General features: G+C 36.1%; 2 protein-coding genes and 1 pseudogene across 2 annotated transcripts; 1 reads left to right on the top strand and 2 right to left on the bottom strand.

Annotated features, from left to right (window-relative positions):
- Positions 1-7,543: 7,543 nt before the first annotated feature.
- LOC143637447 (auxin-responsive protein SAUR71-like) lies at positions 7,544-8,032 on the bottom strand. Its single transcript, XM_077104840.1, has one exon. It carries the CDS (start codon positions 8,030-8,032, stop codon positions 7,544-7,546), a length of 489 nt encoding a protein of 162 aa, XP_076960955.1.
- Positions 8,033-23,816: 15,784 nt separating this feature from the next.
- Positions 23,817-26,962, bottom strand: LOC143637412 (bidirectional sugar transporter NEC1-like). The gene is made up of 7 exons (XM_077104808.1): positions 26,749-26,962; positions 26,392-26,428; positions 26,074-26,284; positions 25,493-25,496; positions 24,652-24,809; positions 24,399-24,518; positions 23,817-24,305 (listed from the first exon to the last, which is right to left on the bottom strand). The coding sequence occupies exons 1-7, from the start codon at positions 26,792-26,794 to the stop codon at positions 23,982-23,984; spliced, it is 900 nt and encodes a 299-aa protein (XP_076960923.1). The 5' UTR covers positions 26,795-26,962; the 3' UTR covers positions 23,817-23,981.
- A 15,067-nt stretch (positions 26,963-42,029) lies between these two features.
- Positions 42,030-43,341, top strand: LOC143637411 (bidirectional sugar transporter SWEET9-like; annotated as a pseudogene).
- The last annotated feature ends 24,396 nt before the right edge of the window (positions 43,342-67,737 follow it).

The raw sequence follows: 67,737 nt of genomic DNA, 5'->3' as shown, positions 1-67,737 counted from the left end.
ATGACTTTTCAAATCTTCAATTTAAAATATACGAGTAAATGAGTATTGGAGGTTGACAATTCATGTATCACCATGACTTTTCAAATCTTCAATTTTAGAACATAAAGTTATGGGGATTGAAAATCAACTATTCATGTATCACCATGACTTTTCGGATTTTCAATGTTAAGTCCCAACAACAAACGAATATGTAAGTAAAGAAACGAATTGAAATTTAACAATAAAAATCGAAAGATCGCGGATAAAACATGAAATCATGTGCTGCGTATGCGCAAGCGTATTTTATAAATATCGAATAATTGACAATTAGCGCGCAATCATGAGATTTTTCTCATGCGCGAGAAGGGACTCTTAGGTATTCTAGGTCGTTACGTCTAACCACCTAATCCTAAAGTCACGGAGCTCTGATACCAATCTGTAACACCCCGACCGATGGCGGATTATACATCGGGGCGCTACGAATTGTTTCATTACTCGTGACACTATTTGGGTGTCAATATTTGATAAATACATTTTATTGCGCATGCGCATAACACACCATAAAGTAACATAAATCACATATCATAACTCATAATATTCAAATACATAAATTTGTTTTGTTATATTTTAAACTAGGTCCAAAGTAAAAGAAAACATCCTACGTGTCCTCGAGTTTCCAAAGGCAGCTACAGCAAACCTGAACATGTGTTAAAATAAAACGTCAACACTTGCGTGTCGGTGAGAAATCAAGTTTAATAGATATAAATAGATAATAACAAAGCACTGCGCGCAACATGTGTATAACTGGTGTTCAACATAGTGTGTAAACAGATTGTGATCAAGCCTAAATAGATCATAGCTCATAGTTCATAGCGTGCTCCAAATCGAGCAAAAACAAATAATCATTCGTGTATGTGCAAACAAACCAAGAAAAATCGTAACAATAGGTCTCCCGTGTTTATCTAACGGATCCATGAAAACTTCGGAATAGGCCGATCAAAGCGGTTAATGATCAACACATACAAATATACAACACTAGTAAACGTCCATAACACATGGGTTTTGCGCACATAATTTCATAAACAAGTTTAAAACTCAAGTTGTACGAACACATGAACATCCCAAAACGTTAAAAATAAAAGGGGATTAGGTACGAGATTACTCACTTGTAAAAGGTGTGTTGAAAGATAACGCAAGAACCAACTTTTAAACAAGCGAAAGTTAACCTATAAATAAGAGGTTATTGGTTTAACGATTGGTTTTTATGTCTTGAATATATGCAAGTCACTTAAACAAATTATTTAAAAAAAAAAATATATTATATATTTACCGAGATTTCTGGGCAGAAAAGAAGAGAAGACGGATTGCAAAGAGGGGAGTGGAGGCGTCGCTGAGGATCTTCGGCTGAGAGTAAGGGAGAAAGATTTTGGGGAGGGTTTAAGTGTTTAATTATCCAAGAAATTAGTTTTATTTATAGGAAAACCCTAGGGAACACATCCCTTGAATTGGGGAAAAAGATCTTATCAAATCAAAGCAAAAGATATCAAAAGCAAGAGATATGGTGGCAGTTGCAGGGGATGGGGAAGGCTGACAGGTTACTGTTCATAGCATGGGAGGGGTCAGTCAAAGTACTGTTCAAGACATGGAAAAGAAGATTTTAAAAGATTATGCCAGTTACTTTTTCTAACAACCAAGAGGGTTGGTAAGCAAGTTGTGCCGAAAGTGACTTTTCGAACAGATGTCAGATCTGGCCTACTGTGCCCATACCTTGGCAGGTATAGCACAGAAGATAAGATATTTCAAAAGCATACAGGCTGGCTTAAACTGGAGAAAAGACTTAAGTGTCTAGCGCGAGAAGGCTTGAGTGCGCGAGGGCGAAGGCAGACAGAACAATCCTTAGCGCGCCGCGGGAAGAACTACAATCCTTAGCACGCCGCGGGAAGAACTACAATTCCTTTGCGCGCCGCGGGAAGAACTACAATTCCTTTGCGCGCCGCGGGAAGAACTACAATCCTTTGCGCGCCGCGGGAACAGTTCGCCTCGCGTATCGCAGGAACAGCTGGTCTTCACGCAGGCTTCCTTGTAAGGAGTCTGGCGCGTGGAGCTGCGCAGACATCCTTAGGCTGGAAGAACCAAAGGACAAGCAAAGAGTTAAGAGAAAAATGGGCGGGACGGCGACAAGAGAGAAAAAGGGGCGGGACGGCGGAAAGGAATTATTATTATTATCATTATTATTATTAGTAATATATATATATATATATTTGATAAATTTATAAAGATTATAAATCAAATTTTAAATCTTAAAATCGGATCCGAAAACGGGTATCTGGGTTGGGTCGTATTTGGGCAGTTGTCACATGCGGACCTCGTACGTGCTATGTATTTGTATTGTGGTAGCATAGGGGAGGACTGCGGACCTCGTACGTGCTATGTATTTGTATTGTGGTAGCATAGGGGAGGACTGTGGACCTCGTACGTGCTATGAATTAGGTTGCAACATAGGGAAGGACTGTGGACCTTGTACGTGTTGTGGATGTAGGATGGTATAGGGAAGGACTGCGGACCTTGCACGTACCATGAATGGTGAACATAGGTAAGGACTGCGGACCTTTTATGTGTTCACGACCTTGAGTACAGGTATAGACGGCGGACTATGAACGTACTCTTCGTAGACTGAGGTTAGTGATTGTAGATATGAATGTATGTATGGTAGTAAGTATGTATGTAGAACAGAAGGGTAACTAGTTAAGTATGGACATGTATCTTCGGATATGTATGTATGTATATGTATTGTATGGCGTCCGATTAACTAGAACTCACTCAGCGTAGCTGACTTTTAGTATGCACGCAGGTGAGTAGAATGAGACAGCTAGCTTGAGCGGGCACATGGTGGGCGAATAGGAGACTGGCATCTGAAGACTCAAGATGTTTTAATGTAATTGACGTTTATTTTTGAAAGACAATAATGTTTAATTAAGGCAAGTTTTGGATTGCTGTAAGGTTTTATGAAAGTTTTTTATATTCCGCGAAAGTTTTAATGAACTCTGATTTGTAAGAACTATGTTTATGAGTAAATCCGACGCTAAAGTAAGGCTACCGGGTTCGGGGCCTTACACCATGCTTCCTACCACTACATCACATTAGAAATGACAAATAATAACGACGACAAAAAGATACAAAGGTACGGTATCCGCACCACTTGGACATGGTATGATAAAGTTTTGTTCACTAAGTTAGGGTTAGATTATAATTTTAGAGCTTGGTTAGAGACTTTAGATATACGATCAATAGAGTATCATTGTAGCGAGTTTTTAAGTCAGTTTTCTCTTACAATAATAATATGTTTGATCGATCATGTGTCTTGAAGCTGTATTGAGGAAATGGTAGAATGAATGAAGTGTGTTTTTAATTTATTATTTATTTTTTTAAAATGCGGGAGGGTTTGATGGATAACTTGTGACTCGTGAATGCTCTAATATGTATAATTGTATAAATTTTTTAATACATAATAAATTTTCCTATTTTGGAAATCTATAGATATAGTTTTTTATATTCTAAGTTAATATTTTTAATTTTGTTTTATTCCAATGTTACTTATGAACTTATGGAAAGACAAGGGGTTTAAAAAGTTGTGTGTAACATCCTACTTTTGATAAGAATTAATAAAATAAATTTCGTTTATTTTATAATGTGTCGTGTGTCGGTTTAAATAATTAAACTAATAGAAGGTGAGCTTGGACTTTAGAAGATGAAATAATAAATGGAATGAGCCTTAGGTCCATGGGCTTAAGGGAGTATAAATATTCCTTAAACCCTAAACCCTTCCATTTCTATACATCTCTACACCATAGCCTACACCTTGGAAAATACACACAAACCTGAATCAAGAACCGAAGGCGAAAACCCGAGCTTGTTGGCGCTGGAACGTCGTGACGAACCAAAACAACACCAAGGCTTAACCGTGCTCTTAGTTCGGCTCGTTTAAGGTACGTTTATTTCGAGAACTTGTTCATATAGGTTCGGAATCGTTTAGAAATCATAGGCCTGTGTTAGTATGGTAAAAACGAATCCAACGAAGCTAAACTTACTGAAATTGATTACAGTTTGATTGGTTAATTGTTAGTGTGAAGAACCCGTAACATATATGCCTAAATCGCACCCCTTAAACGTGAATAATTGGACGAACAAAGGGTTAAGGTTTGTAGGCGCTTGCATTCCGAATCCATTGATACCAAAATCGTGTTATTTGGTTAAGGAATGAAGGTTTAATTGCAGATTTGGTAACTGTTGACCATTTCGTGTTCTTGGCAATTTTGACTTTGACCCTGAGTCAAGGTATGGATAAGATGGATGCAGTTCGTTATGATTAGATGCAGTTCGTTATGATAAGACAACGAATTAGCCAATCCATTCGTTTTGTCCAGATAGCGAACTTCAACCATTCGTTAAGACAAAATAACGAATTAGATCACCCAGTTCGTTATGCTAAGATGGCGAATCAAGTGATTCGTTACCCACTAGTTCGCCATGGAAAGATAACGAACGAATCAAGTGATTCGTTACTTGCCCAATTCGTTATGATAAGTTAACGAATCAGAGGACGAACCAGATGATGATTAGATGACGAATCAGTTAACGAACTAGATTATGAAAGTAACGAATTAGCTAACGAATTAGGCTTAATTCGTTATGGCGAAGGAGATAGCGAATTAAATAATAATTAAAATCCTAATGGAAAATGTGTTAAGACAGTTAATGAAAATAAAATTTTTCCAAGCTGACCTGGCAGCTCGACCCCAGCCAGGGGCTCTGCCCCTTGGACCCTGCTAGGGGCTGCCGCCCCTAGAACCCCGATGCCAGGGGCGCTGCCCCCGGACCCCTGTTCGTTGAGGGTAATAATTAAACTAGAAAGACGATATGGTAGTGATGGTAATTGATACGTGTGATTGTTATATAGTTAGTCATGCACAGCTAAGGAAATGGATTACCATTAACGGTGAACGTAACCGCATTCAGGTGAGTTTCTAGCCCCATTCCTTGTTATGTTTTTGGGGCTGTGTGCATACTCGATATGTTTGTTAATACACTTATCCTAAGTGATAAGTGTATGCCTTATGTGATGATGTGAAATGTATGAATGATTGCTTGTTGGTTCGTGAACGATCTTCGGATATTGCACGTACCGTCAGGTTTTAAAGTTATGTATAATGTAAGTACGATATGTATGCTTATATGTATGAATGTGGTAAGGTTAATAAAAGAAGGAAAGGTATGAAAGGTATGGTTAGAAAGGGAACGGACCCTAGTAATATCCGCGAATGAAGGGAACGGACCCTAATAATATACGCGAATGTAGGGTACGGACTCTAATAATATCCGCGAATGTAGGGAACAGACCCTAATAATATCCGCGAATGTAGGGAACAGACCCTAATAATATCTGCGAATGTTCTAGAACGAGGTATATGTATATGTATATGTATATGAATGTGTAAGGACATATTGTATGTTACCTGATTAACTAGAACTCACTCAGCGTTGCTGACTTTTAGTATGCACGCAGACTAATCGACTGAGACAGCTGGCTTGAGGGAGACACATGGCAATGCTGAAGAGGCTGACATATGAAGATTTGTCGTGATGTTTTGATACTATGTTTTATGTTATGTTTTTAAAAGACAAGTTATGGATGTTTGTAATGGATAGTTGACAATTTATATTATTCCGCGAAAGTTTTAATTAACTCTGATATTTAGAACTGTGTCTATGAGTAAATCCAACGTTCAAATGTGAGGCACCGGTAACGGGGCCTTACATTGTGGTTGTTCAATAATTTAATCGTTTTTTTGAATTTTACTTGTTTGTTTAAGAGTAACATACTCACCAATAATTAACGGGGACTATAGTAGGTTGGTATGTGTTATAACAGAACCCTTGCAAACTTTAGAATCCTCACTCGGTCATTGTGTTCGACCTAGGACTCTAGGAGAATAGAACGACCATACACTACGTAAGGGAGATGGGTTCCAAGTCACTATGTTTTCGAACTTCTCAATCATAAATGATTCGTATTGTTTTTGATCGATTACGTTAGGTCAAATTAGTCAAAGACTTTCTGCAATAGATAAATTAATCGGTTATTTCTTGATGAAGCTAGTTAGGTAGGGCTCTTCGATTTTAAGAACCATATGACCCCGTCTTGGATTACAACCCAAGAGTCTTTTTCGTATATTAAAACCTCTAACTCGTGATTTTTTAATTCTTGAATAAGCATTGGGCACAAGGTTTAATGAGTTGACTAGGTTTATTAGTTGAATCTCCCATTTATGATATTAACAAAAGTAAAAACAAAATTGTTTTCCTCTCAGTAACAAGATAAAACCACACATCACATATCCATATAAAATATTACACACGTCTTATGAATTTCGTATATACCTGTTAAGGATTTCGTTAATTTGATAGAAGAACGTTAAATACAGCCATGTATTAGGGCAATTCCGTCTTTTAAAGTTTTCATTAATTGATACATGTAAGTTACTTATACTATTTCTATTGGAATCTCTATCTCTAAAAAAATCATCTTTATTTAAACTTATCTTCAAATATTGTTTAATATTCACATCTCATTTTCTATCCTTATCTCTACCTTTTTATTATTTCTCTCTCTTTCTTTTATAATTGAACTACATACCGGAATGCTTGAATGCTATCTTGTAGCAAACAATTACTCCTTGTGGTTGGCGATCACCCCATAAAAATAAACTGTAAAAACCTTCAAATCTAACACTTATCATTCATTTTTATTCTTTATGCTTCACCAAAAAAATGGACCCAAACATCAAGATTCACAAAACTCGGCTTCAAGTTGCTTGAAACGGACTTTCTCTAAAGCGGCTTTAATGTGGGTGTTGTTATAATTATGAGATGGTTTGGTTTGACGGACAAGTGAGAGATAGAGGAAAGATAAGGACATAGAACAAAAGATGGCGTGGCATTCATATGGAGAGTGGGGACCATGATTTTTTAATTATTGTTTGAGTAAATCAGATAAACAGTCAACGTATAGGATAAAAAGACAGAAACGCCCTCATATGCTTTGCACATAACTACCTTTAACGACCGTTTCTAACATCCATCCACTAAAAGAAGAAAATATTCAATGGAGTGAGTGGTAAGTGTAATAGTTAAAATTAAAAATGGAAGATGTAAATTTCAATGAGTAGACAAATGACGAAATGTTTAATTTTATCCAATCAAACTTCGTTACAACTATTTTAAAAACCACAAAGAATTAAACCATATCGGTCATATCAAAACTGAAAACATGTTTAGTTAGGTTTCGGATTCGATTTTATTTTTAACTTTTAACCTATAGAAATCCCTCGGATTAAAACAAAACAAAAAAAGTATATTATTGTGACATGCAATTCAAAAATCAAAACGTATTTGATTGCATGCACACTTTTACACAATTAAATTACATAATACATAAACACAAGACGTTACTTATACAAGTTTTATCTTTAAACAAACAAGATCAACTCATGATCTTAATCAAGCTTCATATTTTAATTAAAGCTTCATAGGATCCATACCCTTTCCCCATCTGATCCACACCGTTGATTCGCAACCGACGGCTAGGATTAAACGGGCTGCATGACCCGTTCGCAAAGCTCCATCCAACCGGTTGCACATCTTTTGCCTTCATCTCGGTCAACACCTTGTAGAACAACTCAACGTCGCATGGAAGCAATATCGGACCGTCACAGTGGTAACCATATTCGGTTTCCGCATCTTCTAGGAGCATCGAAAACAAGGGATGGTTCGCGTACTTTGTCTTGATTGCGAACCGGAGTTTCTCTGGTCCCACACACACCGGAAAGAACCCTTCCGGTGTGATTTTCTTCTTCTTTAACTCTTTCCCGTTCCAAGACTTACTCTTTGACAAACCGCCCACGTTCCCGTTGTGTCCGTGTGGAAAAGATCTACACCTCTTCCATGTCTTCGCAATGAAGTTTTTCTTTCCAGTACTGGACTTGACAGATTCCATCAGTACTGTTTTTTTAACGACAGCTATATTATAAAAAATATAAAAAAACTATCTAGTAAGCAACTAGACAGGACGATACACCAATACAAAATGACCTGCTAAAACAGAAAATCATAAAAAACGACACGAAACTAAGGTTTGATTTATTTATCCTCTATCGTACGCCAAATCGAACATCGATCTTGTTCCGGGTTGTGATTTGATGGACATGATGAACATCTTTGAAGCAATTGAGATTAAAGATATGAACATGGAAATTATGGTTGTATTGTTGTGTGAATATTTGAATGGTTTTATAGAGGAAATAAATGATGAAAACGGGTTGTGAGCTGAACCGGGTAATGCCCGGTGAAAGCGAGAGCGATGAAGTCATATTGTTAAAAATATTATATTTTGAGTTTTGTCAACGGGCCAAGTCATTCCTCGTTTGTTAATTATTTTTTCATGTCTTGATTAACCTTATTTTACTAAATTATTGTCAACTAGGATTACATTTATTTTTATTTAAATAGTTAATAGTTTAATAAAATAATATTGTTAGATGGGCAGATAAAAAACTTTTACGTAACTTAAATGTAAAGTTTGTCAATTGTAAAAGATTAGAAATGTGGAATTAATGGACATTTTAGTTCATGCATCGGCTCAACAGGAAGGGACATGTGAGAAAATCACATTCTTTATTAGTTTGTACAAAATTGAATTTTCTCAAACTGACGTCATTTAGCCACATTTTAGTATTTTCATGAAAACGAAATATAGAAAACAACTACCTTACATACTAGCTAATATACCACTAATTAAATTTTGGATTAATTTTTCATCTTTATCTTTATTACAGAATTTTAAACATGATTTAATTCATTATTAAAATCTGATCTAATTATATTAAAACCCGGTTTTAAAAACAATGTTGGTACCCTTTATATTAACAAAAATGATGAGTGTGGGACTGGGAAATGGAAATGTTGAAAAGTAAAACATGGCCTCTTCATAAGAGGAGACAAGCTTCTTAGACGAAGGAGATGAGCGATTAGCCGCCGGTGGGGGAAGAGGAGATAAGCAATTAACCGCTGGTGGTGGCTTTTTACCCTGTTTATGTTTTTTAATGCTATGTGTAATGAGACATTTTAGAGGCGAATAAAATCCATACGTCATCCCTGGGCATTATGGGCCGTTATAAGAGGGGGCATAGACGTTTCTACAATAAAGTCAGATGTGTCTTGATGTGTTAAACTTCTAATCATTGAGGGGCATTAAAATTCATTACCCATTACACATGTTTTTAACTTGAAACCTAAAAAAGTGATAATGATTTGTCAAAGAATACCCTTTAAAAAAGGTTAACCATTACGCATAGCCTAGTTTGTTAAAAAAAGCAATATGTGAATATTAGCAGTACCACATGTCACCTTCTACGTTCATCTACACGTATATTTAAGAAGTTTATTATACTTAATGATAATTTAAAAAAGTTGTTATCTTTATCTTGAGTTTGTCTATTATATAAGCCATTTTATATATATGAATTTATTTTGAGTGATGCTATGCACGCTCGAATTGTATATCGTTTTCAAGTTTTCTTTAAATCAAATAAGCCAAAACTCCAAGTCAAACGCATCACAGTTTAAGACTTTAAGCAAGTAAATCAATACGTCATCGTCTGTTGGCATGTTTGGTGGCTATTCTAAATGTCGTTTAGTGTAGTTTTGATTTCATTTGTTTTAAATGCCATTTAGTATAGTTCTGTAATTTTTATATACGTGAGTTGTGTTTCATAAAACTAGTATAAAGGCACTAATGTTTTCGTAAATTTGAGAGGACAACTGCTTGATGTATTTTACCTTTTTAACGCCATATAACATCTAGCGACTACGTAAACATTGGTCTAATATGGCTGGTCTATGTGTTTTGAGTTTTTAAATATTTTTTGAAGTTTCATTTTTACACTTATATTTTAAATAATAATTGACATTAACCTATTTAATTTTCACAATTTATGTTCGTTAGCTTTAAAAAGACTTATCACGTGGTTACGACAAGCTCATAATAATGCGACCCCATTAAGGAAAAAGTTATTTGACGTTGACACGATAAATAATGAAGAATGAGTAAAACAAACCATAACATATAGCCTATCATCCTACATTTTGTTAAAAATCAATAAACATTCATTTCAAGACAAAATTGTGACATAAGGTGAACAATATAAATGATATATGTAAGTAATGGTGTTATTTTTCAGATATAAAGGCATACCACATAGGTCTAAGTTTTTCTCAAATTGATCTAATAAATAAATAAATTCAATTTAAATTGAAAGTCAATCAGCAAGTTCACACAGGTTCAACAAACTCATATTACTATGGCCTTTGTTGAGCTCAGCTCAATCTATCAGTTTTTATTCTTTACTAATTATACTTAGGGCCTTGATGGGCTAACCCAGTAATACATTCCCCGATATAATAAATGAAGATATTTTGGGACACTTGTTCCCCTCTTAGAAGTTGTGTACACTTGTTAAGCATAAAAGTTACGTACGTGCTGACTTGGCAACCAAAAGAAGCTGTATACGCCTTCCCTGTCTCTTTTCTCTTTCGTCCTCAATCTTCCCATGTAAGTTACGTGTTTATCTACGCTCTTCACCTTCTTCATCATATTCAAAGTTCAAACTTTAGACAGTAACATAAAAAAACCCTAATCTTCTACCCCTTCTCCTCAAGAATAATCAATAGGATTTGATTATCTTCCTCTAAAATCTTCCTCATCCGACATCAATACTTCAAATATGCTATATATTTAAGGCATGCCGTCATCAACAATTTTTATTTGATTGTTTTGACCGGCTACCATCACTTCTCTAACATCACAGGCAAAGAAATGGCGAAATCGAGTGCTGACGATCTGGAGAGCGGTAGGAGTAAACCTAACCCTAATTTTGCACCCAACTATTTCATATTGATACATCTATATCTTTAATGCAAATTTTCATGTGCACCTAATTCATTTTCATTTTACCAAATTTTTTATTGTTTTAAAGGCAAACTGACCTACTTATACACGGGTTGATATCATCATAGTATAGATGCTAATGCACTGATTTAAGTCTGGTAAGATATTTCTTCTTTGGTCTCATCAAACCCATATAACTTTTAAACCGGGTTATAACATCTCATTTATTTGTGAACAATTTATCATCAAACCATAAGTATATTAATAACTTTCATACAATAAAAAGATCAAAATTAAAAAAATTAGTAAATATTAGAAACAAATAATATAAAACAACCCCCGTAATAACATCTCATTAAATAAAAAATTATTCTCACCAAATTATTGATGTAAAAATCCAATAAAATAGGATATAATAAAAATTAATATCTTATTTATTTTAAGAAATATATATATATTATTTAAATTAAAAAACCAATTTGATAGTAAAAAAACGGTTCTTGGGTCTCATCAAACTATAAGTATATTAATAACTTTCATAAATATTATTTATAATTAAAAAAAACCAATTTTATAGTAAAAATAATAAACGGGTCTTGGGTGTCATCAAAACCATATAACTTTTAAACCGGGTTATAGCATCTTATTTATTTGTGAAACAATTTATCATCAAACCATAAGTATATTATTAACTTTCATACAATATAAAAAATATAAATTCAAAAGTAAAGTAAATATTAGAACAAATAATATAAAACAACCCCCGTAATACGGGTGATAAAAACTAGTATATATATATATATATATATATCTTCAATGGCCACAAACTATTTTCTTTTATTATTTTTATTTAATTATGGTTCTTAACAAACTTAATCCATAACAACCAAATGTATATTAGCGCACCGCCAAAACGAAATATGTACACAATCAGATTCTAGATGTATCGGCGAAACATGGTGAGTAAAACACTAGTTTTATACATGTAGCATGTAAATTATTTAGTTAATAGTTTTCATAAATTTACATCCAGTCTAATAATAAGAAGTCTTATATAATTAAAAGTTATTACGTATATAAGGTCAAATTATTCTACAAAGAGATAAAAAACAAAAAAGATTTGTGACAAGAAAAACATTAAAAAATAATAAAAACTAATACATAAATCATAACTCAAAATTAAAAATAAAAACAAAAAAAATAATTTTTTTTTAATAAAATGCCCCCCTTCCTTCTTGTTCTAAAAAAAGGCATGGTGTTAAGAATAAAGATAATACTTTCTTGTTATTTATTATTGTGTTTTTTTATGTAATTTCATCATTAATTGTGTTTTTTTAACAATGTGTTTTTTTTTGTTATTGTGTTATATTACTTAATATTGTATTATGTGTTGCTTGACATTTGTTATATTTTATGATTTATTGTGTCTTTATTTTTTTTATCATTGTGTTTTTGTTTATTTTCGTTATTGTGTCTTTTTCATTTTTTTTAGTGAGAATAACGTGGGAAATATTTTAGTGTTTTATTTATATTTTGAGTTATAATTTTTTTTATTGTTTTTCTTGAATTTTTTAAAGATATTTTTAGGCTACAAATTATTCCCATATTTTTTTTTGCTTGCCTTAATTTATAATTTAACTTTTTCTTATGAATATAATATCTCGATTTGTACTTTTAACAGATAAAAAAATCAACTTAACAAAGAGAGCCACACACGCCAACCATATCGTCACATGTAAGTCACTACCATTGGGAAAATTTTCTTATGGTTTCGTAATTTTTCGATGATGCTTGAACTTTGTTTTCTGGTGTTAATGTTTTCGGGCCCGAATGAGTCGAGTTGATCTTTCAGTTTGACAAATAAAACGCAATATCACTATCATAATAAAAATATATCGTTAACATTCAATAAAATATAAAGTCATTAAATAAAAAAAATATTGATATTATAATTGCTCCTTACGTGTTTTCATGTTTTAAAAAAAATCTTTAATCGTGACTTTGAAAAAGAACTCATTTCCAATATAACAAATACAAACATCATTCATATAATCGTCACCCAAATGATTATGCAAATCCGAGTTCACATGCTTCATTGAAGAAAAACATTTCTCAAACGATAGACCAACAAGTATTGGTTGTTGGCGATGGTTAAAACCTTGAGGCGAATGGCGAAGGTGATGAGGCAATGGTTATCTGGTCGATAGAAAGAAGCTGATCGGTTGCTAAGGCGATGACCTATTTCTGGTTTGCTTATTTAGGTATTATGTTTAAGACTGTTATTTGGGTTGGGCTTATTGACTCATTCTATGAGTAGTTTGGGCTTTTTATTAAGCTATATATAGGGTAACAGGGTATTATTGGCCCATTTATAATGATAATATTTATAGTTTCTTTAAAAAAAACTTTTATATTTTATAAAATGAATATTCGTTACTAAATCTTTTTTTAACTAAACCTTTTATAACCAATGGGTTCGAATTTATTTTTTAGAATGATGTTGGGTTTGCTCGCCGAAAAAGAATGAGTTCACTTGTTAATTCAACCAGTGGCGAAACCATGAAGTTTTTCCTACGAGTTTAGGATTTTTCGATGCTAGATTTTTTTCAGTGTCGAAGTTTTTGAGCCCGAATAAGTCAGGCCGGTCGATCATACGGTTAGATAAATAAAATGCAATATCATTGCCATGACAAAAATATATTGTTAAAATTCAATAAAATACAAAGTCATATTAAATAAAAAGATATTACACATTATTATTGTTCTCTACGCGCTTCATGTTTTGAAGACGATATTTTCAATAGCGACTTTGAAAAAGAACTCATTTTAAATATAACATATACAAGCATCATTTATATAATCGTCACCCAAATGATACGCAAATCAGTCTTCACATGCTTCATTAAAGAAAAACATTTCTCAAACGATAGATTAACAAATTGGTTGTTGACACTGGTTGAAACCTTGAAGTAAACCGCCGAAGGCGATGAGGCAATGATCGTCTGGTCGATAGAAAGAAGCTGATCGATTGCTGAGGCAATGGCCAGGGCTTTAGTTTGTTTTATTTTTTATTTATGTATTATGTTTATGCATGTTAAATGTGTTGGGCTTATTGACCCATTGCATTAATAATTTCGGATTGTTAATCTATACATGGGTTATTATTGACCCATATATGATGTTTGTTACTAATTTTTTTAGTTTTTTAAAAAGCTTTTTATATTTTATAAAAAGAATATTCATTATTAAAATATATAACTAATTTTTTCATAATTAGGGGGTTTGAATATATTTTTTTAAACGATACCGGTTTTGCTTATTGAAAAAGAACGAGTTCGCTCGTTAATTCAACACTATAGGTTATATATAAGACCGAAAGAAGACCGGGTTCGACCAAACCCGGTGTTGATAATGTGGCTCCGCCACTGAATTCAACACTATAAGTTATATATAAAACCGAAACAAATCTGGGTTCGACCCAACCCGATGATCATCATGTGGCTCCGCCACTGGTCATCAGGTTAGTTTTTAAGTTTTATGCATAGCCTTTTTTAAAAGCCGTTTGAATATATAAGTGATGTATGAGAGTCACCTCGGCAATTTTTATAACAAAAATCAAATTTAAGAATGATAAATTTAGTACCGAAATATTTTCTTGTCATCTCATTATATCTTTGTGTAACATCAAAAGCAAAAAAGTCTAAATCAACGAAGAAAAGTAGAAAAACCACATGAAATGGATCTCTTTTAAACCCAAGTTTCTTTTGTTCAATACGGACCCTTAAAACAATTTTTTTTATATCTTCACTGTCTACTATTTTTGTAACATTAGATAGGAAAGTTAGAATTTGGATATTGCAAAATGTTTTCCCATCTAACATGTTTAACATGTTTCGGGGTCTAAAATGTCGAAACTTGATACCTACCAACAATAACGAACACGCGAAACCGATGCCCATTGAAGGTCTTGGGCAACGGGTGTCGGCAGTTGAATACAGAGACATCCTTAAATACCGGCTTATGATTCCTCTTTTCCCTCTAGATGAATCATGCCCCATTTGTAAAAAAGCTTGTTTGAATAGATTTAGTGAGCATGCCCTCCAATGTAAGGAATTGTCGGGATTCAAGTATCGTCATGTCTGGGTTAGAGATGTCTTATGGGATGTGCTTAGACGTGCCGGGATCTCAGCCAAGAAAGAGGCACCTGCTAACTTTTTGACTGATCCACAAGAGGGAAGATCTACCCTGCGTCATGCGGATGTTCTTGTATTTGGCTGAGCAGGGGGTAAGCATGCGTGTGTTGACCTCACCGGGGTGTCCCTGTTGGTGGGGCTGAGAGACAGTGGCTTCGTACCGGGACTGGCGGTATTGAGAGCGGAATCTAGAAAGGTTGCTAAGCATGAGACAACGTGTTTGGAGAATCAGCACGTGTTCATTCCATTTGCCTTCGACACTTTTGGATCCCTAGCTCCCGAGGCGGTTCGCTTCTTAGAGCGGGTGCAGAAGGTAGTGGTAGTAGTAGTAGTAGACTTTGCGATTCAAAGTCTATGAATCGCAAAATGGTTATGAATTCGTTCTTCCGTTCTTGTCAAATGTTTTGAATGAAATAAATGACAAAATGGTTATCAAATTTTATGGTTCTTGCTATGTTATAGGCTTATTAAAAACTGATTACCTCTTTTTTATTTGCAAAAATTCACAATTTAATTGACTTACTGAACAAAACTACAAAAGAGAAAAAAAAAATGATATGACCTTTTACCCTTTTATACCTCATCACAATCAAACAAATATGCACAATGCATTCTAATTTTGAAATTACGTTTGATTCACTTTCATTTATTTTATTATTTTTATTTATTTATTTATGCATTGTTATACTTCATCAATAATTTGAAGTGGAGGGATATAAGGCCCCGTTCCCGGTAGCCCTACTTTAACGTCAGATTTACTCATAAACAAAGTTCTACAAATCAGAGTTTATTAAAAATTTTACGGAATATAAAACATCAATCATTCGTTACAAAACATTAAATCCTTTCTTTAAAACCAACTTAAAACACCATATTTTAAACACCATCGTTTCTTCCATCTTCAGATGCCAGCCGTTCAATCCATGCCATGTGTCATCCTCATATAACTCTACATTCAGCTCACCTGCGTGCATACTAAAAGTCAGCTACGCTGAGTGAGTTCTAGTTAATCAGGTAATGCACATTACATACACATCATACATACTTGCGTATCCGAAGATACATACTCATACTTAACTAGTTACTCTTCTGTTCTACATACATACTTACTACTATCACTTACCTCAGTACACCGAGAGTATGTTCATAGTCCACCGTCTATACCTATACTCAAGGTCGTGAACACGAAAAATGTCCGCAGTCCTTACCTATGCTCACCTTTTATGGTACGTGCAAGGTCCGTAGTCCTTCCCTATACCATCCTACATTAACAACACGTACAAGGTCCACAGTCCCTCCCTATGTTGCAACCTAATTCATAGCACGTACAAGGTCCACAGTCCTCCCCTATGCTACCACAATACAATTTCAGCACGTATAAGGTCCACAGTCCTTTCCTATGCTGACTCCTATCTAAATTACGTATAAGGTCCACAGTCCTTAACTACGAATCATCTATCATCTATAACACGTATATGGCCTACAGTCCTTAACTACGCCATCACATGCCAAGTCTAAGCCCAACGGAAGTTAGAGGGATTTGCCATCCTAACTTATTGCGTCAGACGTAGAATTCACATACCATTCCTGTACCTGCATACACTTAATTCACATATACAATAATTACATCATATCGTAAGAACACTCTAGGAGTTCTTCACATCATTCATTTAACAATCATACTCCTTGTCGATACGTGCAATATCCGAAGATTGTTCACGCCCCGACAAGCATTCGTTCATAACGATCATACATCATCCATATATAACATTCATATCTTTATTTGCAACCTGAAAGTACGCGCAATATCCAAAGATCGTTCGCGTACCGACAAGCAATCATTCATATCTATCACATATATCACATATGGCATACACTTATCATTTAGGATAAATGTATTAACAAACACATCGAGTATGCACACAGCTCCGAAAACATAACAAGGAATGGGGCTAGAAACTCACCTGAATGCGGTTACGTTCACCGTTAATCGTAATCTCTTTCTTGAGTTGTGCACGGCTAGCTGTATAATATTTACATGTATCAATTAACTATTACTACTCATAACGTATTTCTATCTTTATATAACCCACAACGAACGGGGGTCCGGGGGCAGCGCCCTTGGCAGCGGGGTTCTAGGGGCAGAGCCCCTGGCTGGGGTTAAGCTGGGCTTATTTGTTAAGCTTAAGATAATGGGCTTAGCATCCAGTGGACTTAGCTAAATCTGGCCCATCTGTTCATTAAATAACTGGGCCTAACTGGCCAGGCCCAAAGTCCACCTCGAGTTACTAACTGGCCGAGAACTCAAGGACAGAGAACTCAGCCAAGAACTCGTGACCGAGAACACTTGGGACCGAGATCATTGACCGAAATCATCAACTTTGACTGAGAACTCGTATGTTGACCGAGAACCATTGTTCCTGGCCGAGAACTCTCATGGCCGAGAACCCCCTTGGCCGAGAACCCTCGTTGACCGAGATCTCCTAATGACCAGGTTCTCATGTTGACCGATGTAACATCCCAAATTTCTAAGAATAAATAATTAATACATTATTTACTTAAGACGGAAAAATTTACTTAAGTTAGTAGAGATATAAAATAATAAAGATGGAAGGATAAGTAGGCTAATTAGATGGAATTAATTATGGACCAAAAAGAAAAGATGGACCTAAGGTCCATGGGCTTAAGGGAGTATAAATACCCCTTAAACCCTAATCCTTTCCATTTTCATACATCCCCACACCATAGCCTACACCATCAAAACACACACTTAACCCAATTCCCGTTTTTAAGAAAAACACCCACAAAGACACAAAGATTCCCGGAGATCTAGCCGTCGGATCGGTCTCAAATTTTAACCGACTATTCCTGACATATAAATGAAGTTTTACACCGAAAAGATCTTCGATCAGAGGTCGGGAAGTCCGATTTTTATCAGTAAAACCATAACAGCTCAAAAGTGAAGATTCCGGCGACTTTCAGCTGTTCCGGCGACTGTAGCGGCGGTTTCCAGAGAAGGTGAGCTGATGGGTTTGTAGGTCGAGACGAGACGGTTCCGTGGCCGCTTGAATCACTCAAATCGGAGTTCGTTTGATATGGTTTTGAGCATCTCGAGTGATTTCATACAAAAACCTCAAAGGTACGTTTTTGTTAAAAAGGTTTACTTTTCGTGTTCGGATTTACATGAAAATTGGTAGGATGATATATCGGGTCATGGTTATTGATAAAGTAATGAACTTGATAGTAAATGGGTTAGTTGGTTCGTTTCGGGTAAAACGAGTAGTGTTCGGTTTGTAAAAAAAGACGGGTAAACGAAGTCGGTTTTGCATGAAACTTGGTAGGATAGTAAATAGGATCCTATTATGTGAGAAAGATGTAAAATTTAACATAAATAAGTTGTTTGGATTGAAAAACGGGTAAATGCGCTAAGATACGGTTTTCCGGCAAGGCGGCGCCGGAAAGGCGGCGCCGGAGAGTGTGGTACGAGGTTAAGGTCTTGTCAGGGAATGTTTTGACCTAATCCTAGTTTATTAGCGGGAACGTTACGAACTAACCCTGTTTCGTTAATGGAGACATAACGAATTAGCGAGTAGTTCGTTATGCCCATTCGTTAAGCTGAAATGACGAATTAGAAACAGCTCGTTATGAAGGGATAACGAACTAGAGGTAATTCGTTAAGGTCCAATTCGTTAAGGTCCAGTTCGTTACAAGGACCAATTCGTTATTATAGTCAGTTCGTTATAACGAATGGGTTCATTCGTTAAAAACCCCATTCGTTAAAGGCTGTATAACGAACTAGAAGTTTGGCAGAATTACAGAATGGTCCCTGGACTTAGAAAAGAATGATATAATTACATAATAGCCCTAGGACTTTGATAATTTATGAAAGATACCTTTAAAGGTTAACGAGTAACGATTAACTAACCGGGTAATGATTCAATGAAGTAAAACCGGCTTTGACGCGTAAGCCTAATTAAGTAGCAATGAGAATGACTAGAGCGGTATTTAATATTGCATTTTATTAAACAGTTAGTCGCGCACAGCTCAAGAAAAGGATAACCATTAACGGAAGACGTAACCGCATCCAGGTGAGTTTCTAGCCCCATTCCTTGTTATGTTTTCGGGGCTGTGTGCATACTCGATGTGACTTGTTAATACACTTATCCTAAGTGATAAGTGTATGCCCTATGTGATATATGTGAACGGTATGAATGATTGCTTGTCGGCACGTGAACGATCTTCGGATATTGCACGTACTGTCAAGCTATAGTTATGAATATGAATGCTATGTATAATGTATGAATGATTGCTTGTCGATACGTGAACGATCTTCGGATATTGCACGTATTGTCAAGTTATAATTATGAATATGAATGTTATGTATAATGTATGAATGATAGGTATGTATGTTATGAATGAATGTAAGAGATAGAAATGTAGAAAATGGACTGGACCCTAATAATATCCAAGGCAGAAAAGGGACCGAGCCCTTTAATAATCTCGAGGCAGAAAAGGGACTGTACCCTAATAATATCCAAGGCAGAAAAAGGGACCGGACCCTAATAATATTCGAGGCAGAATAGAATAATGTAAAGTAGAAATTTGAATAAAATATGAAGGTAAGTATATATATATATATATATATATATATACTATGAATGAAGTATGGAAGTATGAATGAAAGTATGTAAGTATGTATGTAATGTATGCTATGTGATTAACTAGAACTCACTCAGCGTAGCTGACTTTTAGTATGCACGCAGGTGAGTAGGATGAGACAGCTCGCTTGAGGGGAACACGTGGCATTGAATAAGAGGCTGGCATCGGAAGACTCGAGACGTTATGTTTCATATTATGATATTTTGAAAGAAAAGATGTTTATTTTCAGACAAGTTAGGGATTAATGAAATGTTTTATGAATGTTTTTATATTCCTCGTATGTTTTTATTAACTCTGATGATTAGAACTATGTTGATGAGTAAATCCAACGCCCAAATGTGAGGTACCGGTAACGGGGCCTTACAACCGAAAACTCATGTCTGATGTTTTTAACTCGGATTTTCCTAACCATACACCCAGTCCAGGCTCGAGAAATGATTAATCAGTCTAAAAATCACATTTTTAACTTCCTATTTCCAGTTTCCTTAACCATTTTACACCTGTTAACATCCCATTATCAAGATCTAGTCCATTTCTAGCATAAAGCTTGGATCTTTACACTTTTAACACGTTTTAGGCTAGATCTAGGGTTTCCTTCATAACCGTATCTAGCCATGAGTATATCACGTCCATTTTAATCATCAAGTTGTTAACTTTATGTTTTATCTAGATCCGATCTAGTCTATGTTCAAGTTTCATGGCTATCCGTTCATAAAAACATAAGCTTTAAGATCAAGGACATACCTTTATACGGCTAATAGGTTACGGCTTGACTTGTTTATCAACCTTTATCTTTTATCTAGCTTGTGTAATCAATATCTATTGGTGTTCGGCTTGGATTTGGTCTTGGATCTCTCTTTTTCTCTCTCGGCCGTAAATATGGAAGGGTTTGTGTGTGTTATGGAGGTGTAGAGAGAATAAGATGGATAAGATGAATGGAAATGGAAAGATTTAAGGTTTAAGGGGAATTTATACTCCGTTAAGCCCATGGACCTAAGGCCCATCTTTCCTTTTTAGTCCATGGTTAATTCTCTAATTAGCCTATATCTCTTTCCCTCTTATATTATTTTATAAAATATTATTATTTGAAATTCGGGATGTTACAAGGGATTATGGGTCACGTAATATTACATCAGTATAAGGCTGTAAACGAGCCGAGTCAAGTCGAGTCAGAGTGTGATCGAGCTCGAGCTCGAACTTAATCGAGCTGGCTCGAGCTCGGTTTGTTTTCTTTATCAAGCTGAAAAATCGAGCTCGAGTCTGGCTCGTTTAAAGCTCGAGCCGACTCATTTAACTTTTAACTTTTTTTATTTTTTTAATTATTTTTTTATTTTATGTTTTACAAATTTTGATATATAAAATAAAAAAATTATAATTTTAACATGCATATTATATAAAATTTATAAACTAGAGAATTTTTAACGTTATATGTTTTTTTCAGTTAGTCTTTTATAAGGTTTTAGGTATTTAGTGACATAATATATGTATAATTTTTATTTATTTATTTCTTGATATGCAATTATTATATATAGATATTAAAATTTAGGGTTTAATATAATCGAGCCAACGAGCCGAGCCATACCGAGCCACGAGCCGAGCTGACCTTGGCTCGAGCTCGGCTCGTTCAGAAATTGAGCCGAGTTTAGCCGAGCTCATTTAGAATCGAGCTTTTTAGAGCCGAGCTTTTTTCGAGCTATTTTCGAGCGAGTCACGAGCCGCGAGCTTTTTGAACAGCCCTACATCAGTATCTTTAATTTTGGCTGCTTTTTATCGAGCTTTTTTATCTAGAAAAAAACAATCAATTGAACGGAATCAACCTCATCCGTCGTACACCAAAAAAAGTATTTTCATATGTTTATATGAAATTATCAGCAACACAATTAACATTATAATATACAAAGGTAACCAAACCGGGTTTTATACAAACCGATTGGATTTGCGTCGACTCACCGTGTAACGTGTGAGACAGACAACGCTTCGGTTTTATCAACGTCCGAGTTTTACTGACTCATCGTCGCAGATCACAATGCTCGGGATCTATATCGCTCGGGTTTTATCAACGCCTAGGTTTTACCGACTGAATCATCGCTGTTTTAAATATTTTATTTTGTTATATGTTAATTTATTTTATGTTAATTGACGAATTTATTTTTTGGGTATTAATGTTTGGATTTACCAACATTGTTTATACGGTACTGTAACGAAACCGTCCGAATTCGTGTCGACTCACCGCCATAATGCTCGGGACTTACAATGTTCAGGTTTACCAATGCTCGGTTTTACCGATTGCATAAATGTCTTTTTAAATGTTTTATTTGTTTATGTGGTATTCTATTTATTTGACAAATTTGTTTTGTTTTTCTTTTTTTTTTTTACATTTTAACGCTTGGGTTTAACAACGTTGTTTATATTGTAATTGATACTGACCGAATCCGTGTTGACTCCCCGTCGTAACGCTCGATTTTTACCCCAGGATTTTACTAACGCTCAAGTTTTACCAATGTCCGGGTTTTACCGACCGAATAAACGTAGTTTTAAATATTTTCATTTTTTATATGTTAATCAACCAAACCCACATTAATACACCACTACAACGCGATAGGTACACAAACAAATCCGACTTTCCCGACATGTAATATGGCTTGCCCGGCGCAACGCGCTGTGTAAAACACTAGTTATATAACTATTTAAATCCGCAATTAAATTAAATCTATAACATTCGTTTTAAGTGTAAATTCAAACAATTGAAATAATTTAATTGTATCAAAGGAAGCAAACTAGTGAGTTTCAAGTTTCAACAATATCTTGTTGTAAATTCGAAAAACATTGAACTCATTTTAAGAACACTCAGTTTTGTTCTAGAGGATTATCATTAAAGTGAACTACACAAAGTTAATAAAACATTATCAAACTAATAAAGCACAATGATAAACTTGGCGATATCGCGACAAAATGAAGCCGATACTGGTTTGCTGGAGTGAAAACCACCCTTTGCAGTTGAAGCACGAGAAGTGGGAGTGGGAAAACTAAGATCGAAGACAGCGAAATGCTTGAGATTGCGGGAGTGGGAGTTGGGAAACTGCAATGGACCGATGATACTTGGGATACATTAACCATAATGTATATTCTATTCATATGCCCATATATTAAGGAAAAAACTAGGCCTAAGTTTTTTTGATAACTAATCTAATGCCGACATTTCTTGTAGTGGTTAGAGAGTTGTGCTTCTAGAATTATGATGAATCTGTGTGCTTCTTATTCGACGAGTGAAATGAAGAGCATGCCTCAATATAAATTTAGTCAACAATTTTGATCTCTTCCCATGTATACATTGGATACAATACCGGCCGGCCGGCCAGCCTAGAGTATGAAAGAGTTAGATTCCGGAAGAGTTTTGGTTAATGGGTTTTGTCATGTCTTGAGTCCTAATCACTCACTAATTAGCATGTCTAATGGTTTTGTCACATAAGTCTTTAGCCCCGAGTCAGTTAGAACTCAAGCAGGATGGTGATCCGGAACGATAAAACAACCTTTATCACAAGAATCAAGTTATAATGTATTAATGTAGTTAACAAGTGACGCTTTGCACATATAGTTAATCAGCGTGTATGATTGATTACATATACTGTCCGGTTTATAAATCGGTCACATGACATAAAAGTATAGGTATTGGCTTGACTAATACAATTCGTATATTAAACGGGTTAACCTGAACACGACCCATTTAATATCCAAAACACCACCCCTTTTAATAATGGATTGAACCGAGCTGAAGAGTTTCACGCGCGTTAGAGAACACATGTATAACGTATGCATGTCATGCGTCGCTAAACCACCCCATCATACAAAATTCTTGACGTGTTCGATTGGCAATTTAGCTTGTTTATCTGGTTTACAATAAACTTTTAGGCTGTCCAAATTCCAATTATTAGATTTAGAAAATAAATAATACAGTAATAATAATGATAATATGCATGCATGCATGAATTTGAAGTTAACATTTGAAACTTAAACATGTTTATACTGATGATCATTAAGTTCATTAACGAAAAATACAAATACTTGGAATGGACATTAAAAATATGCAAGATCAACACTCATCTACTTATTGATTTACGAAGTTGAAATGAAGTATGTACACATCAATCTCATGCTGCGACTTCAATGACATGATTTGGCACATTTGGGCATGGTTGAGGTTCAATGGATACATGACCGGCATCATGTCCGTTTTCATTGAGTTTGGCCACTCCTGGAAGAACATCAGAACACATCAAAGCGTTCAGATTCGCAACATCTATTTTTTTGTGGTCTTTTATTTCTGGGATTGTTTTCTCATCAATTTCTTTGATTGGAAACTTTTTGGCTTCAAATTCCGATATTTTCTCGTTAGCAATTGGCTTCTTGTTCTTGTACATGAAGTATAGTATCATCTGAATTATACTAAAGCCGAATCCAAGTACATTTGGAATCTGGAACAATAATTAACTCTTATACAAATCAGAAACCAAGAATCACTTTAGAAATTGAAAAAGAAGAATATAAAAGGGTAGAATTTTTCATACCGCAATGTTGAAGTCACCAAGAAGCAGACCATAAAAGAACCACATAAACGCCTCGAGGGTAAGAGCTACCGATAATAGAATTGGCATGTATTCTACACTTTTTGTTATAATCACTTGTCGCTGCAAAATAAAGTGAATCAATAGAAATATAAAAGTGGCACACATACATATCAAGGAATATAACTATGTAAAATGCTAGTAACTTTTTGGTGTGTCATAATTTTAATATCTGCCTTTATACATGAATACTTACTAAAACTCCCAAAGGTGCTATATAAACACATAAAGAGAACACAAGGCAAATCCATCCAACTATCACGCCGCGGGTAACTCCACTAGCAAGGAATTGAGTTAACACAACAATCAATCCGAAACCAACAACTATTAGCAACACAATTAGCTTCAAACTCTCTGATGTGCTAAAAGTAGTCAAATAATAAATAACTAAAATTATACTAATCTAGACACTAAGTAATACTCTAGACCCTTAAACTTAACTTAAACTACTAACCGGCAAGTGAACCGGTCGACTCTAGTACAGCTAAGTAAGTCCGGATATCGAACCCACGAGACTCTTTAAATTACGAAACTAGCAAATTAGACTCAATTAAAAGACACGACTATTTATTAATAATATTTGAGGAGGAACTTAATACTAATTAATTAAAACTCAAAATAAATAATTAACTAACAATTACTTTAATTAACTAATTATTAAACTAATTAAAACAAACCCTAATTAATAAAATAATTATAAAACATAATCATTACTTTAAACTAGTTAATTAATTAATTAAACTTAAACTCAATTACTTTAAACTAATAAACAATTAAGAAAACTTAGATTAATTCAGATGATAAAGATAACTACCCAGGCCAGAATCCCCAAAGTTACGGTTATTAATTAAATGGAAAACGCAAGTTATGGAACTGAGATCATAAAATAGACCATTGACAGAAAACCCGAACATGACCCTTGAACTTCAAGAAGACGCCTATGGATTTCTAACAAGTTTTAAGACTCACCAGTTTTATGAATTAAACTTCCTTACGGTTATTTAATAGTTTGTGTTCAAGTATTTTAAGACGAAAACCTACCTTACAGCGTGAAATTCAAAGATGGCAAAGTAGACTCAATTAAAGATTTAATAATAATCTTTAACGAGCCCTTCAATTTTTAGGTGTTAACTTGTAGGCCTGCACCAAATAATATTAGTGGTCATGATTTCATTTAGTTTCTTTGTGGGCCTCAAAAGCTAACGTGTATACTGAATATGAATAAATGAGTTATGGAACTCTTCATACAATTATTTATCATCACATGGATATATCATTATTAATACTATTATTTTAAAAACATGTGTCGTACCAATGTCAACCAAAGAAAATACCATAATCGTTGATATATCATCCAATTTAGTAAAACACTTTATGTAAACTCGTTAATTCATAAAACCTTAAAAACCCACGTATGAACCACTTTAGAATAAAATTCAATAAAACCTGGCTCAAAATTACTTAAAAGTGTAGGAAACATTTATATAATAATATATATATTTTAGACCACATCACTCTCCATCTGCATAACCAAAATTTTGGTTAGTTCTAATTAACTTTCTTTATTGATAAGTATATATGATCATGAAATTTCATTCCAAAATAAAGATTAGTATACCCTAGCTTTCTTTGGCGCGTAGAAAAGAAAGAAACAAATGTACAAGGTTTCGATGAGGCAACCAACTGAGTTAATGGTAATGGGAAGCAAGACATTGCTCTTGAGAAATGCATAATATATCCAAAGCATCGCGCTGAATAGGCCCACAACATAAGACGCTGATTGAAATCCTTCTGTTGATTTCTTTTTGTAAACTCTATAAAACGTTGGTCTGCATTACATTGTGTTGCGAAGGTTAGGTAATTACTGTATTGAGGCCTCAACTATATCATGAAAAGAAAATACAAAAGATATATCATATATAAGAACTAGACCTACATTGGTGCAAGAAATACCATAAACGAGACCATATTGCCTGAAAATTTTGTGAAGCAAAATGTTAACTCTAAAATCGTGTATCTTACTAGCTACTAAAAAATTGTGCATTTGTGACTGAAATAGCTTGTCATATATTTATTAAACGAAATTCATTAGTTGCAAAATTAGAGACCGCCACCAATTTTACCATTGCTTAAGTTCGATCGCAAAACGTTGCGAAGGTGGTAATCCAGTCGCAAAATATACCCGTAGCAAACGACTATATGCGACTGAAAATGCAGCCGCATACCGGTTTTCTAGTCGTGTCTATGAAAAAATGAAGATTTAAGGGAAGGAGATAGAAATAAAGTAGTATACCAAGAAGGCCAAACGCGAGAGTGAGGTGAGCCAATGTCTCAGTCATCTTCTTTTAACTGATAACTAGTATAACTATCTTTCTGGAGCCTCTAGTCTCTTTTCTTACTCTTGATGAGTGGTGCATAAGAGATGATAGAGTAATCTCTTTATATAGAAAGCCAAAGTACGTTGAGATACGTGGAGGGTCCACCACAAAGCAAAAGAGCACCCAACTATATATCCTTTTTTTCCATTAAACCTGAGAATCCACACAAATTTAATCAATTAATTAGATTGAGTGGCTACATATTTTAAGTTATAAAAATCTTTTTCTATAACATATATCTCTCATCATTTTCTTATTTTAGTTGAAACATGCAATGATTGTTACATTAATCGCTCCGAGAATAAAACATATACACCGTTAAGGCAAAATGATACACTAATCCGCAATTAACATCGAGTATGACACACAACTTTGTTAGATATCAGCCCTTGTTTATGTATCTTGTTCAGTAAGATAAATATATTATGTATGTATGAACGCGCTTCAAAAATACAAAAAAAAATATAAAACTTTTTTTTTTTTTTTCGCACAATGTTACATTTATAACACTTTCACACTTATAATTATAGAAAGAGCGTTAAAGAGATTAATTTGTTACATTCAATTTACTACTCTCAGCGCTTCCCTCATAGGTAAAAATATATATGATTTTTACTTAGCTCATTTAGTTTGTAAATAGATTAAATTTTTCGCACAATGTATACACTATTCAAGGCATTGATCATCCGAACATCCTTTTTATTCACGCTTTCTCTCTAACACACCTCTCTATAAACCCATATGAGTGTCTTAATATATAGCAGCTTCCATGTTTAAAACTACAGTTAAGGAAAAAAAATATAACTAAAACATTTGTTGCAATGATTTCCGTCTTTTCTTGGGTAATGATGAATCTCAGCAAACCAAAACTAAATCAAATCCTTAGGCCATGTGTAGTGGAGGAGCTACAATTGGGGGCGAATTGTGACACGTGGCGCCCAGTCAGCATGGAGTGGAAATTTGTTTTTGGGGTGTAATGGTGTAGGGGCTACAAGTTGGGCCCACGGTGTCTTTTTTTATTATTTTCTTTTTATAATTAAACTAATTCTATAAAAACCAATTTATTTAAATAATTAAATAAAAATGCATTAAAATTAAAAAGAATTACAAAAAATTTTTAAAACATAACTAATAATGCATTAAAATTAAAAAAAAATACATAACTAAAAATATTAAAAAACATAACTAAATAACATACTAATATCCATAATATTTGCGCATTTTTTCAACTCGTTGTCGTTGCAATAATGCGGCCTCTTCGTGTGACCCGACCGCTTTGAGGGATTCGTATTTTTCACTCAATTCCCGCAATTCCAACATTTGATCAATCTTTTCGTGTTGTTTGTTGGTTTCGTTCATGACATCATTGAGTTCCTCGACACATTTTTTTTTGTTTTTTGATGATTTCTCTCATGGTAGCGGCGATTTCCACGAGTGTCGGTTGGTTCGGGTTGTTTGTAGGATTCATTTTGCTAAATTTTTGAAGAATTTGGGTATGAATTGTGTATGAAATGGATATGAAATAGAGAAGAAGGTGTATGTTTATATATATATATATATAGGATTTGGTTTATTTCAGAAGTGTTCTTATGATGAGAAGTGCGAGAAGAGATTCTAGCCAATCAAATTTTTTCTATTTAATTTTGGATTATTTAATTGTAGAAGTATATTAGTAAAAAGTTTAATGACTTTTCTTTGGTAATTAATACTAATTAATCTTAAGTTACAAATGACTACACATTTATCTTTATTTTTAATTTGATTTAATCTTCAAAAAATACATAAAACAAAACAACCATCCTCATACTATAAAAAAATTATATTAACCATCATAAAAACAAATACCTACACAAATCATAATATTAACCTACACATCAAAAAACTAGTTCATATTATCAGCTACACATATATCACAATATAAATATACATGCACATAACTAGTTCATGATAACCTACACAAATCACAATATTAACCTATATATACAAATTTAATTACTTCATGTTATAGCCTACCCATTTGTATTTACATACGCAGATCACAAAATTAACCTATACAAACAAAACTTGTTCATGATATCACATACAATTAATGGTATTAATCTAAACTTGTAAAATATTCGCAATGTATGAACACATCATGTTTTTAATTTTTATTTTCAATATTCTATAATCTATCTTTTATGTATAAGCAATACGAGTTATGTGTAGGTGAATATTATTTATAGTTAGGTGAAAATAAAATGAATTAGCAATCTGTGTAGGTGAATACGAGTTATGTGTAGGTGACTATTAATTATGTGTTGGTGAAAACAAAAGAAACAAAATTTGTGTAGATGAAAATAAGTTGTGTTTGTAATACGAGTTACATTTTGATAAAAATAAAAATAACTAACAATTTGTATAATTAAACATGAGCTATATGTAGATTATTGTGTTACTTGTGTACGTGATCTATTAATTACAAGTCACCTACATATACATTTATTTTAATATGTAGGTACGTAAAAGAAAATGCAAATAAATCTTATGAAACCATGAATGTAAAAAATTTTCTCTTGATTATATTTCATTAAAATTATTTTAGAGGATTTTTTATGTAAAAGTCAATTTATATTTTCTAAAATTCGTAACTTTCTACAATATTTAATATGAAGAATAATTTAGGAGTGATTAGGGGAATTATTGTTTTGAACAACTAGGAGATAATCAATGGTTGAGATCGACTTCTCGCACTTCTCACTACAATATCACTTCACGCATGATCCATCCTCTATATATACATATATATATTGTATTAATTTTTTTTATTTTTGACCGTTACAACGGTCAAATTAATATAATAATATTATTATTTAAACCCCATCGGCGATAAAAGAACCCCTCCCTCGCCCCTTTTCGCCCACATATCGCTGGTGAGGCGGTGTTCTCGCCCCTCTTCGCCTAATCCCACGCCCCATTGCACACAGCCTTAACTAGGAAAATTTAAGTTAGATGCTCTTTGTTAAGGTGGGGCATCATGGAAGCACTTTTTGATGAGTCAGCCACTCATCCAAATAATCGGGTTTTCAACTCCAATAATGAGTTGATTAATTAACCATAAATATTAGTATGTGCTTTGCTAATCTTATCTAACTTTATGATTTTCTTTTGTTCAAGTGCTATCAGATTGAATATAGTTTCACTACAAGACACGAACACCAAAAGCATTAAGCTATTTGAATCAAATTTTGTAACCACCACCACAATTACATCTAGTCTTTAACTAGTGATTCACAAAATACAAAATAAAATTCGAAATTGGCTTGAATGAATGTCATAAATTAAGTGACCAATCTTTATGTCTTAAAAATTATTGAAAGAGAAGAGTTTTTAATTTAAATCTTCTAAAACATAGGGTTCTTTCTAGAAAACCAATTTTTTGTTTTCAAACTAGTCCCATTTTGATAGTTTAAACTATTTAACTTATATATCTAGCCAATAACACACTTCAAGAAAATGTGTCCAAAATGTAACCTCCTTATCTATCACATTCAAGTCATAACATACAAGCGTAAGCGTATTATGTCGTTTTCATATTTTTGAGTCAATACCCGTATTTACAATTTCCAAAACTATTAGATTTCGGATTTTTCCATCAGGCAGGTTCAATTTCTACATATAGTAAAACATTATTAGGAAATTTTGTTTCCCATACACATATTTTTGTTGGAAATGCATAGGAAACTATTGTTTCGAACGCATGTGTGGCATAATTTTTTGACTCAAAATACCTTAGGAAACTTTTTTTTTCCCAATAATTTTCTTACGAAATTCATCAAAAAGGTAATTTATTTATTTTAATTAACTCTTATTTTTCTTTTCAAATTTTACGTCACATGTACAACAAGTTAAATTTTGTTTATTTTTCCAACTTTGTGACAAGTTTTGGCCACAACTTTATTTATTTCTTTATTTAATTATATATTTATCTTCAACTTCCCTACGAAATTCAAATGAGAACAATAAAAAAGGAAAATCTATATCCTTTCACTATAAATATTGAAAAAAATCATATAATTCCAAAACTTGTTTTTCAAATTCAACCACAGTAGTACAATAACATAAGATAAAAAAAATTGATACTTTACAACATAAATTTTAATACCTCTAAACTACAATTAATACTAGGGTCCAAAAAATACAATAAGCTATGACTTATTATTGAGAGGACGCCATTTTCTTTTAAAGTTATGTATTTATCGTTGCCTGTATTTGTTGTTGTGGCTTCTTCTTCTGATCGTTGATCGTTGGTACTCAGCATATGACGGTGCAGACTAGCAAGATGATGATAGTGTCCTAATCACCATGAAATGAAGATCAAAGAATCCTAACCCCGACTATAGTGACCATCTGTCTACATGCGCCCACACTTTAGGAACATCCCCAAGATGCTGACTAAAATTTGACATGTACATCTCGAGCATGTTCCAAAGTAGGCGTCGGCTAACTTATCATAACAATGCAGTTGTTACTGTACAAAAATTTGGTAAGATAGTTATATACAAATAATAAATATATATAACTTACATATTTTAGGTTCTAAGAATTGAGGATGATATTATCAATTAATCGATCCATAAAGTTTGTAGCAGATGAAAAATTGTGAAGATAAAGATTTGAAGAATACATGAAGTTTCACAGGATTCGTTAATTTCGCAAAACTCTTGATGCAGGAGCATCAACAATATCTTTTAATTTTGTTATGTTTATATTTTATTGGTTTTTAATATCTTACTAGGATAGAGCCCGTGTAATACACGAGTGATTTAAAAAACAAAACAAAAAAGTTAAATTTAATAATATGTATAATAATATATCTTATGGATTTATAAGATATATTTTAGTTTCCTAAAATCATAGATTTAGAATAATTTGTATTTGTTTTTTAAAAGAAATCAAAGTGGAAGGTTGTGAATATATGCCAATTATGAAAAAGAGAATGCTAACATCAATTCATCATAGTTGAGTTGGTAAGTCATAAACATTTTAAAAGCAATGTAGTGAGTTCGATTCCCACGAATAACATGTTTTCATTTTATTATTTATGAAGGGGAAATTATAAAAATGGAAATTTGTACACTTTGTAACGTATGTGGATGGTAGTTAAATGACATGTGGAATTGTCTTGCTTTAATAGTATAGGTAGATTTTCATGTTTATCTCCTTTTCTTTTAGCATAAATAGGGTGTTAGGATTAGGGAGTTTTTGTTTAAGTTTATTGATAAAGAACTGTGTTCTTAGAACCTTTGGTTCAGTTTTATCGTCTTTGATTATCATGAGTCTCTCGAGCCACTGATCGCTTCCGAAACGACATCAGTTAATCAAAGATGAATAAACCGAGCCAAAGGTTCTAAGAACAAAGTTCTTTATTAATAAACTTAACAAAAACTCCCTAAACAAGAAACCCTTACATCCTATTTATGCTAAAAGAAAAGGAGATAAACACGGGAATAAGATAATAGAAAACAATAAAATATAAACATAACAAAATTAAAAGATATTTTTGATGCTTGTGCATCAACTCTGCAAAATTACAAACATTACAATACGTGAAAGTCTGATTGGAAGCCTGCGAATTTTCATGATGACGTGCACGAATATGGCCTGCATTATGCGAAACTAGACGACGACTCATGGATCATTGCGAAAGTACATGTGTTCTTCAACGAGTGGTGGTTCGTTTGAAGAGCAAGGCTCAAGGGTCTATAAATAAGGAACTAGTTCTCATTTGTTAGAGTCGGTCTATTTTGTATGTGAGCCACCACCCCGGCAGGGCTCGCCCGGGATGGGACGAAGTTGTGTAATCTTCATTATAATGCTAGTTGTTTACTAGAATCATAGCTTTGTTGTTCTTATCGGTTTCTGTCTTTCTGTTTGTTTGATTGTTCGCTCACAACCGACCTCTCTCTATCACGCTCACCGAAAACAGGCTCGAGTCATCAGATCCAGAATTTACACATATGCTTCTTTGAATCACTACAAAACAACATATATTCCCTCCAAGTTATGAATGTCAAACTCTCTGACCCAAAGTTTTGCTGTGGACCGTTTTGGTGAGGTGGGTATGAAGGAAGACTTTCTAAAATTTGGGTTACCAATTCGGTTTATCTTTCTACGTAAAAAGAAAGCATAATTATAGTAAGAAGTGTTAAACAAAAAACAATTACTAAAAGTCACACACATGATTATTACCTTACCGATTGGATACGATGCTCATTGTATCTCATAGATCCCCATCTCATACATTGATGTCAACAAGTTGTTTGTCTAGCACTCGAATCTTTTATGCCATTTTTCTGTGCCCCAACCTTGTAAAAAGGAAAATATGTATATTATATAATCTTTTGGCCTAATAACATGTATGGTTTTTTTATTTGTTGATATTATTCTCATGTGCCTCACAATGTCTATAAGACTACCTTTAGCATATTAATAAATCATGTTGAAATGTTTTGCTCGACTGGTAGATCACATGTACTACTTATGTCAAATTGTAAAAAATTAACTATTTATAGGCACTATCATCTAAACTATATGGTGCTATCGGCTTAGAATATTGAAAGTGTATTTAGAATTATTTTGTGACACTGATCCGAGCAACTAGTGGTGTGCAAATCGTGGTTCAGTTCCTTAACCATAAGTATAATGTCCGCTAGGTTCGGTTATTGAATTTCCTTAAACATAACTATAACCGAACTTTGGTTTGGTTAATTGGTTATGAAGCTTGGTTATGGTTTGGTTTCGGTAAATTTTGGTCAATTGACAAAGTCAAGATTGAACTAAATTTTAAGCTAGATGAAAATGGAAAATAATTAGTGCCATAACTAGAACTGAATGAAGGTTAATATCTAGTTATATGCATATTCTGAAGGTTTTTCGCTAGACATTGACATATATACCCATTCCACATATACATATAAAATACTCAGTGACATCAAACGAGAATTGAATGAATTAAGGTTAATATATACTTATATAAATATTCTCAAGGTTTGTCGTTAACATTGACATATTTACTCAATTCACATACATTCGTAAATACATAAATATATACTTATATCGATGAAAATGTCTTATATGTTTTTTGTTTCGGTTCGGTTGACGTTCAGTCATGAGACGCCCTTAACCATAACCGATTAGTCGGTTAATCAAATAAATTATTGGTTAATCCGATTGAGGGTTATTGACAAGTCCACCATAGAATCCAGAATTACATTATAATCATTTATGTAAAAAATTGAGTCATGAATCACATATCATATATCATTCATATTCAATAATTTTATTCACTTCATCTATATCTTATTAATAATGGATCTAATCAATTTGACAACCGGATTATCAACTTGTTGGATGAAGATAGCCATATGGTCCTATGGAGGACCCTATCTTGGGGGCATGCACTTAGTAATTATGGGAAATGACGGTACAAAGAATTGCCATTTGTCATTTGTGACGCAACTTCAGTTCATTTTGGCACTTATTCAAATAAAATTTGTACTTATACGAAAGGAGATAGTGTTATCACTTGACCATTAACCATGCATGCTTAGTAGGAGCACACGTTTTATAAAAGGAGGTTGCCAATTGCCAAGTTAAATCGGTAGTACAATTATATACGGGATCACAAAATTAGGTATTTTGACCCAACAATTTGTAAAAATATGCATTGAATTTTAGTATACGTAACACATGCGTATACAACATCAACCATTAAAAAACGTCACAAAAGCACTGCCAGCAAAGAAACTTGAAATTTACACGACATGAAAATCTTTAAAAAGATATATATGAGTCTATAAAATAAACCAATAATAGCTAATCACATGTAAAACACCGGCTCAAGTAGTAAGTACTTTTAGTGCCGACTAGATTTCAGCCTGCACTATTCTAAGCAGGTTAGGATTCAACTATCTTTTTTGAGCCGACAAGATTTCAATAGATACCAGTCTGCGCTTTACATGTATTATGCCATTATCGGTTTATTTTGTGGATTTCATTATACCTTTAAAGGTCCTCCGTGCCGGCTAAATTTCATCTTTCTTAGCTACCTCTGCTTATTTGGCGTTTTCTTATTGATTGCTTTCGAAATATTTAATTAATTTAAAAGGGTTAAAAGTTGATATCTATTGTGATAAAGATGTCGGGCAACAGGTCTATTTCCTTGATTTTCCTTTACGTGGAACTTCAAACTCGTTTATACTACTGATTATTTTCGAGAAGAAAAATAAACAAGTTTTAGCTAGAAATGCAATCTGGTACAAGTTCAAAAATAAACTACAGATGTTCATAAGAAGATGCGCGGAAATTACACAAGAGGTGCCTAAATTACACAAGACTACCATGCGGCTGCGCATTTTGGCTTGTCGGTCCAAATAAAGAGGCATGTATGGATCTCATACAGGGACTTCAATGAGGTGAGGTGGAAGACTTGGGAGAACTTCCGGCTCAACTGTTACAAGGACTGCATCGGGTTTCTTTTCGCTTAATTGTTCTACTTTGGGAAGAATATCAGAACAAGTTAAAGCCTCCTGCAGCTTCACATAGTCGTCCGCTTTCTGATCTTTTATTTCTGACGTTTTTTGTTCCTCCACTTCACTGATTTTCACTTCAGACATGGATATTGTTTCACAGCTAACTTGCTTCTGGTTCTTGTATACGTAGTAAAGTATCATCTGAATTATACCGAAGGTGAATCCAAGCACATTTGGAATCTAAACAATACATTATACAAAAAATGTCATATAAAATTGTATAACGATTTGCAACTAATTTAAGGAAGTGTGTTAATAGGCATTTTTTTTAATTACCGCAATATTGAAATCCCCAAGAAGCATGCCGTAAAAGAACCATGTAACAGCGTTGAGGGTTAGCGCTACTGAAAGCATAATCGGCATGTACTCTACCCTTTTCGTCTTAATCACTTGTCTCTGAGAAAAAAAGGAAGAACATAATTATGGTCTATACACAATAATGGTTCAAGAAATTGAACAGTATTTGTTGGTTATCTTCAAGTAAAATGTTTGTTTACTTTGGTTATATACTTACCATAACGCCCAGAGGTGCGACAAAAACACATAAAGAAAACACGAGGCAAATCCATCCGACTATGACAACTCTGTTAATTCCGCTTGCAATAAATTGTGTTAGGACAACAACCAATCCGAAGCCAATAACTATTACCAAACCAATTAGTTTCAAGCTCTCCATCTGTAGTCAAGCATATGAATTAGCCTTTATTCATAATATAAAAACAAATATTTAAAGAAACTGGAAATACATAAAAGTAGTAAATAAAAGGTATATATATGTGAATATCAGTACTTACTCTCTCCTTCTTTGGTGCGTAAAAGAGGAAGAGGCAAATGTAGAAGGTTTGAATGACGCAACCAATGCCGTTGATGGTGACTAGAAGCACGGTATTAGTCTTGAGCAATGCATAATATATCCAAAGCATTGCACTCAATAAGCTCACCACATAAGGTGCAGATTGAAACCCTTCACTTGATTTCTTCTTGAAAATTTTATAGAACGTCGGTCTGCATTTTTATTTGGAAAGAGGTCAGCTTTAGAGAAAACCATAACGAATTAAGGTCCAAAAGATTTTATACATAGTCGACTTACAAAGGTGCGAGAAATACCATAAATGAAACAACGTTGCCTGCCAATATAAAGAACAAAAATTTTAGCTCCTTATATTCGAAATAAAATTAATTTATAAACATCCAGATGTGTAATTTGCAAGTTGTAACTTCAAGCACGCATGAAAAATGTAATGACATGCATTATATTTTATTAATAATATTAACGACATTTTACTTTAAGTGTAAGGTTATATATATGCCAAACTGAAGTATCTAAAATGTGTATAATATTCTACCAAGAACTCAAAACATAAGTGCTAAAATTTACAAGCAGGAATAGAATGTAAATCTACCTAGAAGACCAAATACGAGAGTCATATGAGCAAAGTTTGCAGTCATCTTTCTTTAATTCCAAGAACCCGAATCGGTAGAGTCTCTGAGTGTATGTTTTAGAGAACACTAGCTTTGTGTCTTCAACTTTGATCGCTTATTAGTTTTTGCGAGTTGTGCATAAGCAATGAGTGCTGATTTCCTTTATATAGGAACTAAGAAGGAGTAGTGGGGCCATGGACATAGCCAAATTTTATTTCTTAAAAGTTTTCGTGGACAAAAAGAGAGGCTGATAGAATATAACGACGACTACAAAAATTCTTTCAATTATTTGCACGTGTTTCAAGTTACCATCTTCTTCCTTAATGCAACTTTTCTTAAACCCCTTTTGTCATTTGTTTTATGCTTTCTAATGATATTTTACTTCACCATATTCACTTATAAACACCCTAGTAAACTTCTACTCGAACTAGCTAGACAAAATGAAACCGGCCGACAAGAAATACACAAACCTTAAAAGAGCATATTGAGCTACGGGTAGAGTTACGTGCGGCCTGTCAGATTTGAATTACATCATTTGAGGCTTCAATTTCAAGTTTCAGCACCAAAGATTTTCCCAAATTTAATTTCCAATTTCCAATTATTCCATTCTAAAGTAAACAAGCGTATATGATTTTTATGTGTTTAATTTTATTATTTATTTGTTGGTTGTCAAGTAAAGTTTAGTTGGTCGTTCCAAAAAAAATTAAGAATACCTGTCAAATTTAGACTTTCATATAACAAAAAGACCCTTATGTTATATTGTTCTCTTCATTAAATAACTTACCACTTTTCTTTAGATATATTAATGTTTATTTTAACTTCTTACTCTATGTGACCATGAAATTTGAAAATTAGTTTATAAAATATCAAGATACACTTGTTTTCCTGAATTTGAACTCTCTGAACATATCTAGGCCCTAATATAATGCATATGAAAGATAACATGGAGAAGGTTCCCAAATAGAATGATTGGTTGATGAAAGAAACAATTTTGGACTTGCTTATCTAGTCAGGCCTACCTAATAGCATCGAGAACCATATAGACTTTACCCGATATCCATGTATGGTAATTCTAGATTGACTCTAGACTCCAGAAGCTTCAATTCAGGTTGTTTTCGACCTCTGGCTGGCCCCTGTCTTTCGGTTTTTTTCGCTCTCTTTGTTGTATCTTCCTGACATTATTTCTAATAGACAAACGTCCAAATAGATACATGTTAAAAAACATATGATTTATACTCTTCCAAGTGTATGAATGTTGTCAAGTACATAAGGGCATTCATTAGAATATAGTGGATGACAATAATTTTCATCCATGCAGGACCAAAACCTATGGGTCATTCAACTGGTGTCCATTAGTTCTGCTGTACGTAAAAGCTCAATAATTGTATGTTTAGAAATAGTTGTATGAATGAAGGAATTAGATGTATACTTGGCAATTCTTCACAAACTTTCCATATTGGCAACTTTAATCAGGTTTAACAATTTGGTTAAATCCTTCACGAACTTGAATTAAGTATTTAATAAGAACTAGTGTTCTACCTGGCGTGTTACGCCGAGCAGGTCGGATATGTTTATGTATCCCTCGCGTTGCATTGGTGCACTAATGTGGGTTCGGTTGAATAACACATAAATAATTAAAATATATTTAAAACGATATTTATTCGGCCGATAAAACTTGGTCGTTAGTAAAACCCTGGGTAAAAACCAGGTGTTACGAGGGCGGGTCGATGCAAATTCGGTTAATATCGACTATGTTACGTTCGTTATGGTATAAGTAAACGTTGGCAAAGCCCAAGCGGTCAACGTTGGTAACACATAACCAAACAAAAGATTTAAAATGACATTTATTCAGTCGGTGGACTCGGACGTTGGTAAAATCCGAGCACCGTATGTTAAAACCCAAAGAATAAATTCGCCAGTTAACATATATATAAAAAATAAAATATATATAATGATGTTTAACTTGGGTGTGAGTCGGTATAACTTGGGCGTTGGTAAAACATAACTGTTGTCGGTCTCGGACGTTGCGGTGGTGAGTTAACGCGATTTAGGTCGTTTACAGCTAAATTCGTCACGATACCGAAAGTAAACAAAAAGTTCGGTAAAACCCGAGTGTTGATAAAAGTGAAACGTCATATGTCCCGGACATTTCAGCGGTGAGTTGAGACGAATAGCCGTTTAATTATCAAAATTAGAAAAAAAAACAAACAAAAATGACGTGGACCATTTTGATGCCACCACTTGGCCCAATATAAGGCTTACCGACACAAAAGTTGTCATTTATACTTATTAGTAATAGTAATAATATTTAACTCTTGATTTTTAAATAGACTAATAATAATAAATATTATAAATTTCAATAAAAGTTACCATAACAAACCAACCCAAACCAATATCAATTGAATTCTCACCATGTCTCCGTTACAATGCATGAGTTTAAAGTATCTAGTTAATCTGAAAAGTTAAGTTATCTTATTCATCAATTTGTAGATGTGCTCTTGAAAGGTAAACGATTCATATCCAAACAACTGCATGCATAAAATGAAATGAAAAAGGGTAAGGCTTCATTATCACACATAATAAATAAACAAGGATAAAGTTTTTCTATCTGTTTCATCATACCAATTTGGGCCCTGACCAATTATTTTTCCGTCAGTTGCGCAACCCCTAGCATCGGTTCGCGCCGCAACATGCAGATTTTGTTTTGTTTTTTGCTTTATGCATGCTAATTTATTGAGCGTTGACAAATTTATTTTTTTGGTTTGGTTCTAGTGCCCTAACCCAATATACCGACTAAATTCGCATTGACTCGCAGCCATACCGCGCGAGTTTGAACAACCAACAAGCTACACGCCATTTTAAATATGTCTTTTTACCATAAGTTATACGGGTGCCAATACCATAGTGCCAATATTATTCTAGGTGTTTACTTAACTTTATGGTTTTGTTGTCGTTACCGATTCGAGCCTAACGAATACCGTCCGACTTCCCTACTCCACTGCAACGCTACGGGTTTTGTTAACTAATTTAGCTTCAATTTTTATTACACTTGGAACAACTTTTAAGTAAAAAAAACTTCTACTCCAACGTCCACTTTAGGCCTTGAAAAAGATTGCTTTTTCATCATTGATAAAAAAAAATATATAGATGTATATCATGATACATGCATAACTAATATGAGTTGCTCTATAATATCCCTGAAAATCTTCAAACTACGTATCTAGACACTGGTCGAGGATGGAAAAAGTGTACAAAGGTCAAATACCAGTTAAGATATATGTGGTCATTGAGGGCGTGCTAATAGAAACGGCAACATGCACCTAATTATAGTTCTCTATTATTAGGAGAGGATGTATATTGTGTTAGGAAAGCATTTTAATCATGCTTTTACAAATACTTATCTTTTCATGCACCATTTAGCTTAAGAAAGAGTGATTGATTATAGCTTTGTATACTAAAGTATATATTCCGAACTAAGGAGAAATAAGTAACAAGATGAAAATGCGACACATTAATTCATCAAGAGAGTATATTTTGCACTTTGAATTCCACTTATTGATGAAAATAGGGTGTAAAATTTATGATATAACACGAAAATATAGCCGAATATGAATTTCATAAATTCTAGATTAGTCTAAATGCGTTAGGTTGATCAAATCCGTGAACATACATTTTAAGCTGTGTAGGTTCAGCCGTTCAGGGAGTAATCTTTTTAACCCGATTAAATAAGTTGACATTCGGTTTTATAATTTGGACATAAGTGCTACATCTTTTTATTTTTTTAAGTTTACAATTTAACAACAGTATTATATAAAAGGTTAAAAATGGGTTAAACGGGTCGTTTTCGTATTAACTTGCGTATTTTCATAGTGTGCTTAATTAGGTTCATTTTGTATGACATGATTTTTAAATCTGCTTGTTTGGGTGTGCATAAAAATAACTAGGTTCAACTCGTAAACCCATGAACATAATCTTATCTTAGAAGAAATATAACAAAGAAAATATAAAAAATTCATTGTAGTTGGTTATGGACAATGTTTTATATAGGGTCGATCATCAACCTGACTATTCTAATTTTTTGTCTCGTCTGAATTATATTCGATTGAATATTTGAGTGGACCACCAAAATAACTCGATTTGAAAGTGTGTCTCATGGCTCATGCCTCTCAGATTTTCCACAAATTGCTATCACGAATTTCCCCAACACCGTATGACCCAAAACTAAAACTGGTTTTGTTGCGGCAAGTCTATTAAATCAAACTGTAATATTTAATAATAAAAAGAAGAAAAATTCGCCATGGTAGTCTACGTAAGAAGTAAGGGTATCGAGGAGGGTCGGTTTTCCAGTTCTATATTTTTTTAGAACATCTATCATGAGCAATGGCGAAGCTTGGACGCCATTGTTCTAAGACAAAGGGTAATATAGCTTAAGGGGTGGATCCAACATTATCGAACAATTTTTTTTGGCACATGTTAACCCTCAAATTTTCTTGTATATTTGCTGTTGTATAGCTCTGTGTGGGAGACTTGGATGGTCTCAGCATGATCGGGACTGATCAACCTATTTGGATCCTATTGGCATTTTGCCAACAGATGATTGACAAGTAGGTACTATGCATTTTTATTTGTTTTTAAATTTAAATCTACTATATATTTTTGTTGTCTTTTATACTATTTTATGGATCCGTTTTTATGAAGGAAATGGAATACGAATAGTTGCATGGTCGGTAAAACCAGATTTTTTTAAACGATGAAACTCTGTCTTCAGGGAGACTTAAACCTAAGACCTCCCAACCCTTATTGACTTAAAGGCTTTGCCAACGGGTCACCAACCACATTGATCGGTAAAAACCAATTGGGCACCCACATTTATGGGGTCTAGAGAGTGAAACACCGGGAGTGCTTACTTACGATAGGTTTCTTGGAACACTAGTTAAGTTTGCGTCTCACTCAACAGTTCTGGATATGTAAATCATATATGAGGACTAATATGTCACGTATGAAATATCACATATGTTTGGCTTCAAAGGTGGCTGCTATGTTCATGCTGTGTGGACCCATCATCCTAAGCCCTTCCTTCTATATAAAAGATCAATCTTCCAAATACTATATATACACCATTTATGATAAGGTAACACTTATTTAAAGAAAAATAATTGCTTTGTGATCAAGAGAAGGAGGTTGGTAATCAACTAAGAAAGATGATTAGGAACTTGGCTCATCTCACTCTTGCATTTGGCCTTCTTGGTATACATATATCCTACGATATATCCCCCACTTTTTCAATATTGTGTTGCTAATTAACATTCTACTTATTAAATATTTGTAGGTAATTTTGTTTCATTTATGGTATTCATTTCTCCATTGTGAGTATCTTATATCAAATTTTGTTGTAACTTTTATGATATCAATTTCGAGTTCTTTTTCTCTAAATTTTGAGCAATGACGTCTTATAATATCCAGACCGACATTCTATAAAGTGTATAAGAAGAAATCAACTGAAGGGTTTCAGTCAACACCATATGTGGTTTCCTTGTTCAGTTTGATGCTATGGATATACTACGCGTTGCTTAAAACCAATGCCATGCTTATCATCACCATAAGCTCGGTTGGATGCTTTTTTCAAACTTGCTACATTTGCTTCTTTCTGTTTTACGCTCCAAAGAAGGCTAGAGTACGTATATATATGCGTCATTTTTATGAAATCTAACAAGACATTTTATTATCATCCTTTAAAAAGGTTAAGTGTTCACATGCATGCAGATGGACAGCTTGATGTTAATTGTGTTGTTGATAGTGTTTGGCTTCGGATTAATAGTCGTCCTAACTCAGTTTCTTGCTAGTGGAGTTACCCGTGGGATTATAGTTGGATGGATTTGCCTTGTCTTTTCTATATGTGTTTTTTAGCACCCTTAGGAGTTTTGGTAAGCATGCATAATAATAACATGATTATGATCTGTACATGTTTCTAAATTCTAATCATCGCATATTTCAGCGGCAAGTGATTAAAACAAAGAGTGTAGAGTTCATGCCATTGCTATTATCGGTTGCACTTACCATCAATGCTATTATCTGGTTCTTTTATGGTCTTCTCCTTCGTGATGTCAATATTGCGGTAACACGAAGCAATTTTCCAAGTTATTTTAGCATCTTAAGTTAACATAATTTAACTTTAATGCCAACTTATTGTACTTACAGATTCCCAACATACTTGGATTCACATTTGGTATTATTCAACTCATCATATACTTCGTATACAAGAACAAAATGCCGGTTATGGATAAAAAGATGGTCGATTTTGAAGATAAAATATGCGAAATGGAAAAGGGAAAGATCCCAGAACTAGAAGAACATAACACAGTCAGTGTTGTGCAACTGAGCGCTTTAATCTGTTCTAATATTCTTCCCGTGGTAGCTACATTAAACAAAATAGGACATGAAGACAATTGTGTAGCGGCTGAACCTCAACTCGGAAGATTTGAACCACATCACTGCATCGAAATCGCAGCATGATCGAGGACATACATGCATATCATCTGATTTTTAATCACAAAAAATCAATTGAATCTACTGTTGGTTCTATTATAAGATGCATATAGTTTACCTTCTCTGTATAAATATTTTGTCTTTGCTTTTAAGGATTTTGCCTTCTAAAGTTATATGTTTTTCTGTATGAAGAATAAATTAGCTGCCATTAACTAATTAGATCTATTTTCTAACTTATTCGTTGATCATATTTGATAGTTTTGGGATCAAAACTCAGTGCTAGCCATCCAATTAAACATGGCCGATTTTCAAATTGTTGGATGTGCGAAAAAGTCGAACAATTAGAACTATAACACATGGTCAACATGTATGAGTTAATATCTACATGGTCAGGATACGTGAGGATTTATTCAAGGGTTAGACACAACGCAACCAATAATCGAACCAATGGAGGTATCAACAAGTAGAAGATAAATGCTAGGAAAGCTATACTTTTATTGAAACCATGATTCAAGAAGAGCTTTTGGAACATGATCGAGACCTAGCATCGCCAACAAAACATTGGACGCTTTGGTGGCACTATTCTCCAAGAAAAAACTACGCGAAACTTCAACTCCTTGAGAACAAGTTGCTATCAATAAACAGAGAGATCTCATGATCTCACAATACTTTCACAAAGTTAAAACCATTGGTTGTGAGTTAGGATAGATCGTTGTTCTAGCAAGGCTTGGATATGCCAAAATGAAACGAATAATAATTCAAAGAATAAGAATTGAGTACAAAAGCTTCATAATCACCATGCAAGGGTGAGTAACCCAAACATCTTTGGTAGAATTTGAAAACCTACTCGCAAGCCAAAAGGCCTTGGAAAAATTAAGTGGTTAAGTCTTAAATCACAAATCCAAAAAAACAAAGTTCAAATATGTGTATGTCTATCAGGTAAAGGGAAAGTTCCAGCTAATTGGGAATCAAATAGGAAATGGATCAATTGAAACAAGAGGCCAAATGATAAACAAATTAAATTCAAACAACATTCAAACAAACAAGAACTAACTGACTATAAGAAGTTAGGAAAACTGGTAAGTGATTGCCATATCAGTCACAACTTTGGAAAAGGTGGACAAATGTTCAGGATTTTCCAACTAAATCGGCTGAAGAATGGATTGCAACCACTATTCTAGAAGAAGTGGCTTGGGATCAGGCCCGACTCCGAGAATAGTTAAAAAATTTTGGGTTGAAGGCGATATTTGTTTTGGGCCTTAATAAAAAGGGGTATCTTGTTGGATTTAAACAATTTAATTTTAAATGAGTCATAATTTTTTGGGCATTATGATTTGGTTGTGTAAAAAACATTTTTTTAATAAAAATAGTGTTAAAATGTCTTAAGTGAGATTAGTTACCACAACCTTTTGGTTAAATGTCATACCTCTTTACCACTAAACCAAACTAATAGTTGTGTAATTAAGTTTAAACATTATATATACATATTGTTTTTCACAACAATATATAATTTTAAAAAAAAATCCCGGCATATCAGGGAGTCGGGTTGGGGTCCATCGACCACCATGCCCTCCCTTATAGCCGGCCCTGGTTGGGACGTTGTAGCCTACTTTACAACTTAAGAACACATAATGGCCTTGGTCTCAAACACAGAGACCCAAGATAACTTGGATGACTGGATCATTAATTCTTGGTGTTCTAACCTTTTGATCAAGGAGAAAACAATGCTGCAAATAGATCAAATACGAAGGAAATCATATGGTGTAGTATAGCTGATATTTCAAGACACACAATCGTATATGAGGGTGACGTGTGGTTCCAATCATATAAACAACGCGAGTTTGCGTTAAACAAAGCATACCACATTTCAGGTATGAAAAAGAGTTTACTTTAAGTTCCTCAAATTACAATCACATGTTGTGATTCAAAGGAATTCGAAAAGTTCAAGATCTCATGCAAAGCCATAATGCAAAGAAGAAGGAATGAGACATTGTATGTCCTCTCTGCAGGAACGACAAATGTGGATAAAACGAAAAATAGTTCAAAGCATTAATCTCTGGCACCCACGACTCGAGCCCATTGAATATGATAGACTTGCCACAACAATCAAGAAGTCTCTTCTAATTGGAATGCCAAAGATTGAAGTGTGGACTGATGTGGTGAGCATCGGGTGCCAATATGGCAAGGCACACAAACTCTTATTCGACCTTATGATCCTTAGGCCGCAAAATCCATGGAACTTATTCATACTAGCGTGTTCGGCCCAATGAAAATAACTTAGGTAACGGTGTAAGCTTTCCCCCATTTATGCTTTTTTGATTAAAGATCTTCTCGATTATTACAAGTACATGCAAATTGTGGTGGCGAAAAGAATGTTGGTTCAATCGGTGATTCTGACGGGTTGTTAGAGCATTTAGAGAGCGAGAAACGATGTTATCTGTTAGTGCACAGAAATTTGACACTGTGGATATGTTATCCTAGCATATGTTTTGGAACAGTTATCCTTAGCGTGTGTTCTAGATCCTGTCAGGATCAAGGATCCACAGTACTTATTATTTACCAACGGTTGTTCTCATATGTGGTCTTATATTTAGCAGGTATAACGGTTAGAAGACTCAGTCTATCCACTAAATTGCAGTCAAGAAGATATTGACGTGTCTGGATTAATTATCCTTCTGAAGAGTTTAAGAGCTATGTCAGGATCATGGATCCTCGGTATTTGCTGCTATTAACGGTTGTATCTTATATAAAGGCTGATATTTAATAAGTGTAACGGCTAGAAGACCTGGTCTACCACCTATTTCGCAACCTGAGTGATGGAGCACGTGGTCAAAGTGGCTGTTACGATTATATTGAAGACATGGTGTAACATCCCGAAATTTCAAGATAATATTAATTATATTAATTAATAATAGAGGGAAAGTTTACTCGGGTTATCGGGATATAAATAGAGTAGGAGTTGGTATGGGTCGGGCTAGTGTTGGGTAATGGATATGGGTTATGGACTTGGGTTATGAACGAAGGAAGAAGAGTCCATGGGCTTAAGCCCATGATCCCTAATATAAATACCCTTAACCACCATTTCTCACATATTCCATACACACACAACCCGAACCAAGATCCGAAGGCGAAAACCCGAGCTTGTTGGTGCTGGAACGTCGTGACGGACCAAAACAACATCAAGGCTTAACCGGATTCGTAGTTCGACTCGTTCAAGGTACGTTTATAGTTAGAAATCGTTCGTATAGGTTCGATTTGATTTGAGAAATGATAGATCTGAGTTTGTATGGTAAAAACGAATTCAACAAAGCTAATCTTACTGAAAATGGTTATGATTTGATGGGTTAATCGATTGATAAAAAAAGAACCCGTACCTTTATGCCTAAATCGCACCCTCTAAACATCGATGTTAGGTCGATTTGATAGTTGGGGTTTGTAGGCGCTGGTCAGAGGATTCCATGGATACCTAAATCGAGTTATTTGGTTAAGAAACGAAGGATCTAAGAGCGAACAGAACCTGCAGACGACAACTTCGCCTTCATCTGGGCAACTTCGCCTTCAACGCGACGAACTTCGCCTGCAAGTTAAGTTCGCCTGATGAACTTCGCCTGCAAGCTAAGTTCGCCTGATGGCAACTTCGCCTGAAGCCAAGTTCGCCTAAGGTTTAACTTCGCCTGAAGCCAAGTTCGCCTAAGGTTTAACTTCGCCTGAAGCCAAGTTCGCCTGAGGTTTAACTTCGCCTGAAGCCAAGTTCGCCTAAGGTTTAACTTCGCCTGAAGCCAAGTTCGCCTAAGGTTTAACTTCGCCTAAAGCCAAGTTCGCCTGAGGTTTAACTTCGCCTAAAGTTAAGTTCGCTTAGAAAATAAATTAAAAACCTAATGGAAAATGTGTTAAGACAGTTAATGTAAATAAAATTTTTCCAAGCTGACCTGGCAGCTCGACCCCAGCCAGGGGCTCTGCCCCTTGGACCCTGCTAGGGGCTGCCGCCCCTAGACCCCGCTGCCAGGGGCGCTGCCCCCGGACCCCCGTTCGTAGTGGGTAGTAGTTAAGACTGGAAAGATGATATGAGTAGTGATAGTTGTTTGATACGTGTACTTGTTATACAGTCAGCCGTGCACAGCTGAAGAAAGGGATTACGATTAACGTTGAACGTAACCGTGTTCAGGTGAGTTTCTAGCCCCATTCCTTGTTATGTTTTCGGGGCTGTGTGCATACTCGATGTGTTGTTAATACATTTATCCTAAGTGATAAGTGTATGTCATATGTGATATGTGTGATAGATATGAATGATTGTTTGTCGGTACGCGAACGATCTTCGGATATTGCGCGTACTGTCAGGTTAAAAATAAAGGTACGAATATTATATATCAAAGATGTATGAATATTTCAAATGAATACTTGTCGGGGCGTGAATGATCTTCGGATATTGCACGTAACGACAAGGGGTATGGTTGTTAAATGAATGAGGTAAAGAATGCCTAGAGTGTTCTTATGTTATAATGTAAGTATGTGTATATAGGTACATGAATGGCATGCGAGTTCTACGTTCGACATAGTAAGTTAGGATGGCAAATCCCTCTAGCTTCTGTCGGACATAGACTCGGCTGGTAATGGCGTAGTTAAGGACTGCGAGCCTTATACGTGAAGTAGATGATACATGTAAACGTAGATAAGGACTGCGAACCTTATACGTAATGTAGATAGGCGTCAGCATAGGAAAGGACTGTGAACCTTATACGTGCTGTATTTGTAGCATAGGGGAGGACTGCGAACCTCGTACGTGCTATGAATTAGGTTGCAACATAGGGAAGGACTGCGAACCTTGTACGTGTTGTGGATGTATTTCAGCATAGGAAAGGACTGTGAACCTTATACGTGCTGATTTTGTAGCATAGGGGAGGACTGCGAACCTCGTACGTGCTATGAATTAGGTTGCAACATAGGGAAGGACTGCGAACCTTGTACGTGTTGTGGATGTATTTCAGCATAGGAAAGGACTGTGAACCTTATACGTGCTGATTTTGTAGCATAGGGGAGGACTGCGAACCTCGTACGTGCTATGAATTAGGTTGTAACATAGGGAAGGACTGTGAACCTTGTACGTGTTGTGGATGTACTATGGTATAGGAAAGGACCGCGATCCTTGTACGTACCATAAATGGTGAACATAGGTAAGGACTGCGAACCTTGTACGTGTTCACGACCTTGAGTACAGGTATAGACGGTGAACTATGAACGTACTCTCGGTAGACTGAGGATAGTGATTGTAGATATGTATGTATGTATGGTAGCAAGTATGTATGTAGAACAGAAGGGTAACTAGTGAAGTATGGATATGTATCTACGGATATGTACGTATGTGTATGTATTGTATGGCGTTCGATTAACTAGAACTCACTCAGCGTAGCTGACTTTTAGTATGCACGCAGGTGAGCTGATTATAGAGTTAGCATGAGGATGACACACGGCATGGATTGAACGGCTGGCATCTGAAGAAAGAAGTAAAGATGTTTTAAATATAAAGTTTTGTGTTATGGTATCAAAGAAAAGATTTAATGTTTTGTAACAAATGATTGATGTTTTATATTCCGCGAAAAGTTTTAATAAACTCTGATTTGAAGAACTGTGTTTATGAGTAAATCCGACGCTAAAGTAGGGCTACCGGTAACGGGGCCTTACACATGGCGGATTTTTAGGGATTATTAGTTAATAGTCTTTATTAATCATAACTCCCTTGAGTTATTATCTTTTATATATAAGAGAGATTGTGATCAATTAGAAAACACATGTACTAACACACACACTAGAGCAGAAACTAGCATTCTCTCTACACTCTAGCTTACTTTGTAATCTCGATCATATACTCCACCGCACTTGTAACCATCTTTTATTTATCAATATAATTGATGGTGATAGTTTTCACCGTCCGGGGGTTTTTTGTGCCAGAGACCACGATAATCACATACTCATCGACCAAAGGTTACCTTGTTGATCATTGACTAAAGTAATTCGACCAAAGATTATCTTATTAATCCTTGATCGAGGTTATTTTACCAAATATTACCTTGATAAGTTTTGACCGTAGTAAGACTATCTTGGTTAAGGGCTTTTTCCCTCGTGATCAAACCTTTGTGTTCACCAATACTACGCTTATACATTTGCCATTATCGAGTTAGCACCTTACCTCACATAACAGATTTTGATACTTGATCCTTAGCAGATTTTTGTCCAAAACAATTTGGCGCCCACCGTGGGGCAATTGGTGCTATAATCCAGATTATTTCCTATCAATTTTCAACTTTTCATACCCATATCACCATCAATGGCCTCTCAATCAACCTCTGCTTCATCAACAATGCCGTCTTCGGTTTCTCTCTCATCAAGATCTTTGCCGCCGATGCCTCCTCCAATTACGGGAGCACCAAGGACCACCGCGGCTGGAAACAAGACACAAATTCCAGTCTTCTAGAGCTCAAAAACCACCGCTGCCACTTCGGTGGTCAAATCTAACAACGATGTTTCTACAATGTTTTCACAGGTTAAGGCATACATGGAGCAGCAGAACAAAACCAACCAAAGGATCCTACATGAAATTGAAGATATCAAGAAAAGAAAGAGGCCAGCGGAGGATCAGACTCCCTTAATGCCTAGGGTGCTGGATTTCACTACTCCAGGATCCGTGGCTCAACAACTCAAGGATCCTCGATCCTTCAGCCAGGATCATCTATCCTTCAACAAGGGTCCATGGGTCAACAAACTCAAGGATTCTCGTTCTTTCAGCCAGGATCATCTATCCTTCAACAGGGGTCCATGGGTCAGCAAACTCAAGGATCCTCGTTCCTGCAACAAGGATCATCCATCCTTCAACCAGGGTCCGTGGGTCAACAAATTCAAGGATCCTCGTTCTTTCAGCCAGGATCATCTATCCTTCAACAGGGGTCCATGGGTCAACAAACTCAAGGATCCTCGTTCCTTCTACAAGGATCATCCATCATTCAACCAGGATCCTTTGGGTTGTATCCTCAAGGATCCTTCAGCTCCCAACCTCAAGGATCCTTCTGGAAGAATCAAGGATCCTCAGGAATTCACCATCAAAGGTCTTCTGAGGTCCATGAAGGGGGGCATCATCCCCATGCAGACCATTGCCTCTGGTGGACCTGCTATTGTAGCAGATGCCTCTTATCTTAACTACACTTCTGGGATGCCAACGTTCAACCAACCAAGAGGTAACGTCTATAATCACATATCCTTAGATACTAAACTTGGCTCTATACAGGATACAGGTATCAATCAGGCTATGGCTAGGGAACTTCAGAAGCTTAAGGATTTGAAATCCAGCGTGCCAGGAGTGGTCCGTCAAATTTCTGAAATACCAGAAGGGAGCCACAAGCTGTCCAGATTTGCTCCACCGATATGCGATGCGGAGATCTCGAAACGCTTTCAAACCCCCAACATGAAGGTGTATGATGGGAACACTGATCCGGAAGAACACGTGGCTCATTATAGGGAAAGGATGGAGATCAATCTAATTCCTGAAAGACTCAAAGAAGCTTGCTTGTGCAAAGGCTTTGGATCAACACTAACAGGATCTGCACTTAAATGGCTGCTAAGTCTTCCTCCTTATTCTGTTACTTCTTTTTCACATTTAGTCAACTTGTTCAACAGCCAATTTTCTTGTAGTAGGAAATTTGAAAAGTTAACTAGTGATTTATATAGAGTTGTCCAACCTTATGATTAATCCTTAAGGGATTTTGTTACAAGGTTTGGCAGGGTGGCCCTTGAAATACCTAATCTTGATATGGCTACGGCTGTTGAAGCATTCAAGATGGGACTTCAAAGGGGCTCCCCATTTTATGACGATCTTGTGATGACTCCGTGCAGGACCTTAGATGAAGTCAGGAATAGGGCGTTAAGATTCATCCGATTAGAAGACGATAAAAGGATCCAGGATCGTCTTGGGGGACAAACGAAACTAGAATCCCCCGACAAGAATAAAGGATCCTCATACAGGAACAACAATTCGAAGTCGTACACCAAGTTCAACAATCAAAACGTACGAGCAGTCAAAGAAGGAGATGACGATGAAGACTATCCTTGCATCTCTGACTATTGTTTCTCTGTGGAAACTCATGGCTTGATCTGTTCCATGAAGGACCTAGGGGAAAAAGCAAGGTGGCCCCGAAAGAACGAGAAGACAACCGCGTTCAAGGACAAGTCTAAGTGGTGTGCTTTTCACGAAGATTTTGGCCACATGACAGACGAGTGCATCGGCTTAAGAAGGGAAATTGGATACCTCCTGAGCAAGGGTCACTTTAAAGAACTCTTGGGAAGGAAGAAATCCAAGATCCAGGATCCTGAAGACCTTCCACAGAAAGCGACACCATCACCACAAGATGCTCATGTAATAAACTTCGTCGCCTGAGATTATGACATATTTCAAACCTGTTGTTCTGCAAAAGTAGAACCTGTGGAACACTTCAAGTTGGACGATTAAAGAAGGCCGCTCATCCACACTACTCGAATAACTTATCAGAGAATCTTTTTCAATTCGAGGATCCAGGATCCTCATCAGGATTAGCTGGATGTGCAAACGGTCAATTTCATCTTCGGAGGTTCAGACATATGTGGAACTTCTTTCTCTGCAGCAAGAAGACTTGCCAAAGAGATCAAGATGGATAACGGAGACCGACCAACAGTATCACCCACCTTAACAACAGACAAAAGAATCTTCTTCGATGAGGAAGAAAAGCTAAACATCCAGGATCCTCATCACGACGGTGTGATTATTACTTTATTTGTCTCTAACCATTATGTACGCAGGATCCTAGTTGACGGTGGGAGCTCGGTCAACATTATCCAACATGATGTCCTCAAGAAGATGAACATTCCGGATTCAGAGATCATTCCTAGAACATCGGTGCTAGTCGGTTTCAGTGGTGAAACCAAGAAGACATTGGGGGACATCAACCTCCCAATTTATATCGAAGGGTTAAACTCTTACCAAAAATTTTGTGTTATAGATAACCTTTCCTATTGCAATGTTATTTTAGGTAGGCCCTGGCTCCATGGAATGAAGGCAGTAGCCTCAACTTATCACCAATGCATCAAGCTACCTACTCCTTGGGGAGTTGTAAAGATAGTGGGTGACCAAGCAGAGGCCAAGAACTATTATTCATCATCAATGAAGCCAACAACCAAGCAAATGATAGCATAGCAATTACAGCAACATCCTAGGGACGTGCTGGAAGCTCGGGAGCGATACATAAAAGAAGTATCTTTAGATCCTGAAGATCCAGACATGAAGGTGTTCCTAGGATCCTATATCCCTGACGAGATCGAGGAGGATATAATATCCTTCCTAAAGCGACGAAAATCCACGTTTGCCTTCAGACATTCAGACATGACATGTATTTCGAAGGAGGTAATTACTCATAAATTGGGCCTTGATCATTCTATTAAACCCGTCCATCAGAAGCGAAGGAAATTCGCTCCTGAGAGGAACGCGGTCATACAAGAAGAAGTTGAAAAACTTCTTAAGGCCGGTATGATCAGAGAGGTCAAGTATCCTCGATGGTTAGCTAATGTGGTTGTTGTTTCTAAAAAGAATGGAAAGTGGAGGTTGTGTGTCGATTTTACTGATTTAAACAAGGCATGCCCCAAGGATCCTTTCCCGTTACCACATATAGATTCCATGGTGGATGCAACGACGGGACATGAGATGCTTACTGTTAGTGCACAGAAATTTGACACTGTGGATACGTTATCCTGGCATAAGTTTCTGGATCAGTGATCCTTAGTCAGATCCCATCAGGATCAAGGATCCTCAGTACTTATTATTTACTGACGATTGTTTCCTGTGTATAACATTATATATAACAGATGTAATGGCTAGAAGACCTGGTCTACCACCTATTTCGCAGCCTGAGTGATGGAGCACATGGTCAAAGTGGCTGTTACGATTATATTGAAGACATGACGAATTTTTAGGGATTATTAGTAATAGTCATTATTACTCATAACTCCCTTGAGTTATTATATTTTATATATAATGGAGATTATGATCAGTTAGAAAACACATGTACTATCACACACTAGAGCAGAACACATAATTCTCTCTACGCACTAGCTTACTTTGTAATCTCGATCATCAACTCCATAACACTTGTAACCACCTTTTATTATCAATATACTTGACGGTGATAGTTTTCACCGTCCAGGGGTTTTTTGTGCCGGAGATTACGATAATCATGTACTAGCCGACCAAAGGTTACCTTGTTGATCCTTAACCGAAGAGATTCGACCAACGATTACCTCATTAATCCTTGACCGCAGCAATTCGTCCAAAGATTACCTCGTTAAGTTTTGATCGAAGTAATATTATCGTGATTAAGGGTTTTTTCCCTCGTGATCAAACCTTTGTGTTCACCAATATTACGATTACACACTTGTTATTATCGTGTTAGAACTATACCTCACTTAACAGATTTGGATACAAGATCCTTAGCTGATTTTTGTCCAAAACAATTTGGCGCCCACCGTGGGGTGATTGGTGTTATAATCCAGAAAATACCTTGTCAACATTCAACCTTTCATACCCATATCATCGTCAATGGCCTCTCAACAATCTTCTGCTTCATCAACCATGCCTTCCTCGGTTTCACTCCCACCAAGATCCTTACCACCGATGCTTCCTCCGCTAGCAGCAACTTCAAGGACCACCGCGGATGGAAACAAGAAACAAATTCTAGTCCTCTAGAGCTCAAAAACCACTGCTGCCACTTCGGTGGTCAAATCTAACAATGATGTTTCTGCTATGTTTTCACAGGTTAAGGCATACATGGAGCAGCAAAACAAAACCAACCAGAGGATCCTACATGAAATTGAAGATCTCAAGAAAAGAAAAAGGCCAACGAGGGATCAGACTCCCTTGATGCCTAGGGTGCTGGATTTCACTACTCCAGGATCCGTGGCTCAACATACTCAAGGATCCTCGATCCTTCAGCAAGGATCATCCATCCTTTAACAGGGGTCCATGGGTCAACAAACTCAAGGATCCTTGTTCTTTCAGCCAGGATCATCTATCCTTCAACAAGGGTCCATGGGTCAACAAACTCAAGGATCCTCGTTCTTTCAGCCAGGATCATCTATCATTCAACAGGGGTCCATGGGTCAACAAACTCAAGGATCCTCGTTCCTTCAACAAGGATCATCCATTCTTCAACCATGATCCTTTGGGTTGTATCCTCAAGGATCCTTCAGCTCCCAACCTCAAGGATCCTTCTGGCAGAATCAAGGATCCTCAGGAATTAACCATCAAAGGTCTTCAGAGGTCCATGAAGGGGACATCATCCCCATGCAGACCATTGCCTCTGGTGGACCTGCTACTGTAGCAGATGCCTCTTATCTTAACCACACTTCTGAGATGCCAACGTTCAACCAACCAAGAGGTAACGCTTATAATCACATATCCTCAGACACTAACCTTGGCTCTATGCAGGATACAAGTATCAATCAGGCTATGGCTAGGGAACTTCAGAAGCTTAAGGATATGATATCCAGCGTGCCAGGAGTGGTCCGTCCAATTCCTGAAATACCATAAGGGAGCCACAAGCTGTCCAGATTTGCTCCACCGATATGCGATGCGGAGATCCCGAAACGCTTTCAAACCCCCAACATGAAGGTGTATGATGGGACCACTGATCCGGAAGAACATATGGCTCGGTATAGGGAGAGGATGGAGATCAATCCAATTCCTGAAAGACTCAAGGAAGCTTGTCTATGCAAGGGTTTCGGATCCACACTAACAGGATCTGCACTTAAATGGCTGCTAAGTCTTCCTCCTTATTCTGTTACTTCTTTTTCACATTTAGTCAACTTGTTCAACAGCCAATTTTCTTGTAGTAGGAAATTTGAAAAGTTAACTAGTGATTTATATAGAGTTGTCCAACCTTATGATTAATCCTTAAGGGATTTTGTTACAAGGTTTGGCAGGGAGGCCCTAGGAATACCTAATCTTGATATGGCTACGGCTGTTGAAGCATTCAAGATGGGACTTCAAAGAGGCTCCCCATTTTATGACGATCTTGTGATGACTCCGTGCAGGACCTTAGATGAAGTCAGAAACAGGGCACTCAGATTTATAAGGCTAGAGGATGATAAGAAGATCCAGGAACGGTTAGGAGCTCCAGCAAAACAAGAGTCACCTAACCAGAAACAAGGATCCTCATTCAGGAACAATAACTCGAAGCCTTACTCCAAGTTCAACAACCAAAACGTCCGGGCAGTTGAAGAAGGAGATGATGATGAGGACTACCCAAGTATTTCTGAATATTGCTTCTCTGTTGATACTCATGGTTTGATTTGTGCCATGAAGGATCTTGGAGAGAAAGCAAGATGGCCTCGGAAAATTGAGAAAACAACATCCTTCAAAGACAAGTCCAAGTGGTGTGCATTCCATGAAGACTTTGGCCATCAGACCGATGATTGTATTGGTTTAAGGAGGGAAATTGGATACCTCCTAAGCAAAGGCCATTTCTAAGAACTATTGGGAAGAAAAAAGTCTAGGATCCTGGATCCTGAGGATATCCCGCAAAAAGCAACTCCGCCCCCACCAGATGCACAAGTAATCAACTTCATCTCCGGCGGCTCGGATATGTGTGGTACTTTCTTCTCCACAGCTAAGAGACTGGCCAAAGAAACCAAGATGGAGAACGGGGAACGACCAGTCATATCCACTACTTTGACGACTGACAAAAGAATCTTCTTTGATGAAGAATATAAGACAAGCATCCAGGATCCTCACCACGATGGTTTGATTGTAACTTTATTTATAGCTAACCATTATGTTTGCAGGATCCTAGTTGACGATGGAAGCTCGGTCAACATCATAAAGCATGATGTCCTTCAGAAGATGAACATACCAGATTCAGAAATCATCCCAAGAACATCGGTGCTAGTTGGTTTTAGTGGAGAAACCAAGAAAACATTGGGGGACATTAACCTCCCAATATACATCGAAGGGTTAAATTCTAATAAAAAATTTTGTGTTATAGATAACCTTTCTTGTTGCAATGTTATTTTAGGCAGGCCTTGGCTACATGGGATGAAGGTTGTAGCTTCTACTTACCATCAGTGCATTAAACTACCAACTCCTTGGGGAGTAGTAAGGATAGATGGTGACCAAGTGGAAGCCAAGAATTATTTTTCTTCGTCCATGAAGCCGACAACTAAACAAACGATAGCATAGCAATTACAGCAAAATACTAGGATTGTACTGGAAGCTCGGGAGAAAGACATTAAAGAAGTATCCTTAGATCCCGAGGATCCAGATGTAAAGGTGTTCTTAGGAGGATCCAGTATCCCCAGCGGAATCGAGGAGGATATGATATCCTTCCTAAGGCGAAGAAAATCCACTTTTGCCTTCAAACATTCAGACATGACAGGTATTTCCTAGGAGGTAATTACTCATAAATTAGGCCTTGATTTATCTATTAAAACCCGTCCATTAGAAGCGAAGGAAATTCGCTCCTGAGAGGAACGCGATCATACAAGAAGAAGTTGAAAAACTTCTTAAGGCTGGTATGATCAGAGAGTTTAAGTATCCTCGATGGTTAGCTAATGTGGTTGTTGTTTCTAAAAAGAATGGAAAATGGAGGGTGTGTATCTATTTTACTGATTTAAACAAGGCATGCCCCAAGGATCCTTTCCCGTTACCACATATAGATTCCATGGTGGATGCAACGGCAGGACATGAAATGCTTACCTTTATGGATGCTTCCTCTGGATTTCAACAAATTCAGATGGAACCATCTGATCAAGAGGATACATCATTCATGACTCCTACCGGCATATATTGTTATACTGCTATGCCGTTAGGACTAAGAAATGCAGGGGTAACATACCAAAGACTAGTCAACATGATGTTCAAGGATCAATTGGGCAAGACCATGGAAGTATACATAGACGATATGGTGGTAAAGTCGAAGAAAGCTGAGGATCACCTTAGAGACCTTGAAGAAGCATTCAATATCCTTGACCAATATAACATGAAATTGAATCCGTCAAAATGCCACTTTGGTGTTAAGGCTGGAAAGTTTCTGGGATATATGGTGACTAAAAGAGGAATTGAAGCAAGCCCCGAACAGATTGAAGCCATCCTCAATTTGAAATCTCCTGCAAACGCAAAGGATGTCCAAAGGCTCACAGGAAGAATAGCCGCTCTCAATAGGTTTATCTCAAGATCCTCCGAGAAGTGCAAGGACTTCTATGACATCCTTAGGAAGAATAAGAAGTTTGAGTGGACGGAAAAGCATGAGGTTGTGCTTACAGCCTTGAAGGATTACTTATCCTCAGCACCGGCTCTGATGAAGCATGTGGATGGAGAATCCTTATACCTCTACCTAGCTGTGTCAGGTAATGCAGTAAGTGTCGTCTTGGTAAAGGTTCATGAAGGTGAACAACATCCCGTTTATTATGTAAGTAAAAGTCTTCTAGATGCAGAAGCCAGGTATTCTCATTTAGAAAAATTAATTCTTGCACTTATTATGGCTTCTACTAAATTAAGACATTATTTTGAAACTCATACTATTATTTTAAGAACTAACTATCCTGTTAAGAATGTGCTTAGAAAACCAGAAATGTCAGGTAGGATAGCCAAGTGGGCTGTGAAGCTGAGTGCATATGATATTCAGTATGAGCCTAGAATAGCTATTAAATCACAAGCACTTGCAGACTTTGTGGCTGATTTAAGTAGTGACATACAAAATGAACCTGATCTAGAGGTCCAACAACTTGAAGAAACCAAGGATCCTTGGATCCTCTTCATAGATGGAGCGTCCAATGTAAGAGGAACAGGTTTGGGCATACTACTAAAATCGTCACAGGGGGACATATTACCCCAGTCAATAGCCTGTGAGTTCCAAGCAACGAACAACGAGGCAGAGTATGAAGCTTTGATCGCAGGTTTGCAATTAGCTAAGTGCATGAGGATCAGGTATCTTCAAGTATATATAGATTCATTATTGATTGCTAACCACTTTAATGGCTCATATGCTGTTAAAGGTGAAAAACTAATCAAATATCTAGATGTTGTGAAGGAATTAGCAAAATCCTTCGAATTGTTTAGTATTATACAGGTACCAAGGGAAGAAAATACCGGTGCAGATGCTTTGGCAAATTTAGCCTCATCTCTGAAAATTCCAGAAGACACGAAGATTCCAATCATTCATGTTCTCTCACCAGCAATAGGTGAACAAGAAGTTGGGGAGATAACAACTGTCATCGTACTTTGGGATCCATCATCCTCAAACAACCAAGGATCCTGGATCCTCCCAATCAAAAAATACATTCAAGATGGAGAAATTCCAGCCACAGAGAATCCGAAGTCTTTCAAACTCAAGGTATCACAATACATTTTATTACATGATGTGCTGTATAGGAATCTCTTGCAGGTCCATACTTGAGGTGCATCGAGGATCCTGAAATTCAAGAGGTGCTCAAAGATTTTCACGAAGGTGACTGTGGTAATCACACTGGAGGTAGAACCCTGTTTTCAAGGATTCTGAGAACAGGATACTTCTGGCCAACAATGAAGAGAGATGCCATGGAATACTCAAAGAAATGTGATGCTTGTCAAAGGCATGCAAACATCCTACATCAACCAGCAGAACCTATGTATCCTATATCCTCATCATGGCCTTTCATGAAGTGAGGCATGGATATTGTGGGTAAACTACCTAAGGCACCAGGAGGAAAAGTGTTTATGCTTGCTATGACAGACTGCTTCTCTAAATGGATTGAAGCAGAAGCATTCGTGCAAGTCCGAGAAAGGGAAGTTATATCCTTTATTAAAAGAAATATTATAACTAGATTTGGTATCCCTTCAGAAATTATTTTTGACAATGGTTCCCAGTTTATCGGGAAAAGAACCACTAACTTTTGTGACAGATGGGGCATCAAGATGATTACTTCCACACCGGTACATCCTCAAGCTAATGGTCAAGCGGAGTCTAACAACAAGATAATCATCAACAACTTAAAGAAGAAGCTAGGATCCAAGAAAGGAAAGTGGGCTGAAGAGCTACCTTATGTCCTTTGGGCTGACAGGACAACACCCAAGAATGCAACAGGCCAGACACCCTTCTCATTGGTGTTTGGATCAGAAGCAGTAGTTCCTACAGAAATGGTGGTCCCTACAGCCAGAACAAGCATCCGTGATCCTAGAAGAAATCTTTCTTGAAGACTTGGATACCGTTGAAGAACTCAGAGACCTAGCCAAAATCAGAATGGCAGCATATCAACAAAGGGTAGATGGGGAATACAACAAAAATATAAGGATAAGAAGATTTCAAGAAAGAGATCTAGTCTTGAGGAAAGTCTTCCAAAACACAACCAATCCTGCAGATGGGAAACTAGCACCCAAGTGGGAAGGTCCTTATCTGATCGAGTCGGAAGCAGGGAAGGGGGCATATCATTTGCTCACCATGGAAGGCAATAGGTTACCAAGAGCATGGAGTGCTATCCATCTCAAGAAGTATTTTTCTAGTCAGGATCTAGTAACCTTCGAAAATCAAGCATCCATCTAGGATCAAGGATCCTAAAATTGGTAATATCTATCTGATCACTTATTTATTTCATATTCTTGTTATTAATTTAAGGATAATGTATTCTTAACATTTATCTTTTCCAAGTTTTTAAGTAACAATTCAGATTTCAATAAAAGGTTCAATGTCTAAGAGGTTGGCCACCTCTCCCTCACGCTTAAGGTACATTGCTATTTTCCTTGGCCTAGCCCACGATTGGATATGACCCCCAATGGTCATATCCTCCAGGGTTTAAAGGTTTTCAACTTTCTTATAAATTAGAGTTTCTACACTCTCGCCTGGAGCGCAATTTATCCAACGTATAGTCCGGGGCAGCGGGACCAGTACACGCTTAGTGGCTGACAATTTCGTTGCTTTCGGCTATATGGAGGATCCTACGATTTATGGTAGACGTACCATACCACCGGTTTATAATGTTTTCACGTTATCTCAAGACAAAGGTTTCTAACATTTTCATGTTAGCAAAGGTTTATAACGTTTTCACGTTATCTCACGTTTGGGCTAAATCCCGGTTTGGGCGAGTCCCCAGTTAACATCCGTATTTGGGCTTGTCCCCAGTTTTGGGCTTGTCCCCAGTTTTTGGGCTTGTGTCACGGGCTTGTCCCCTGATTACACGGGCTTGTCCCCAGTTGCATGGGCTTGTCCCAAGTTTATTTTTTGGGCTTGTCCCCGGTTTATTGGGTTTAATCCCAGATAATATCATAAGTTATTTGCATCAGTTATCATAAATTAGATTCTGAGGATCACCGAAGGATCAATACTTATGGATTCAAAATCCTTAAATTCAGTTTTATAAGAATTACAAAAGGATCAATACTTATGGTAACTTAGGTCTAACCAGACCTTACGGTATGACTTATGTTTATCGGTTTACACTTATTTGATTTCAGTTTATATCTTCATAGATATAAGGATTCATTATTCTCAATCTATTTTTATAAGGATTTAAGATCCTGGTTTATTTTTGCAAGGATTTTATCCTAAAAACTTTTTACTAAAGAATATTATTTCTTAAAACTTTCAATGAGATTTAAGCTATATCAAACAAACTTCCAAAATAACAAGTAACAAGCGAATAGTCAAAAGTTTTATTAAACATAAGTCACCTGGACTTATCCAAAAATCTTAACCCGGATTTTACCATTCAAAAAATGGACCATCCACCCGGGTTAATCAGGTATTACTAGTAGTTCATGATTTGCAGGGAGAAGGATATACAGCCGAAAGGGAAGTTCCCAAGGAAACTCCATTGATATATGAAAATTATATCCAGCTTGTCAAATCTCATATGTTTTTGCGGGAAATTTGAATTCAAAGGCAAAATGACAGCTGTGATCTTATCACAACCACCATTTTGGGGGCAATTGTTAGTGCACAGAAATTTGACACTGTGGATACGTTATCCTGGTATAAGTTTCTGGATCAGTGATCCTTAGTCAGATCCCGTTAGGATCAAGGATCCTCAATACTTATTATTTACTAACGATTGTTTCCTGTGTATAACATTATATATAACAGATGTAACGGCTAGAAGACCTGGTCTACCACCTATTTCGCAGCCTGAGTGATGGAGCACATGGTCAAAGTGGCTGTTACGATTATATTGAAGACATGGCGGATTTTTAGGGATTATTAGTAATAGTCATTATTACTCATAACTCCCTTGAGTTATTATCTTTTATATATAATGGAGATTATGATCAGTTAGAAAACACATGTACTATCACACACTAGAGCATAACACATAATTCTCTCTATGCACTAACTTACTTCGTAATCTCGATCATCAACTCCACAACACTTGTAACCACCTTTTATTATCAATATACTTGACGGTGATAGTTTTCACCGTCCGGGGGTTTTTTGTGCCGGAGATTACGATAATCACGTACTAGCCGACCAAAGGTTACATCGTTGATCCTTGACCGAAGTGATTCGACTAAAGATTATCTCGTTAATCCTTGACCGAAGTCAATCGATCAAAGATTACCTTGTTAAGTTTTGACTGAAGTAAGATTATCGTATTCAAGGGCCTTTTCCCTCGTGATCAAATCCTTGTGTTCATCATTATTTCGTTTACATATTCATAATTATCATCATAGCACTAAACCTCACAATTACGAATTTGGATACATTATCCTTGAGTGATTTTTATCCAAAACACTTACCTTTATGGATGCTTCTTCTGGATTTCAACAAATACAGATGAATCATCTGATCAAGAGGATACAACATTCATGACTCCTACCAGCATATATTGTTATATTGCTATGCCTTTTGGACTAAGAAATGCATGGGCAACATATCAAAGACTAGTCAACATGATGTTCAAGGATAAGTTGGGAAAGACTATGGAGGTATACATAGATGATATGGTGGTAAAGTCGAAGAAAGCTGAGGATCACCTTAGAAACCTCGAGGAAGCATTCAATATCCTCGACCAGTATAACAGAAATTGAATCCGTCAAAATGCCACTTTGGTGTTAAGGCTGGAAAGTTTCTGGGATATATGGTGACTAAAAGAGGAATTGAAGCAAGCCCCGAACAGATTGAAGCCATCCTCAATTTGAAATCTCCTGCAAACGCAAAGGATGTCCAAAGGCTCACGGGAAGAATAATCGCTCTTAATAGGTTTATCTCAAGATCCTTCGAGAAGTGCAAGGACTTCTATAACATCCTTAGGAAGAATAAGAAGTTTGAGTGATGGAAAATCATGAGGCTGCGGTTACAGACTTGAAGGATTACTTATCCTTAGCTCCAGCTCTAATGAAACCTGTGGATGAAGAATCCTTATATCTATATCTTGTTGTCTCAGGAAATGCAGTGAGTGCCGTCTTGGTAAAGGATCATGAAGGTGAACAACATCCTGTTTACTATGTAAGTAAAAGTCTTCTAGATGCGGAGTCCAGGTATTCTCATTTAGAAAAGTTAATCCTTGCACTTATTATGGCTTCTACTAAATTAAGACATTATTTTAAAACTCATATACTATTATTTTAAGAACTAACTATCCTATTAAGAATGTGCTTAGAAAACCAGAAATGTCAGGTAGGATGGCCAAGTGGGCTGTGAAGCTGAGTGCATATGATATTCAGTATGAGCCTAGAACAACCATTAAATCACAAGCGCTTGCAGACTTTGTGGCTGATTTCAGTAGTGACATACAAAATGAATCTGATCTAGAGGTCCAATAACTTGAAGAAACCAAGGATCCTTGGATCCTCTTCACAGATGGAGCGTCCAATGTAAGAGGAACAGGTTTGGGCATACTACTAAAATCGCCACAGGGGGACATATTACCCCAGTCTATAGCCTGTGAGTTCCAAGCAACAAACAACGAGGCAGAATATGAAGCTTTGATCGCAGGTTTGCAATTAGCTAAGTGCATGAGGATCATGTATCTTCAAGTATATATAGATTCATTATTATTACTAACCACTTTAATGGCTCATATGTTGTTAAAGGTGAAAAACTAATCAAATATCTAGATGTTGTGAAGGAATTAGCAAAATCCTTCGAATTGTTTAGTATTATACAGGTACCAAGGGAAGAAAATGCCGGGGCAGACGCTTTGGCAAATTTAGCCTCATCTCTGAAAATTCCAGAAGACACGAAGATTCCAATCATTCATGTTCTCTCACCAACAATAGGAGAACAAGAAGTTGGGGAGATAACAACTGACATCGTACTTTGGGATCCATCATCCTCAAACAACCAAGGATCCTGGATCCTCTCAATCAAAAAATACATTCAAGATGGAGAAATTCCAGCCACAGAGAATCTGAAGTCTTTCAGACTCAAGGTATCACAATACATTTTATTACATGATGTGCTGTATGGGAAATCTCTTGCAGGTCCATACTTGAGGTGCATCGAGGATCCTGAAATTCAAGAGGTGCTCCAAGATTTTCATGAAGGTGACTGTGGTAATCACACCAGAGGTAGAACCCTGTTTTCAAGGATTCTGAGAACAGGATACTTCTGGCCAACAATGAAGAGAGATGCAATGAAGTATTCAAAGAAATGTGATGCTTGTCAAAGACATGCAAACATCCTCCACCAGCCAGCAGAACCTATGTATCCTATATCCTCTCCGTGGCCTTTCATGAAATGGGGTATGGATATTGTAGGCAAACTACCTAAGGCACCAGGAGGAAGAGTATTCATGCTTGCAATGACGGACTGCTTTTCAAAATGGATAGAAGCAGAAGGTTTTGTTCAAGTACGCGAAAAAGAGGTGATATCTTTCATTAAAAGAAATATTATTACTAGATTTGGTATTCCATCGGAAATTATTTGTGACAATGGTTCCTAGTTTATCGGGAAAAGAACCACTAACTTTTGTAACAGCTGGGGCATCAAGATGATAACCTCTACTCCAGTACATCCTCAAGCTAATGGTCAAGCAGAGTCTAGCAATAAAATCATCATCAATAATCTGAATAAGAAACTAGGATCCAAGAAGGGAAAGTGGGTCGAAGAGCTACCTTATGTTCTTTGGGCCGACAGGACAACACCCAAGAATGCAACAGGCCAGACACCATTCTCATTGGTATTTGGCTTAGAGGCAGTAATTCCTACAGAAATGGTGATTCCTACAGCAAGAACGAGCATCCGTGATCCTGAAGCTAATGAAGAAATCCTTTTTGAAGACTTGGATACTGTAGAAGAACTCAGAGACCTAGCCAAAATTAGAATGGCAGCTTATCAACAAAGGGTAGCTGGGGCATACAACAAAAATATAAGAATCAGAAGATTTCAAGAAGGAGATTTGGTTTTGAGGAAAGCCTTTCAAAATACTACCAGTCTGGCTGATGGAAAGTTAGCACCCAAATGGGAAGGACCTTATCAGATCGAGTCAGAGGCATGAAAGGGGGCATATCATTTGCTCACAATGGAGGGCAACAGATTACCAAGAGCATGGAATGCTATCCATCTCAAGAATTACTTTTTCTGATCAGGATCAAGTATCCTAAGAGGATCGAATATCCTTAAATGATATAGGATCCTAAAATCGGTAACATCTATCTGATCACTTATCCTTTTCAGATTCTTATTAATTTAAGGATAATATATTTTTAACGTTTGTCTTTTCCAAGTTTTTAAGTAAAATGCAGGTTTCAATAAGAGGATTCAATGTCTAAGAGGTTGGCCACCTCTCCCTCTCGCTTAAGGTACATCGCTGTTTTCCTTGGCCTAGCCCACGATTGGGTATGACCCCCGATGGTCATACCCTCCAAGGTTTAAAGGTTTTCACCTTTCTTATAAATTAGAGTTTCTACACTCTCTCCTGGAGCGCACGTTATCCAATGTATAGTTCGGGGCAGCGGGACCAGTACACGCTTAGTGGCTGACAATTTCGTTGCTTTCGGCTATATGGAGGATCCTACGATTTATGGTAGACGTACCATACCACCGGTTTATAACGTTTTCACGTTATCTCAAGACAAAGGTTTCTAATATTTTCATGTTAGCTAAGGTTTATAACGTTTTCACGTTATCTCACGTTTGGGCTAAATCCCGGTTTGGGCGAGTCCCCAGTTAACATCCGTATTTGGGCTTGTCCCCAGTTTTGGGCTTGTCCCCAGTTCACGGGCTTGTCCCCAGATTACACGGGCTTGTCCCCAGTTGCACGGGCTTGTCCCAAGTTTATTTTATGGGCTTGTCCCCGGTTTATTGGGTTTAATCCCAGATAATATCATAAGTTATTTGCATCAGTTATCATAAATTAGATTCTGAGGATCACCGAAGGATCAATACTTATGGATTCAAAATCCTTAAATTCAGTTTTATAAGAATTGCAAAAGGATCAATACTTATGGTAACTTAGGTCTAACCAGACCTTACGGTATGACTTCTGTTTATCGGTTTACACTTATTTGATTTCAGTTTATATCTTCATAGATATAAGGATTCATTATTCTCAATCTATTTTTATAAGGATTTAAGAGCCTGGTTTATTTTTGCAAGGATATTTTATCCTAATAACTTTTTACTAAAAAATATTATTTCTTAAAACTTTCAATGAGACTTAAGCTATATCAAACAAACTTTCAAAATAACAAGTAACAAGCGAATAGTCAAAAGTTTTAGATTATTATTAAACATAAGTCACCTGGACTTATCCAAAAATCTTAACCCGGATTTTACCATTCAAAAAATGGACCATCTACCCGGGTTAATCAGGTATTACTAGTAGTTCATGATTTTCAGGGAGAAGGATATACAGCCGGAAGGGAAGTTCCCAAGGAAACTCCATTGATATATGAAAATTATATCCAGCTTGTCAAATCTCATATGTTTTTGCGGGAAATTTGAAATCAAAGGCAAAATGACAGCTGTGATCTTATCACAACCACCATTTTGGGGGCAATTGTTAGTGCACGGAAATTTGACAATGGGATATGTTATCCTGGCATATGTTTTGGATCAGTTATCCTTAGCGTGTGTTCTAGATCCCGTCAGGATCAAGGATCCACAGTATTTATTATTTACTAACGGTTGTTCTCATGTGTGGTCTTATATTTAGCAGGTATAACGGTTAGAAGACTCAGTCTATCCACTAAATTGCAGTCAAGAATATATTGACATGTTTGGATTAATTATCCTTCTGAAGAGTTCCAGAGCTATGTCAGGATCATGGATCCTCGGTATTTGCTGCTATTAACGGTTGTATCTTATATGAAGGCTGATATTTAATAAGTGTAATGGCTAGAAGACCTGGTCTACCACCTATTTCGCAGCCTGAGTGATGGAGCACGTGGTCAAAGTGGCTGTTACGATTATATTGAAGATATGGCAGATTATTAGGGATTATTAGTTAATAGTCTTTATTAATAATAACTCCCTTGAGTTATTATCTTTTATATATAAGGGAGATTGTGATCAGTTAGAAAACACATGTACTAACACACACACTAGAGTAGAAACTAGCATTCTCTCTACACTCTAGCTTACTTTGTAATCTCGATCATATACTCCACCGCACTTGTAACCATCTTTTATTTATCAATATAATTGACGGTGATAGTTTTCACCGTTCGTGGGTTTTTTGTGCCGGAGACCACGATAATCACATACTCATCGACCAAAGGTTACCTTGTGTTAGGGCATGGAAATTTGACACTGTGGATACGTTATCCTGACATATGTTCTTGGATTAGTTATCCTTAGACAGATCCTATCAGGATCAGTGGTACTCAGTACTTGGTATTATTAACAATTGTTTCTTGTGTGTAGGTTGTTATTTAATAAGTATAATGGCTCCAAGACTTATTCAACCGGATATCTCGCTATTGGACTTGTCAAACCCCTGGCCAAATGGCTGTAACACGTTTAGTAGGAGAAGTGGCGGATTTATAGGACTTCTTGTTGTGTCACAAATAACTGAGTACTGAGGATATGTTATTCTTGAAGACATGTCTGGATCAATTATCCTTCTGAAGAGTTCCAGAGCTATGTCAGGATCATGGATCCTCAGTATTTGATGCTGTTAACGGTTGTTTCTTATATGAAGGCTGATATTTATCAAGTGTACCGGCTCAAGGACGTGGTCTACCTAAAATTATGCTACAAGGCACCTCCAGCACGTGATCAATAGTGAAGACTAAGATAGTGGGAGTAGTGCCATAAAAATAGGAGTTAGTTAGCCTTTATTTTCTATTTATATTGAGATTATGATCAAAGTTAGGTCATTACACACCCATTAGCTGCAGACATTTCACAATACTCTGTCAAGAACTCTCTCTAGCAATTCATACACACACACACACACTTAGATATTCTTTGTAATCTTTGATCATATCTCCACCTTTGTAACCCG

This window comes from Bidens hawaiensis, unplaced genomic scaffold, assembly GCF_021521415.1.
Source record: "Bidens hawaiensis isolate Kalapana, Puna unplaced genomic scaffold, B.hawaiensis_p1.1 tig00008283_1, whole genome shotgun sequence".
In the NCBI taxonomy this organism is placed as follows: Eukaryota; Viridiplantae; Streptophyta; class Magnoliopsida; order Asterales; family Asteraceae; genus Bidens; species Bidens hawaiensis.
This window is presented reverse-complemented; position numbering and strand designations above follow the sequence as displayed.

Bases quoted from the DNA above. Each gene is read 5' to 3' on its own strand.
- LOC143637447 (XM_077104840.1), bottom strand. From the start codon at position 8,032: ATGGAATCTGTCAAGTCCAGTACTGGAAAGAAAAACTTCATTGCGAAG.
- LOC143637412 (XM_077104808.1), bottom strand. From the start codon at position 26,794: ATGACTGAGACATTGGCTCACCTCACTCTCGCGTTTGGCCTTCTTG. The intron at 24,519-24,651 runs GTAAGTATTCAT...TTTATTTTGCAG, and splicing joins TAGCACCTTTGGGAGTTTTA to CGACAAGTGATTATAACAAA. The intron at 24,306-24,398 runs GTATGAAAAATT...TTATTGTTCCAG, and splicing joins TTGGTGACTTCAACATTGCG to ATTCCAAATGTACTTGGATT.